The 72089-nt window shown below is 36.9% G+C and overlaps 1 protein-coding gene across 4 annotated transcripts; it reads right to left on the bottom strand.

Moving 5' to 3' along the window:
• Positions 1–19030: 19030 nt before the first annotated feature.
• Positions 19031–67704, bottom strand: TINAG (tubulointerstitial nephritis antigen). 4 transcript variants are annotated; one of them, XM_065730820.1, is made up of 12 exons: positions 67621–67704; positions 63652–64078; positions 59504–59567; positions 58429–58518; positions 56863–56977; positions 50348–50471; positions 48253–48403; positions 40229–40409; positions 39519–39564; positions 34734–34839; positions 21179–21224; positions 19031–20125 (listed from the first exon to the last, which is right to left on the bottom strand). In XM_065730820.1, the coding sequence occupies exons 2-12, from the start codon at positions 64019–64021 to the stop codon at positions 20015–20017; spliced, it is 1404 nt and encodes a 467-aa protein (XP_065586892.1). In that variant the 5' UTR covers positions 64022–64078; positions 67621–67704; the 3' UTR covers positions 19031–20014. The 4 variants fall into 4 exon arrangements, with proteins under 4 accessions (XP_065586892.1, XP_065586890.1, XP_065586894.1 ...); XM_065730818.1 differs by lacking the exon at positions 67621–67704 and having other exon boundaries at positions 63652–64101; XM_065730822.1 differs by lacking the exons at positions 19031–20125; positions 21179–21224; positions 67621–67704 and having other exon boundaries at positions 34753–34839; positions 39514–39564; positions 63652–64101.
• Between the last annotated feature and the right edge of the window lie 4385 nt (positions 67705–72089).

The following is a 72089-nucleotide window of genomic DNA, read 5'->3' as shown; positions in this document are numbered from 1 at the left end:
GGCACTTAATAAGAACCATAAAAGTGTCCTAAACATAGAAAAAAAACACCTAAACACCAAAAAGAGAAGAAGACAAGAATACTCACTGATGAAACACTGTCTCCATTAGAATATTTTTATCAACTTTATTTGCCAGCAATGAGCTTGATACAGTTCAATCCAAGTAAAATAATAAGAATAATGAAAAAATGGGATAACATGAATAATTTTACTTCTACCATTCTAGTTCTGGTCTGAGAGTGCATGAGGTGGAAAAAGGGAGCTCTATCTTTGATATCTATCCCAGACCTTAAACTCCTTCTATGATGCCTTCCCAAAAATTATTTTCATCTTTTTCTTTTTATCAGAGGAGCAGTCTCACATTAATTCAGCACCTGAATTGGACAGATAGTTGCTACCAGCAAGATAATTATACATGACTATTATAAAAGATGTCTCATCTGATATTATTTTACACTTCCAGAATACTCTGGAATGAAAATAGCTTTATCAGTTACAATTTCATGTGCCAACTCATGTTTCCTTTCAACAACTTATTTTAAGAAGCAGTGTATGAACTGATTTCTGGTACTCTGAAAGAGACACATTTCATTCAGATTTCAATTTCTTGGCGTAAATGGTTCGCCCATTCCTTATCAATCTCAATCACGTAAGCTTTTCAATAGTTACTTTGATTTCATAAATTCAGGTCAGATCAGTGTACTTATTCCCTTAACAAATTCTCCTATGTCATCCATGAATACTCTAAGCAGAATTGTCCAATCCTTAAATGAAATTATATAACCCCAAGTCTGTAATGAAGTACAATAACACTTGTCATTCATTTACAATATATGCAAGAATATTTCCCGTGAAAATACTTCAAGCAGAAGTACCTAAAGATTGTATTTAAATGAGCTGTTTTCTCATCTGTTCTTCTGATTTAGCTCCTTATATGCATTTTCTTTTTTAAACAGCCAAGTGGCAGTTGTTGGATGCTTTGATTAATTAATCTGTCTTCAGTTTAGGTGTTCTCTGTTACTTGATAAGGTGCTTCCAAGGGTAAAAATAGTGGGACCAGAGGCTTGAATTGTCAGATATGCACCTATTAAGTTCTGTTCTACCTTTCCTCACTTGCCCCCACTTTATATTTTTTATAAAATTACTCAATGATCATCAATTTGATTTATCAGTGTCACTAAGGAAAAAGACCTTTCAATTTTAGGGATCTTGATTTTTTTGATGTGATGAAGAACTTTTGAAATTGTACGTGCAAATTCCTCTGAACACTTCCTAGAGTCAATTTTATCAAAAATGAAAAGAGAATAATGGTTTTACTTAGAACTACAACCTAAATTTCAATATGGATAAATAATCTAGTGCAACCATTATGTTTTTTGTTATAATGAGTGTTAGAAATTTTATGAAAAGCTCTTAAAACATCAGATGTGATGGCAAATGTTGGAGAGAGGTGTAAAAAGAGATACAAAAACAATTACTACAGTATAGATTGGGTATAACTCTTTTTTTAAAGTGATTTATCGTATCAGTTCACATTTGCAAGGTTAATTTCATGTGGATAAGATTCTAAAGTTACTCTGAGAATAAAGTCTTCAGATGAGTCACAATCATTCTTTTCAGTCACCTCCTGGCTTATAGATCACTGTACAACTAAAACTCAACACTCTGAACTTGAATCAGTTGAAATAAATGAAAGTTGAATTAATTATGTAATAAACTTGCTATTACAGATTCAGTGATCTCCAAGATTTGGTCTTTAGATGATCTCTTGTTCCTTGTTATATGGCAGGAACAAACAGTACAGAATCAAGTTTGGACAAACATCTCAGTTGCTAATCGCAAGTAAAGCAAAGACAAAGTCATCATCTTTTATTCCTCTGAGAGACTGAAATAAATCCAGAAAGCACAGAAAGAGAAAATTATGTGTGAGTTGTTATTCAGTAGCTGAGGTCACTGACTAGGGTGACTGACACATTACTGTGTGGCCTCAGCAATCCTCTCTGAATTAGGATGCTTGGAAAATGATGTTATTTCAGGTTGTTAAACAGTGCAAAAGTTTTTTTCCTAATCATTGTTTTTGTTTTGTTTTGTTTTTCCCCAGGATGCTCTGGCTTTTAACAGCATGAATTAATTATTAATACTGATCTGGAGATCAGTAATATTGTAGCAGAACATTCTTTAAAGAAAAAGATATAAATTAATGTGCCATTAAAAACTGGAAGATGTAAACACAGTTATGAAGAAAAAGATATAACTTACCAATATATAATTTGTAAAACTATGAAAGTCTGGTTTGTAACTCAGTTGATTTCCTATGGGAAAAATGTGTAGATGTGCAGAAGAATCAATAATATGGAAAGGAAAATATCATTGGCTTTCAGATAAAATCAATCCATTAAAAATTTCAGAAGTTACAGATATTTAAACCAGGGCAATAGTACAGATATCTAGTACTTAGCAAATTAATAAGGACATTCTGGATATTGTCTGTATAGAACAACTACTACTGAGCTTGACTTGCAGACAGAAAATGGATCAGAGAAATCTCTTGCTACAGTGAGGACGGGAGGCTGAGATCTTGTACTTTTTGCAGCTTTTATCTTCTTGTGCTTTCATAGGATCATAGGATAATTCATGTTGGAAGGGTCCTCAGGTCATCTGTATCATCTCCCAGTCCCGTCCCATTCTTTCAAGCTTTTAATTAAATTTTTTTCCTTGCCTCCAGCAGATTCATTATTTTCTTTTCTTTTTTCCTTTTTTCTTTTTCTTTTTCCTTCTTTTTTTCTTTTTTTGCCTTTATCTCATTTTTTCTTTTTTTCTTCTTTCTTTTTCCTTTTCTTTCCTCTTTCTTTTTTATCTTTCTTTATTCACCTTTTTTTACATTTTTTAATTTTTCTGGTTTTTGTTTGTTTGTTTGTTTGTTTATTTTTAGGGGGGGGGAGTGGTTGTTTTTCTTGTTTGTTTGCTTTTTGTTTTTCCCTTTTTCTTTAAGGTCTTATACTATACAAGGACTCTCAACTATTTCCAAAGAGCAGAAGGTTCTTCAGAGGTAAGAAAGCCTATATGAAACAGCACTTTAGGCAAAAGCCTCTGGAACCCCCAGCATGACCCAGCCCGGAGAAACCCCATAGTTTTAGATATATTTAGGGTACAGAGTACAGTTTCTGCCCATGTTTGGAAACCTAAGTTTACTCAGTGTTGTACTCTTTCACCTATTGCTGGTGCAGACAATGCACACACTAAATAAAGTGTCATTTCCTTATTAGTATTAATTTTCTGTAAAATCTGTGAAATCTTTGCTGAATGCTGTTAACTGTGTTCTTTGAGATAAGCTAGCAAACAACATCAGCTTAAAAGAATTAGTTATAATTATTCTCACTTCCCTGGATTTCAGAAATGGATGAATACAGCTAGGTATTTTACTAAGCTCATCTGTTTTTGTTTTTCATCTTCTTTTATTGATGGTGGACATTTAAAATGATTATTTCCTACTATACACAACCATGTTCTCATTTTGTAATTCAAGCCCAATTTTACTCAACAGGTAACACTGACTCTCAGCCATACATTCATAGATGTGAAGATTTATTGCAGTGTTCCTGAAGTAACTATTAATGAGACAAAATCATTTATTTAATTGTCTTTTTCTTTAGAGTTACAACTCTCAGTTTCTCCAGATAACTATTATAAAAGCCTCACTCATGCAAAGTATGATTCATCTTTGTGATTTTTCATCACCTAATATATCTGTATTCCATCTTTAATTCGTCAGATTTATAAGACCAGACATTGGAATCCTGACCTGATTGAACTTGGTGGGAGTTTTGACATTGTCTCCAATAGGACTGGTATTTCACCTGAATTCTTTGTAGCCTTGGAATAAAAGAGCCTTTTATTTCATTTTATTTTTCAGTGGCTAGGGGCTGGAGAATACAGAGACATGGGGTTCACATTTTCTTTTAGATAAATCCCTTTCATTTGTGAGACACATCCATCAGTAGGATAAGAGTAGATATCTAGGTGAAGTAGTCTGAATTTGCCAGACTGGGAGTATGTAGGATGAAATCTGCATAAGCATTTATTTTGTCAGTGCTTCTAAAGACCTAAACTTAGGACACCACATCAATATGTTTGCTTTGCCAGTTATAAAAATAAATTAGTTACAAAGTCAGTGTTATTCTGGTCTCCAGGTTGATCAAAGCTGTAGATGAATAAGAAGTGAAACAAAATAATCCAGAAATGTTATTATTATTATTACTTTATGTTTTAGAAAGGAATGAACATTTACAGATACTAAAAAAAAAATTAACTACATGCAAGACCAAAAATTTCTTCACAATATTTTATTCCATTGGGCCCTAAACCATCCAGGCAGCCCTGAAAAGTCAAGGGGGTTGCTTCTCCTTGCTCAGACTTGGTGCCCATCAAGACTCTCTGTTCTGCCTTCAAGAGGAAAGATCAAACATTGAAAACAGCCCTCTTCAAGCTTTCTGCAAGCACATCAAAATATGTTTCTGTTTTACAGAATACATGTTATACATACAGGATTTTCATTTTCTTTTGAAGGTCATGCAACAAACAGCTGATATCATCCACATTTATATACTCATCAGCTTTTAACAATGGGCTGTCAGATAATGAATCCTTTTATGTTGTCAGGAACTGTTCAGATCCCCATATGAAGATAGAAAATCAAGCAGTTACTTTTCTTTGCATTATAACCTCTCAAATTTCTTAGATAGCAAAATACCATTAAGGATGAAATAAAAGTAGGAAACTGTTTATTAGAAAGGTCTGTTAGGGTTCTTTTTTGGACGACTAGAACTTCAACCTGATTGCCAACTTCTCTGAACAATTTATAAGTGTTCACTTCCTAATTAAAAAAAAAAAAAAAGATTTTTCTTTATTCTTTTTCATTACTCTTTTCATATTCTAAACTGGGACATGTGCTCTCTATTCTGAGAATGGGCACCCCAAGGCAGAAGGTGGCTGGAATGAAAAAAGGACAACCAAGAGCCAAAAAGGAATAATGTAGTTTTAAATAAGTCTAATATAAAGAATGCTTTCCTGCATTCAAGTTTGAAATGCTCATGCTAAAATAAGCCTCTCATGCATACAACCTTTCTTAAACATTATTAATAATAATGTTTAAAGAGAGGGACCAACTGTAACTGTTATTTAGACTGTATATACTTACAACTTATAAAAGATACAATAAATTCATGATTTTGTACACACTAAAAAGGAAACTAGCTATAGTTTCCCATCTCTTTTATTATTAAGCTTTAGCAGAAGAAGGATTCTCCTCTTGAAGCTATAAATGTCACCTTATATAAAATAGTGGAAATAAAAACTGTTTTTTGGGTCTACTTGCTTCTCACATGAATGTCCAAGTTGTTAGGACAGGAAATCATGCTTTCTCCTAAAGGAAGGCCAAGTTTAATGCATCTCAAATGCATGCAGTTCCAGTCCTATATATGTGTGTTGCGGGGGATGTGGTGGTAGCTCAGAAATTGGGGGCCATGGTAAGAGCCCCTTTTCTGCAGCTCTAGAGCAGGTTGAGGTACAGGATTCAGATACCTGGCCCTTGACTATTGTCAGCAAAGCTAACTACAAGCAACCAGAAACAGACCTCCAGGCAGCTGGTTAACCACAAGTCAAAATATCTATCTTATCTATGTGTTCAGTAGCAGCTGAAAAATTTACTATCAACTTTGGAGCCTGACTCCAAATTCAACTGAAATCTTCATTTGTCCTTTGTGCATGTTATTGCTTGTTCCCTTTATTCACCTCCATGATTTCTCAGAAAAAATCTTGCTGTGCATTTTCAGAAGACATAGTGCTAGTCAGAGCTTGTAACCACTGTAAGGGCTTGTGTCAAAGCCCTGCAATTAGGTGAAGGTCTTTTTATTGATTTCAGTAGAACAAATTCAATTGCTTATTCTTCAGTGATTCTTCATAAAAGTTCAACCTTTTCCCCTAATGATTTCCCAATTAACATTACTTGTAAAATAGAGATGCTACCTTTAGGGCATGTAAAAAAGCAATGCTTTTCCTCCACCTGCAACACTTGAATAAATTCAGTATGAATATGTGTCCCTCCTCATTAAACTCAGGATTCACACACAAATACTTTGTACCACCTCACTTTCAGCTACCTTATACTCCAGGACTGAAAGCATGCTGGATTTTTATAGGACAGCGTTGTGCATGCTTTAATCTTCTTCTTGTGGTCTGTGGATGAAGAGGGATAGCTTCTAGCACTGGGTAGCTTATGGCAAGCCCCAGGAGCTACGGAGCACTGCATCCTGTTCTCAGGCTGTAGTCAGATACTTCTGCTGGTCCTGTCCTGGAAAGCTTTCTAACAAAAGTAGGTATGAGAGGGAGAACGAAGAAATGATCTCTGATTCTTTCCCTGGAATATATTTCATATTAGCAAATGTGGATAAACAAGAAATACTAATAACCATGGGAGTTTTAACTGTGTGCAAGGCTCACCCTTACCTTCCAGTAGCTCTGTCCACTAAATATCTGATTCATATTCCTTGCTTGATTTTCTTTTAAGTCCTAAGTATGCTCTTGAGTTGGGATCATAGAGATCTAAGCCATGCTAAGTAACAAAATATCTATCTGAGAAGCTCAAAATGGTAGTTTCTTTGACCCATATCCCAGTGGTGTTAATAGCTATTCAGAAACCTCTGTAATAAGTGGCTGCAGTAATTTGTTCTTTTTGATGTATGCCTCCTAAGCATAGCCCTTATCTTTGACCTTGGCATCAATGAGAGCTCAACAGATCCCAGAGGCTTTTGTGCTCATGTTAACTTGTTTGAAATGATTGGTGTCATGACCTCTTTATTCCAATAATGAAGTGTATTTGCTGCATGCCATAATATCACTGAATATTTTACACTGTTATCAGTTATCCTCATCAGTTACTAGTTCTTGTTAATCCTACTGTACATCAGAACTGTTACTACACAAAAATTCTAACAAACGTGCTGTGTACGTTATGCTCACATTTTATAATAGGCAGTGAATAGACCACAGTTTCTGTTAAATGCTCAATGTTTTGTTCTCAAAAACATATTTTACTTACTTTAATGTGGTAATCTATGATGTTGCAACAAAGAAGCATTTATCAGCCCTCCAATATGAAATTTTACTTTTACTACTTAAAATTACAGAAAACTCCTAAAAGTATTTTCCATAAATTTAGAGACTAAGCCACTTCACAGAAAACACAATTAAAATAAATTGTATTTGTTTGCAGGTGTTCTCATTGGATGAGATTTAATATAAATCAGCTCCATAGGCTTGGTAAAGTCTGAAAACAAAACAGGGTAAGGGGATTCTCTGTAAAGAGGTGTTCTCTCTTACACCATGACCTTATAACAGAAAAGAAGGTAAGTTTTCTAGCTGATAGCCAATCACAGCTATCTCCTTCTATTATTAAATGTTTGTTCATTGTTTTCCAACATTTTAAAACGATGTATTTCCAGATAATAAATCTTATTTTGGGGAATTTTTATTATTTTCTTAATCAGTGTTTGTTCTTAAGAAATAATCAGGTCTGTGGATTTGAATATAAAGTTTCTGGAGGAAAAAAACATTTGTCCTCATACCAATCGGGTCTATACAGACTTTGAACAAAACCTGTTACAACATTACAGAATCACAGAATCACAGAATTGTAGGGGCTGGAAGGGACCTCTAGATATCATTTAGTCCAACTCCTTGCCAAAGCAGCTCCCTAGCCCAGGTTGCACAGGTAGGTGTCCAGGCGGGTCTTGAACGTCTCCAGAGAAGGAGACTCCACCACCTCTCTGTGCAGCTGTGCCACTGCTCCATCACTGCACTGTGAAGAAGTTCCCATGCACATTTGTGCAGAACGTCCTATGCATCAGTTTGCGGCAACTCAGATGGGCAACTTTAGATCCAGGATATTAAGATGGCACCTAAATAATATCGACTTCTTCAGTTCTGAATACCTTTCAAAGATCAGTTGTGAACATGGAGTTAGAAGGCAGTAATCTTAGTATCACAAAGCATTTCAATCCTAGGGCCAAAAACAAATAAATTAAAAAGAAATAAATATTAAAGCAAAAAAAAAATCCCAATAAACATACAAAAAATCTGCATATCACGTAGAAAATGCCAAAATGATACATGCAATAGTCAGCATGGCTTTGTAAGAAAGAAATAATGTTGAACCAATCTAATTTCCATCACATGACAGGCAACAAATCTGGTTGTTTGGTGAAACCATGTATCTTGAATTTAATAGGACTTCAGAGTGTAACAGGGCATTCATTTGATATCCTTTAGAAGTTGGCTTACGATTAACTCACCACAAAATGAACAGGTAATTGGAAAAACCAGTTTTCAAGAGGTTAAAATGTAAAGGAGAAATTAAATAGTATAGGAGGCTATTACTGGTTCCATAATCTTTAATAGCTTAACTGTGGACCTCAATAAACACTGTTCATCAAATATGCAAAAGTTACCAACTGGAGAGGTAAAGCTTACTGGAAGAGAAGGGTGAGAGTGAAACATTACCTTGACCAATGGGATGAAACATTACTTTGACCAATAAACTGTCAGAAAAACAAATAAAGAAGTGTGAATGACAGTCTCCTGTCTTCTTGTCCACAAGAGATAGACACAATCATATGCACAAATCAGTTAAAAAGCTAATCAACTGCAAGTAGTATGAATACAAAAACAATGTTTGTAATGGTTGTTTACAAACTGGTCTTAAGGAAGTCATGCCCTCAGTAGTAAATAAAAGCCCTTATACTGAAAGATAAACAATTGAATTCTTTGAATCACAGGAAATAAGCACTCCCAAAGTGTTCTACCCAGCACATGTCCCGAGGAGGACATCTGTTTCCAGTTGTGAATGTTATACTTCAGAAAGATTAGTCAGTTGAAATTATCAGAGATGCAGCAAGTTTGGTCTAGAAGGAAACATGAAGATGTGATTATCTAGTCAAGAGAAAAGAAAGCTATGGGAAAACTTGATGACAAGCTTAAACAGCTGGTGGTAAAATAATAATCTTTTTTATATTTAATCTAAACTAGTGAAGTAGTATTGTCTAGAATTGAAGCAGTGCAGGTTTATATCACAGCAGCTAGAAAGCCTTCTGATGGAAAAGACAGGTAAGTACCTGAGTAGAGTGTTTAGGGATATTGAAAAACATCTTCCTCTGCAGGTTTTGAGAACTGTCCAGAGATCCGTCAGGATTATTTAGATATGGCTTTAAACAGGGAAGGAAATATGAGACTTTCTGTGATTCTAAACAAAATCCTATTTAAAGAAAAGAGTGCACAGGATAATACCAATAAACAATATGGGATAACAAGTGCCATCTTGTTATCCAATATACTGTTTTCCAATATAGGAAATATTCATTGTTGACATTGCTTTTCCAGTAAGTACACTTTAGAAGTGTGCTATTTATAGTTTCATATACACAACACATCCCTGCACCTCCAGCACACATTCCCTGATGCTTGTTTAGTCTGACTCTTTAGCTGAGACCAGCTTGTGAATCTGAAAGCAATTGTACAGTGTAACCAAGGAATCAGACAACCAAAATGTTCTCAAAATGATTTTTACTGGAATTAAACATCCTTGAAGTCCAATGTAATGTTACTCTATTCCTGTCAGTCCAGTTTCAGTTCATTCCTATGCTAGGCTGAGGCCATCTGTGGTTCCCCAACTTTGACATCACATTTTGTTCTATTTACTTATTTACAGAAATTCCATGTAGGCTGGAAGGAACTTTTAAGTTCTGCTTGCCCAATGTATCAAAAAGAAGTATGATTTCTCAGCTGGAAACTGTGTGTTTCTTTGTCTTAATAGCATGCGGACAGTTACTGCTTTTTATTTTTTTCATTTTTATTCTTTTGTACCTCTAATGTATTTGTTCAAATGACAAGAAACAGAGCTTCATGCATTTTTTTAATTAAGAAGAACATTTTTGCATATTTGCTCAAAACCTTTAGACTGTTATTCGTTGACATAATTTGACCTCTGTTTCATTCTGAAAGAAATGGCATAATCCAAGCCAAGAAGTTTTCCCACTCACATTTTACTCAAAACAATGATGCAGCTTTAACACATACAAAAAGAAAACAGTGCTTAGCATGAATGCCTGTGTTTCTCTTAGCCACAGGAAATGCATAATGGAAGATCACTTAACTACCCCATATGCTGTTTTTTTAATGTTCTTAATGGACCTAGCAGATTGCCTAGTGCTGCCTCTTGCCTCTAGCAGGAATTAGAACAGGTGCTTTGGGAAGAAATGTAGGAAATATTGCACACAGAATTATCCTTCCCTAGTGTGCATTCTTCTGTTATTAATTTTATGAGTTATATTTAGAAAGACTTGTTTTGGAAATTAGCTGTCAAATATATCCCTTAAAAGGAAATAGTATAATTGCTTCTGTGTAGCAGGGGAAAAAAAATGTCCCCATGAAAACATTTATCTTTTACATTACTCATAACTGGAAAGGGGAGGATTATTATCTACCTCAAAACCATACTCATCAGTGTGAGAATATAGAAAGAGCAAAGGTTTTTCCTGGTTGTTCTTTAAGTCAAGCAGAGGTGGACAACCCCCAACCTTCTGCCAGAAGGATGAGCAAAACCCTGAGGATAGAAACACTTCCATGCCCTACTCCTGGAGCAGGGCAAAGAGCAGGCAGGGGAAGGTGATGAGTGCAGGAGAACTCAACCCACATGTGAGTTTTGGTGTAAAAGGAAGCTGAAACTCCTAAGTACATGGATAAGGCCTAGGGACTCTGAATCCCAAAGAGCAAGAGCTTGCGCTAATCAGAGTGGCCACCAGGGCAAGTAGCAGTTAAATATAAGAATGTTTGCCTTCCTGCTCAAACTATCTATGAACACTATAGTTGCTCGTATTTAATTTATGCAGCTATGTCCTCTAAGATGCACTTACCATAAACTGGCTTTCAGGCCACGGATTTTTAATTTTCTTAAAGTGGAAGAATTTTGCATTACACAGCAGCACTCTTCAGAGGAGCCAAGGATGCATAAGTTAACTTAGGATCACTTTACAACAAGATCCTGTGTGAGACAGATGAGGGGAGGGGAGGGGAGGGGAGGGGAGGGGAGGGGAGGGGAGGGAATTTAAACAGTTTATAATGAGCAGTATTTGCTGTTACTTAGACATTGCCACGAATGATTAATGATTCATAGAATCATAATATTGTTTAAGTTGGAAGGGTTGGAAGGGTCCCTTAAAATGTCACCTAGTTCAACTCCCCTGCAATGTACAGGTACATCTACAGCCAGATCAGGTTGCTCAGAGGCCTATATAACCTGATCTTCAATGTCTCCAGGGATAGTGTCCATCGCCTCTCTGGGCAACCTGCTCCAGTGCTTATGACTGAGACACTGATGACATTCATCTGGACTTCAGTAAGGCCTTTGACACACTCCCCCATAACATCCTTCACTGTAAATTGTAAAAATACAGATTTGATGGGTGAACTGTTCAATGGATGAAGAACTACTTGTGAGATCATACCCAGAAAGCAGTACTTCAAGTAATACTACTGAAGTGTAGTCAACATGACATTTCTGAGACCATTTGGCAGCTACATGCCAAATTATGAATGATTGAAAGGTTTTAAAACAAAAAGTACCAAAACAACAACAAATGCACAGTGAATGGAGATGTATGGAAATGGTTTGGCATGTTTCTAAAGGAACACTGCAAATGAAACTGCAAGTGGTTTAAAAGAAAAGTTAAGAAAAGTCTACTGAGCATAATCTGACCTAGGTTACTGAAATGACCCAGCATATATCTGGCTGGTGGAATGAGAAGTGGTTGAAATGACATAATGAGTCAGAACAAGGCAGCTGATTGGGCTTAACGCAGCAACGGGGTTCTGCAGGGCGATTTAGCATTTAAATGCAGATGCTGGCATGCAGGTAGCTCCAGGGTTAGTTGTGTCTCAACCACTCAGGCTTCCTTTAGAAACTCACAGAACTATTTGAGCAGGTGGACTGGGTATGAACAATATAATTAAGAATATTTTATTTTTTTATTTTTATTATTATTTTTTTTTCTCGAGGGGGGGATAGGGATTTCTCGTTCTTTAGGAATGCATGAGGAAGGAAAAATCTTGAGTCACTTTCAATAGTTTAGGCTCATCGTGGCTTAACCACTGTGCAGTAAGGGACACTTCGGCCCTGTCAGGGAGACAAATAAAGTCTGTCTGTACTTGCATCTCTCTGCATTAAGTTCCTACATATTTCATGATATTTCAAATGTCTTTGAGTCTTCCCACAGAGAAGAAGAGGAATCTGAACATTCACGTGACAGCTCATGCAACTTCACTTTTTTAGGAAGCCATTATATAAATCAACAACAGGATAATAACATTTTGTTGAAATAGAAGTACTTAAGAAAACAAAGTATTAATAACAATAAAGCCCTAAGATTGATGATGAGGCAAAAACATTTCTCTCCTAATAGCTAGGTCATTTCTGTCAGTTTTCTACTGAGAGTATGCTCTCCTTTATCAAAGCAACAGAATAATATATTTTGTACTGAAATTATGTGTGATGGTCATCAGTTACTGTGCTTCACATTTTCCTCAATTTTTAAAATAATTGATGCTTTCATAACTCATGAAGATTAACCCATTAAGAATTCTGAATAACTTCAAGATATTCTGAACATTAAATAATTTACATTTGATTATTTACTATAATTTATTAGTCAGAAAGAGGAAATTCACTAGAGATTATTGAATACTTAGTCTACACTACATTCAAAACACTAGTCAAGAAATTCTCAGAATAAATTTTCAGAATTATATTCTCTTGAATATAATTACTGCAACATCTTCCTCCCAGACACATAACACTGCTGTTATCAGAGACAAAATCCAAGTGACATTTAGTCTGACCCAGTCCAGCTGTCCTTTTGTTCTCATGTTTCAAGATTTTCAGTTTATGTTCCTAATCAAACATTTTGAATGTTGAAGGACAGACATCTCAATGAATCATTTGGTAGCTTTTGGCAAAACCTTATTACATTAATTATGTTGAATATTTCAAAAGTATGAAAAGTATAAAAATCAAGCTTCAAATGTCTAATATTAAAATACATATTAAAAGAGTGCTTCTCTTTAGTAGATATCAGAGTTTCTGGCCTCTTACAGGCTACCATATTTTTTCTACTTAATCCGAAGAAGAAATAATGAGAAAAAATATGTTAAACTGGTTGGCAGCAGAATAATTCAGACTTATGTTACAATCATAAGATAAACCAAAAGTGCCACTGTAAAAGCAAAGATTAAAACCTGAGAGATACTTTGGTACTATGAGGTACAAAAATGAATATTTTCATCTATGCATGGGAAACCAAAGCACAGAAAAATGCAGAAACTTCCTCTGACATGTATGCCACAGACAGAGAGCAACTCACAGTTTTTGCAGGTTGAGAACCAGATTATGTATTTAGCTTCTAAGTTGAAATCTAATCCTTGCCTTCTAAATCCAGCTGTCGTGGAATAATTTTATTGCAATGAGAATGAAATTCCTAACTGGGATTGTTATATTTTTACAGGAAAATATGAATTAGATAAGATTGTGGTGATTTAAAAATATCTTTTCTATTCCAGAAAGAGAGCCTTCACTAAGTGATTACAAGGTCTCTTAATAGGCATGCATCACCACAAATTGTTCCTGGGGAAAGAGTGAAGTGACACTACTCAAAACAAGGATGTACATTAAAAAAAAAAAAGACATTTTTCTTCAATCTTATAATGGTAGAACAAGAGGAAAGCCAGTAACTGTTGACAGCAGCCAGCTCCAAATTGACAAAACACTACAATATTTACTAATAAATATGCCAAATTCTCTAACATTCAGAAACTTTAATGAGTAAGAAATACATACTTATATTAAAAATGCATCCATCATTATTAGACAGTTTCACAACCTGGAAACTAACCAAGCATTTTGTACTCCTGAACTCCAGTAATGGGAGATTTTCAGAATAACATTACCATTTTAAAAACAGATTGCAAAGATCATATAACTATAGAAGATGCAATCACTTATTTTACTTTGAAACACAGCATTGATTATTATCTTCATTAAAACTAGATTGAGTGCAACTACAGTCAAGATAAATAAAAACCAGTAGAACAGTGCCATTACAAATGTTGCACATCTAAAGAGACTAATGAATGAGATGTGTTCATTCTTTCAACTCCATTCAGCTCAGAGAAAATTAAAGTTAGAATGGAGAAATTGTTAATGAAACTTACTGCTCTTCTAAAAACAGAAATTGAGCTTGAAAATGAGCCTGTGCCTCTCTTGAGTATAAAGAGAATTAAAATGTAGCTATAAATAATATTTGGAACATTAAAGTGTTTACTGATATTCTGTAAGCCTATTTTATCCTTTTTAAAGAACTTTCTATACCTTTCTACCATAAGGAGCTGAACTTTTTGGGAATGAGAAAGGGAGAACGGGAGTCAGGGAAAGTGTTCCTACTTGAGGAGAGGTTGGGCCAGATGGACTCACAGGTCTCTTCCAGCACCATCATTCTGTGACATGAGTACAAGACACACTTGCCATTTTCTGCAATGACTCTTAATTGATAGACCAACTGGAAATCAGATATCAGTTTGTTCACATCATAATACAAAACAGTGTAAAGTGAGGGAGTATGGATCACATGGAACTGCTGGTATATGAAGGATTACATGGCCTTATCAGACAGAATCTCTTATATCTTTATTCCAGGCACTATATTTTGTGCATTTTAGAAAGCAAAGACTCTCTTTAAGATAAATGAAATATTGATTTTAGGTTCTAGTTAGACTCCATTAAGATACTCTTTTAAAGTTACATTGTGTCTGCAAAGAGTGATGTTTTATAATCATAAATCAGTTTTCTAATACACTTAAGTGGGCTTTTCATAAGCAGACAAAATAGTTCACCCAACTTCCCTGTGCATCAATAGAGGTTGACTGGCTGCATTCCTAACCACTTTCAGAAGACCTTCCCTTCATGTCTACTATTGAATATATCACTGATAAATACGTTATACTAGATACAGACAGTTTCTTTCTGAATAGAAGAGCAGCAGAAATAACTTTATGAAAAAAGCAGACAATCAATAACTTACAGAGGCCTTTTGTGTGTGTTGAAAGCTGATGGTTTAAAAGCTTATTTGAATAAAGTACTTCTGGCCAATGTGCCACATGGTTTGGAATACCTCTGGATCTACTAGCTCTATATACACTGATAGATGCACCTTTAAGCTCCAAAAGGTCTTTAAACAGAACAGACCTGTTCTGGTGCTAGAACCATGAAAGAGAAGGCAGCACTACTTACATCTCAAAGGGGCACTCCAGCCAGAGCTGCATCATCCTTCATCCTGTTCTTTTTGGCTGTGAATCAGATCTGGAAACCAGTGCAATAGAATGAAAAGGTTGATTGCTTGTTTATCTTACTCTTCAAATAGTCCAAAGTTTTCCTGCATCTCTGGTATTTCTCTCCGATAGCCGAGAGAGAGGTGGAGTGGATTACAGGTAGGCAGGTGTTGTGTTTTAAACTGGCAGGAAGCTAGGCACTACACAATCATTTTCTTACTACCTGTCCCAGGTGAAACTAAGGCAGCTGGTCAGACCAAGGGAAGCATAATGATACACAAAGCCTGGCAACTTGTACTGTATGTGTATTTGACAGCTATTTTGTTATTAAAAAGAAAGAAAGAAAAAAAAAGGAGGCAAATATTGAAGTCAAATCTCCTTAATTAATATAAAAACACACATGGGCTACAGTGTGAATAAAAATTACTAGGGGTGGAAGGATTTGTTGCAAAGTAATTCCACAGCCAACACCTTGTGGTTTTCAGGTTGTTTTTTTTTTCAAAGGGCAGAGGAAGTCTTTTCAATATTTTTTACTGCTACAGAGAAACAGATTTGAATAATAGCATCATGCAAAGATTATATGAATGAAAAAAGATTAGGAAAGATTATAGGAATGAAAACATAGCTCTCTTCTCTGAGATTTATTCAGTACTGAACATCCTGGCCACCTGAATGACCTGTCTCTTGCATTTGGCTCTTCTTTAGCCCTGTGACAACTGTAGCCCCATGACAGTGCTTTTGACAAAATGGTCTCTCTGTATTTACCCAGACACAGATCCATGTACACACAGTTGCACACAGCTACATCTTGTTGATTACCCATCCCTGGAGACTTTCAAGGAGAGGCTGGATCAGGCTCTGAGCAGCCTGATGTAGCTGTGGATGTCCCTGTTCATTGCAGGGGAGTTGAACAAGATGGCCTTTAAAGGTCCCTTCCAACTCTAAGGATTCTATGATTCTATGATTCTACTATAGCCCTTGTTGTGCCATTAAGTGGGATACCTGTTTTTCTCACACATTGCTTTGCCTAACATTTTTACCGAAGTGCACCCATTTCTCAGGATTCTGTCTTCTTATGACTAATCATTAACCTCTCCCTTGTGGTGAGTCCCTGCTGTTGGAATTATATGGAGTCAGCAGAGTCCCAGTCAGGAGTGAGCAGAGTAGACCACTATGTATAGAGGGGAAGCTGGCAGAGACACAGACTGAAAGAATAGTGCAACAGAATCTGAAAAGGTAGATGGTATCAAAGCTGTTGTTATGCCCTTTTAAATTCTCCTGCTCCCTGCAATTGTCACTTGTGAGATCTGTCCATTGACAAAATTTGTTTCCCAGAAATTAGGTTGTTTTTTTTCGTTCCTCTGCTCTGCTGGAATAAATTCTAACAGCCTCCCTGAAACTGCATGGAAACTTATGGGAATTATAAGCATACACAGATGGCTTACCTTCATCTATACTTCAATATCAAATTTGCTGTCAAAAACATGAGCATGTTAGTTATAACAAGGGTAATACACAAATGAAAACACATTGAGAGGCAACACCACAAGAGGAGGCAGAGAAGCGCCAGAACAGTGAATGAAAAATCCACATTAAAAATTGCTAATTATTGAAATGCCACCTGTTCCTCCAAACTCAAAAGCAGAAAGTTTTCCATTGTGATAGAATAGTTAATTCTTCAGAGTTCAGACAAATGAGTGATTCATTATAATTTTTCTCCTTCTATCTGGGATTTTTTCCTGGGTGAATCATCATGCAATTATTTACCTTGAGAATGCCACAAGGGCAGCCTCTCCCATGGTGCTGAAGTATTTATGTGTGTAGCACTGTTGTTTGCATGTTGGCATGGTCCACTCACTGGATGTCAAACATTTTTAAAAATTCTGCTGCTCTGCTCCATTTTAACTACATTTATCTCCAGTCAGAGCACGTTTTGATTTTGGACTACAACCAACAAGTAAATAAAAGGGAAATTGGAGTGATTTCCACAATGGCTGGAGTAAAACCATCAGGTTCTAATAGAAACATACTCTTGCTTTCAGCTTTCTCAAATCTTGGCCCAGACTTGCTGAAAAATGTGGAAACATATCCTGAATATTTGTTTCAGAGTGAGCTGAAACACAAGAAATGTTCTGATTCTAAGGCAAAATATGCCAATTTTTTTTTCCCATCCTGGCTGAAAACAGAAAGAGAAGTTAAAAACTTCTACTTCCTTTCATCCTTTCTTCATTTCTCTTAATTTCAAGTCTTTCAGAAACCTCAGCAAATTTTCTTCTCTTGAGGTCAGGTACTTTTTATTCAGTTTTCCATAGGCTGTGTATGATGTCAGCCAGGACTACGAAGATGTTTTTAGAAATTGCTACTGCATATATATTTTTTTTAGAAAAATACATATGCAGGTTGTAAAACCTTGTTTGCCCAGATTCTCTGCTTGCACGTTTCTTGATGGACAGAATCCTTATTCCATGATGGCAAGAAGAGTGGTACCATTGATTCAGTAATATTGCCAGTGAATTTGGACCATTAGCCATGTCCTTCACACTATAACAACACATGAGCACTAAATATTTTGTAAGTTACACCTAACTTCTATATAATTTTTATTTGATAATACATATTGAGCTGTATACTGTGATTTGGTAAATGCAGTGTACAGAATTAGTACTATTGCACTTCTTATACTGTGGAGAAAACAATTAAACAAAATGAGAGTAGCAGCAGACAGTGTAAGATATAGAACAGCACAAACCAATTTGGAATTGAATTCAACCCAACACACAATGCATAGATTTTTTCAAGACTGTTCAATGCAGAGCTAAGTCCTACTCTTTTCAAACCTTGAATTTTACAGAATCAATATGCATCAAGCACTTGAGAAGTTGCAGTGTAAGTAGCTCAGTGTCTTTTCCTTGAAAGTACTGGAATATCTCACCAAACCTAGAAAGGTTATTTCTCTCACAGATCTTAGCTCTTCTAAAAATTCTTGCATTATAATCTGCTATAGATTTCAAGCGATTAAAGCTTTTGTGTCTAAATTCAGTTTATCATATGACACTAGGGGCCACAGAAGAGATTGTTCTGCAAGCAATATGGCACAACAGTTTTATAATAGCTCTTTCAGTAGTGAACCACTATAAGTCAAGACCCTAGTTTAGTTCAAGAAACATTAATTTAGTGGCAAGGACATTTGTTGTACATTAACAATATTAAATCCTCTTGAAGGAAAAGCTATTATGCTCCTATTCTGATGGTAACAGAAGTCTAGTTCTTCACTTTCTAGAAATGAAAGAATGAGAAATAGTCCGTTAAAGCTGTTGAAAATCCCACTGAAAATTCTTTTACTGTAATTTAATGGCAGTATTTTCTCCCCATATATTTAACTTGCCACAACTGTTTCTTTTGAAGGCAATTTTATGACTGATGATTATGGTTGGCAAGTGCCCATTGGAATAATTGAAAAGAGACAGAGTAGTTTATTTCTTCCTATGCCAATAGCAGCAATATCTATATTTTTAAAAATATATAGGCCAATTAGTTCTCAAGCCTATCAAGGTCTGTAGCAATCCAGATGAGAGGGATGTGTGGCAGTAGGCAGTTTCAATAGACAGAAGTAGCTAAGTGAGTGTTGGGACTGGAAGGGCTTCTGAGTGTCTGCACTAATTACCTGCTGGTACACGTCCTGCTGGCCAGCACCAGGAACCATGTCTGGGCTACAGAAATGGCAGTGGGAACAAACACCAGAATGTCTTTTCTGACTTTCCTGTTGGGCAGAAGAAATAGCCTTTGGGAATGATGAGAGAACAGGCACTTGTTTGCTCCTGGGTAAAGAAGGCAAGCAGCATGGTAATTAAACTTGTCAAGATATTAGGGAAAAATTATCCTTTTTTTTTTTCTGTCTCTCATTCAATTAAACTATTTAGGTTGCACATTTTTAATTGTGGTTGTGGGGGCGGGAATATGTTGTTTCATTAGAAGCAATTTTTATAATTACTTTAAATATATAAACTTGATGAAACCTACTAGTAAAAAATTACTTTCACGGAAGAGAGAATGATACACAGATACAATTTATGTAAGCTAGAATTGGAAACAGTTCTGCAAAAGGATTAGAATTCTAGTTACATTAATTTGCACTTTTTTAATCTACTACGACCATGAGCAGCTCTTTGTGTAGAGCACATTTCTAAAGGGATCTGTGACCACAGTATGCATCATAAAGAGATTAACACTACCAATATAACTCCATTTTTTTCAGGCACTGCTGAATCAGCCATCATTAATGTAACAAAACAGTGATGAGATGTAAATAACAGGAGACAGAACTTCCCGCTCTGTGAGACACCAAGGTTATCAGTAGTCTTGGAGACAATTTGCTATTTGTATAGAGCAGTGTTTGTACTGGGTGAGACTGTAACACTATTGTGATAACTGCAGTGTGTTCATGTCAGGAAGGCCTAACAAACCATAGTAGAAAGAAAGATAACATACAGAGAAGACTTTATTTCTCTAGAAAGATTCGATGTACAGCAGTGGAAGAATAGATACACAAAGCACCATACAGTATAATACTTCAGTTACAAGGCAGTGGCTATCCCAAAGTGGTTAAAATTAGCTTCTCAATATCACATTCATTTTGTCCACGTAGAATCCTAAAATAGCCATTTTCTCCCCAGTATTTTCCCCATGAATTTGCAGCAATCTAAAGAAAAACAAATACAAATAAAACATTTTTCAATGGTATTTTAAAATTCAAGGTGTGAAATATAAAGGTAAACTGTTGTGATAGTTTTCTCTGAAGAAAGTTTCTCAGATTCAGTGAGAATCAAAATGCATCTGTTCCTTATATCTACTTATTTATTCCTTTTTATTTTGATCAAAATTTTGGTTCCAGAGCCAGAGTTAATATCAATGGACTACTATTGCTATTAGTATTTGGCATATTAGTATAAGCTCTCTGATTTATTGAAGAGAAAATCATTATCAAAATCAAATATCACCTGGAGGAAGTGGTAATTTAAACAATAGTGGTCAACATTCAAATTAATGTTAATATGTTAACATATGTTTAATAGACCTGAGATATGAAAAAAAAGCTTTTAATAAATCAGGTTTCATTCAGGCTACTATTGACATTCTGGGAAATTGTTTCTAATGAAGTCAGAAGGGTTTTTGCCTTAGATGTCAGTAGAACCAGCAGCCATAAGCCTTGCCATCAGCTATAGGAACTACAAATACCTTCTACTGAGAACTGGAATAATGGTATGAGCTTTAAATCTCAACCAAAATGATATGATCTGCCTGACTCTGAATTACAAAAAGGCTATGTTTAATTTTTTGCTGACAGATGGAAGGTGTTTTGCAATCCTGTTAAAATAAATACCCCGTCTTTTCAGAATGTTTTCTCAAATAATATTGACTAGTTTGTTGAGTTTCATTTTCAGCATCAAAAAGAAGAAAGTTTTTATGGGAAATTTGAATAAGATTTGAAGGAGAAAATAGATATAGGAGATCAAATGAAGCAGGCTTTGAAATTGAGGAAGATCGTGCTGTATAGTTCAAGGGTCAACAGGATAAAACTTTGACAGAAAGGGTATAGAATTGTGCAAGACTTAAAGGTGAATGGAAAACAACAGCAACAACAAAAAAGCAGATATTAAAAAAGGGAATGAAAGAAAAGAATGTTTTTTTTTTTAATCTGTACTGTAGAAATACTGTCTCCTCCTTCAAAACAGAGTACTAAGTATTCGCTTACCCAGAACTTTTGTTTTTGTCCATTTTTTCCAGGTAATGATCCCCACCTGTTACAAGAGATGGTACAAGTGAGGCCTCTAATGCATTTGATCACATTTTGTGACTTTAAACAAGCAACCAGAAGAGAAAAGATAGTTAGTTGTCCTAGTACGAAAGATAAAACAGCATGACTAATAGATGCCTCCACTGATGAAAATAAACATATTTGTCCTCCTAGCCACAAGTCAAATTGCCAGCACAGACTAGAAAAACTACCAAGCACTAGCGTGCCTTTATTTTCTCATTGCAGTGATCAAATGTTTTCATTGACAGAATCCCTCCTCCATAGAACTTGCCAGCTGAACTAACTGAACTGTGCAGGAGTACTTAAATTAATGTGAACACATTTCAGTTCAGTTTAAGATCCACAGAAACTTTTTCGTTAAAGACCTCAGCCAACACCTTTACAATTTTAACTGGTAAACTGGAACTAAAAGTGTTCCCTGCTGCTCTCAGCTCAAACTGAATTGCTGACAACCTAATTTGGTTTGCTGTGCAGTGAGGGAAATTACCTGTAAACTTGATATTTCTCTGACATCTTTCAGGACATGCTAAATGTTGTGGCAATATCCATGAAGCTGCACAAAGCCTGTCCCCTCCTCTGAGTGACAGATGTTTTGTAACTGTAGCTGAATTGCTCAGTGCTCTGAGATGATGATCCTCACTTTGCATACATATATATGGTAGCAGAAGGTCCAAGGCCATCGTCTGGGTGTAGATGGATTAGCAAATGCTACATTACAGGCCTTAGGTGGATGCATGTTTGCACACCTAGCGACTGCTTAACGAACTCTGTATTTATACAGTGAATACTTGTCTAGTTACTGTCTGTGGGCCATGATGCTGGGAGCCTGATAAAGGGGACAGATAAAAAAAACAAAGATGTGAACATTTGTTAGTTTTTTCACAGTAAAAATTAATCATAAAATGTACAAAATTACCTCACCAGTATCTCAAAAATGTAAAATAATTTGTCTGTATTTATGGTGCTCCAATCACTTTGAAGCACAGTTAGCAAAAGTAAAACAAGAAATCCCATGATGTGGATGGGGAAATTTGGAGATTTATGTCATCTTTGTGAAAAAACAGCCACAGTAGCATCAGTTCTCCTTGGTTTGCAGTAGTGATCTGTATGGAATAGCTATACTTCTTGCCAAAGGGGAAAACAAAAAAGCAAAAAAGACAAATTTAAAACACCAGGTTCCAAATCTTTCAGAGTAACAGTTGATATGAAGGGACACTGAGCAAGATAAGGTCACAGCTTTTTGCTGTAGAATCACAGCTGTGTCATAACTGAGAAACTAGGGATTTTTCCAGCTTCTTTTGAGCCCAAGACCTCAGTGTCCATCTCCTTGACAAAGATTTTGCAGGAAAGATATCCTGCGGCATGTAACTGTCTCCTCAACTAGCCACATGATCTGCCAGTTGATGTTTGCTATTTCAGTTTCCTTCAAACTCCATTGGATAGCATGACTGCTGTTTAGAGGTAAAATCCTACTGTGGCAAGTCATACTGCTGTTTATTTTCCAGACACTGTCAATCATAGGCAATACTATCAGAAAAGAGGTACAGGACAATTAGATCAAAATGCTCACTTTGGAAGTAAAAACTTTGTGACTAGCATAGATTTGAAGTCTGGATTATAGCTGTGAGCCTAGCTGTAGCTACTACTCACTCAATGCAAGAAGTCATAAAAACAAAATTTGTGATAATGACCACTTAGGGTAATTGTTGTGCTTAAAAATAGGTTTTATGATGTTCTTTGCACTACCATGTGAAAGTTCAGGGACTGTTAATAATTTTTGCTGTATCTTTGCCAAACATATTTCAGGTACGATTAGTCACGATCATATATTTAAATATATATATAGTTTTATTCATTTATTCTTATCATATTGAGATTTACTGGTAGCCATTTAACTAAAAAACTACATTGGATGCAGTATGAAAGTCCAATACTTACATCAGTCTTAGAGATAGATGAAAATTTCACTTATTTATATGTGTATTTATATTCTTGTATTCCTACATTCAGCACTGTGCATTATCACTCTTATTTATCAGAGTGGTATGATAACCAGTTCTTGTGGTCTCACATCTTACATTTCTTCCACTATGCTCCTGCTTTCTAACATGTTATTTTCTAAAACATCTCAAATTTAATTTTTATGTGTTTATAGAAATTTATTGATTCTCAGAAAAATTTCTAAATAGAAGCAAACTTAGACAATAAAATAGAAAATGATCCTTTCTTTAATCTTAGACAATAATGTAGCAACAAGTTCCATTTCCTGGATTTTATTCTATCTAATTGTGTACAAACAGAAATACTTCATATATGCTTCTTATCTTACAGTTTAGAAAGAAGAGCTGCTTATTCAGTAATCCATTCTCATGTTGATTCATTTAAATACTCTAAATAAAAATACCTTAAGGTATACAATAGTGCCCCCAGTAGGTCAAGAGAAGGGACTACTCTCCCTTATAGCAGTCAGTTCGGATTTGGACTCCCTCAAATAGGAAATTCAGGACCAGACTGGAGCAAAAACAGCAGTATCCCCCTGAGATGTTTGGATCTTGTGTGCAGGATGTACAAGGAGAGGCTGAGGGAGCTAGCTCAGGAGAGATTGCTTGGAGGAGATCTTTTTGTTTCCTTCTGTTTTATAAAAAGGCAGCACAGAGAAGACAGATCCTCCCAAGGTGTCCAGAGCCAATAGACAGAAGTTAACTGTCATGGTTTTCAGCAAGAGAAGTTGCAATTGGACATAAAGAAGAAAGTATTTTACTATTTTACAGCATGAGTGACTGGTAGCGTCAGAGGTTGTGGAATATCTATCCTCAGGTAAACTCAAAATTTTTGTGACTTAGAAGCCCCAGGAAACTGAATTAAGTCTGAAGTTGGTTCTTTGAGCTGGGGCATTGAGCTGAATGACCTTCAGACATCCTCTGTAGCCTAAACTGCTTAAGAATCTCAGTGATTGGACCTTTGTTGGCCCTGCCAATTTGCCATTCCATTAAATTATTTTGTATTCGGTATATAGATCTTGTGTAACAGCTGTATAGCACAGTAGGCTAATAGACTATGATTAGGCAAGTGATTTTGCCAGTTTTTTAACACCTGCAGTTAAAGAACAGATAATAATGTTGGTTTATTGTTTACTGATCAAAACCAGTCTTGAGCTTAGTGTGCAAATCAGGAGCCGGACTTAGCAGGAAAGGTGGAACAGACTGCCAAGTCCACAGATGCTGATCTTCAGTGGCAGCAAATATGGTATGGAGTCCCAGGCCCTTTTGAAGAAGCCTTTCCTAAATCTTGGCATGGTTGGTTCAGGCTCACTCTATAGGCTGGCTGAGATTCACCAGTTCTCATTTCTCCCAGGCTAATGTGCTTCTCTACATCTGAAAATCACTCAGCTGTAATGCCAACAGCAGTTGCTTTGTGAAATACACTAGATATATACTGTTTAGTGTTACAGCATTTTGGGCCCCATATCAGTTTGATTTGACATCTTGTCTCTAGGAATGCATGTCAGCTCTAGCTAAGAGCATTTCTGGAGATTTTTTGGATCATTCATACTTGTATAGATTTTAAGAGAGGAAGAATTATTTCAAAAAACACCTAAATGAGAACTATTTCTGCAGTCGTGCCTTTAGAAAAGGAGGAATTATTTTCTAAAATAGATTTCTCAACTTTCTAAATGAGTCTTCTCAGAAGATGTATTTCATTTGATCTTCAAAATTTCTCTTTTTCTGTTTTTCTGCCTATAAATACACACTTCAGTAGTTTTTATAATTTCAGTCTTACTAATGAAATAAATTTACATACTGTATACCTTGATTGTACCTATCACACCTTATGGCAATAAAGCACATTTTCCACTTTAAGCTTAATTTAAGTTTAGCTTCCTCAGAGAAAGAAAAAAATCCCCAAGTATCCTTTCTGCTGCAAAGTCAAGTATCTGAGGGTGAATTTCCTGAGTCATAAAGATTCATGATATAAATGAATAATAATTTCAGCTTAATTTTAGCTGCTCTTTTACTCTCTGCTGTCAGTACTGCTGCTTGAAGTATGAACAAAAGCTAACAGACAAATTTTTTAAAAAGGAACATAAAATATTCAGTAATCTGAAAAAAAAAAGTCAGAGGAAACATGAAACTTGTAAAACTCATATCAATCCACTGGGATGAATAGAAATTGGATGGTATGTTATTTCAAAAATTCAGAAATCAATCATGTTTCAATAGAGTTTGTATTCTATGTATTTTCATTATTAGACTGAAGTCTGTGTTTTTTTACTGCATCTGGGTCAACTCGAAGATGTTACTTTTTTATTTCTTCTATATTTTAAAACATACTATTTGCAAAGATTTGTCTGCTAACAAACAAAAATGAAGCCCTGATGGAACATGCACCAGGAGTGAAAAACAACCTGCTGTGTTATTGATAGTAGTAGTGAAAAATGATAGCATTCCCAATCATTTTCCCTGGAGAGAACCAGCTCAGAAGTCATGTCAGGTGATTCTGCAAATTATTCAAAATCAAAATTTTAAAAATTGAGTAACTGGAAGTGTTATGCTGAAATAGATAATCCATCATGTCATAAAAGTGAAATCATCACTTTTTTTTTTCACTCATTTCTGTCCCAAAGAAGTGAAATGTCTGTAAAGCTCAGAAAAGACACTAGTAGTTTAAGTTATTATTCTTAATGTAAGTGTTAATGTATGTGTTGGAACTGGAATTTTTCCTGGCAGTGATATTGTAAGATTTAATTGCAGATTAAGATATGTAAATCCAAGAGTCCCACAGTAGGAAGCAGAATATATTGAGATCCATTTGTTTGCTTAAATGCAGGTGTCTTCCACATGGCAGACATGACATAAGAGCTACAAGAAATTAATCTTCTTTTGGAAATGTAACCAGGCAGCAACTTCTTTCCACTTCTTCAAGCACCAAATACCCCTGAGGGTACTAACATATCCACAAGCAGAAGGAGCTGAGTTCCCCTCCAGGCTCCACTGACTATATCACAATCTCTAAGATGAAAATTTGTAAATCTACCACATCATATCTACCATCAAAAACATATCTTTAGGCATTCAAATCTCAGTCTGAATCTTGACATATGCGCTTAGTAAAGTGTAAGTAAAGCTAAGGAAAAGGTTGGAAATTATTAAGAAATACATGGTGAATAAAGTGTTGAATGGCTATCAACAATCTAGTAATGTACTGTCATAATATAAATACAAGTTACAACAATTTTATGTCCTTGTATGTCTTAAATATATTTTAAAAGAATAAATGAAAAAAAAACCACTCAAAAAGCAAAACATCAGTTGAGAGAAAAAAATGTTACCTATGGAAGACTTTTGGGGTCTAGGTGTAGTGTTTAAATATGAAACTTTAAAGAATTATAAATCATGTATGTGTAAGTATTAACAATTAACATCCTTCTCAGTCCTGTGAAAAATTAGCTTTTAAACTCTACAATCAGATTTTACCCTGGAATTCTCCAAATCATCAAAACTGATTTATTTTTTAACTGAAGTTATCCATTCACTGTTTGGAGAAGTTGACTATCTACCACAGTGATAGTACAAATAGTACTATCGGGGAGGGGAGGGGAGGGGAGGGGAGGGGAGGGGAGGGGAGGGGAGGGGAGGGGAGGGGAGGGGAGGGAAGGGAAGGGAAGGGAAGGGAAGGGAAGGGAAGGGAAGGGAAGGGAAGGGAAGGGAAGGGAAGGGAAGGGAAGGGAAGGGAAGGGAAGGGAAGGGAAGGGAAGGGAAGGGAAGGGAAGGGAAGGGAAGGGAAGGGAAGGGAAGGGAAGGGAAGGGAAGGGAAGGGAAGGGAAGGGAAGGGAAGGGAAGGGAAGGGAAGGGAAGGGAAGGGAAGGGAAGGGAAGGGAAGGGAAGGGAAGGGAAGGGAAGGGAAGGGAAGGGAAGGGAAGGGAAGGGAAGGGAAGGGAAGGGAAGGGAAGAGAAGAGAAGAGAAGAGAAGAGAAGAGAAGAGAAGAGAAGAGAAGAGAAGAGAAGAGAAGAGAAGAGAAGAGAAGAGAAGAGAAGAGAAGAGAAGAGAAGAGAAGAGAAGAGAAGAGAAGAGAAGAGAAGAGAAGAGAAGAGAAGAGAAGAGAAGAGAAGAGGATTTACTCTAAATTAACAACATTTTAAATGTAATCAGATGTTGGACCTCCTTACCCATGGAGACAAGGAATCCATTAGGCTTACATTTAAGCAAGTTTTAGACCACTAATGTCCTCCAGTATTTTTTGGAAAAGCCCTCTCCAAAATTTCCATTTTTATTAAGAACAAGAAGAAATTTTTAAGAAGTCATAAAGGAGAAGGTTTGAATGTTACACAAAATTACACAATAATGCAATCTTTGTGATTAGAAAACTATTCTGTAAGAAATATGCTATTTAGTTTTTCCAAACAAAACCTTCATGATCAGTAAAATATAACCTTAATGAACAGTAACCTTGAACAGAAACCTTGAAAAAGTAATAATTTCACCAAATTGCATTCTGTCATCTTCAAGGGAAAAAATACTTCAGATTACTAGGGGAAACCAATTCCAACTTGTCCTACAAACAGAATATATCCATACTTTTTAAACAGAAGGATGAGCATGTCTGAAAAGAAGTAAGGCCTTAAGAGTAAAGGAAAATGAGACACCAATGGCATAACAACGAGATCATGTACACCCTCAGCAAGTTTGCAGATGACACCAAGCTGTGTGGTGCTGACAACACAACTGAGGGACAGTATGGTATTCAGAGAGATGTAGACAGGCTCGAGGAATTGGCCCAGGAGAATCTCATGAGATTTAATAAATCCAAGTACAAGGTCTTGCACCTGGGTCATGGCAACCCTGCTGCTGGTACTAACTGGGGGATGTAAGGATGGAACACAGAAAAGAACTGGAGGTAAGCTGGACATGAGCCAGCAGTGTCCCCTCACATCCCATAAAGCCAATTATATCCTGGGCTACATCCAAAGAATCATGGCCAAAAGGGTGAGGGAGGTGATCTTTCCCCTCATGAGGCCTCGCCTGGAGTACTGCATCCAGATGTGGAGTCCTCAGTATAGCAGAGCTGTGGACCTGTTGGAGCACATCCAGAGGATGGGCATAAAAATGGTCCAAAGGATGGAACTCTTCACCTATGAGGCTGGGGCTGTTTAGCCTGGAGAAGGCTCTGGGGAGAACTGAGAGTGGACTTTAAATATCTAAAGAGGAGCTACTGGAAGGAAGGTGGCAGACACATTAGAAGGGTCTGTGGTGGTAGGACAAGAGGAAATGTTTTCAAATTCAAAGAGGGTAGATTTTAGCTGGACATAAGGAATAAATATTTTAAATAAAGGTGATAAGGCCCTGGAACACATTGCCCAGAGAGGTCAAGGAAGCCCTGTCCCAGGAGATATTCAAGGTCAGGCTGGATGGGGCTTTTAGCAACCTGATATAGCTGTAGTGCTCCTGGTCATTGCAGGGGAGTTGGACCAGATGACCTTTAAGGTCCCTTCTAGCTCAAACAATTCTACAATTCTATGAAATGTTGCACATACTCTGTTTGTAATGTTTAGACTTGACTCATATTTTTAGTTACTTTTCCCTTATTTTCTTCTTCTTTTTTTTTCCTCTGAATATTATTATTTCAAATAGTTTCGGCATTCATAAAGATCTTCAGGTCACATGGGGCAATTATAAAGCCTTTTAAAACCTCCAGTGCAGTATAAATCACATAATTTCTGAAGTTAAATAAGTAATGAAATATTTCTGGTCCTTTCTATCCTTGAAAAAATTATCTGTGATCAAACATGACTTCATATATTCTAAATTCATCACATCCAATTTATGGGAAATTAGATAGTTAGATTAGGAAAAAAGATACTCTGTAATCAAGAAAGAGAGGTACCTTTTGAAAATATATCCTACCCAAATGCTGAACACAGCCAATGCTAATGAAATAGAATAATTTCTCTCCCAAATACTGTTTTGTATCTGGGCATTGCTACTATAGAGCCATTATTTTGATCAAAAATTAACCTATGAAATTTCTTGGACTAAAAGACTGTCTTCTCATAGACTAGACCTACAGGGCAAAAGGACAAAAAAAATTACTCAGTCTCTTTGATCTTAACCTCTAATCTACTTAAATACAAAAGTATTTCTTTTGTAAGAGTTGCGCTGTACCTCTTTCTACATATAAAAAGACAGTGGGCCACAAACACATGCAGTCTGAAACTTTTCATCTACCTCTCCTCCCTGGACTTGGTCATATAACTGCCATTATACCAACAGACCAAAAAAAAAGTCAAACCTTTATCAAGATACATTTATTTGTACTTTCTTATGTATTATGATTTTCATCTATGTAATTAGAGAGAATCTTGGTTCTCAATCTTTTGTTTTTAAGAAGGTCAGACTCACTGACTAGTATTCTCTGTCAGAAAAAGATTTTCAGAAAAGGATTACTGGAACTCAAAACTATGGTTTTACATGGACATTTTAAAACAAAATATGAGTGAAATTATCAGTGCGTCAGTAGCTAAATTATTCTCATAAAACTACCTTAACAAATTATATGGGAGACAATCTCATAGATTTAACTGTATGAATTGCCAAACACAGTTTATCTTTTCCTGATGATATTGTAATGTATTATTTTTTGCTGTAAAATATTTTGAGGTGTTGTTTATTTTTAAAACTATAATAACTGATGTTGGTTGTCTGGAATGAAAAGAAAGAAATGAAAGAAAATGAACTTATTTCCTATGAAATTAAAATAGAATTCATCTCAAGGTTTCTCTAGCCAAGAAGAAAATGTGGCTGTTGATAGCATAAAAGGGTGCTTCTTTGTTTTTATTGATGATCTGAGACAGAGTGAGGACAAGTGACAAGGAAAATTGAAAGAAAATATGTATCCGCAAGGTCAAAAACTGAAGTGTCACAAACAGTAGTCACTGGCATCTTTTTTAAGCCTCTGGACTTTGCACAAGTGAGTCATCTAAATGTTTATTAAAGTGTTGTTGCACTGCCTGAACTTCTACTCATCACTAAAACACAAACTTTTGCCTCACGTGTCAATTTTATCTCCATTAGAGGGACTCTCAGTGTTAAGAAGCAATGAATTCAACTCATGCTTTTTCAGGGCATAGATGTTTCAATTCCATTTATTCTCCTGCCCTATTGAATTTAAAGCTTCCATTGGATAAAAATAGAAGGGACACCTCTCAGGGTCCTCTTATTAAATTTCTTTGCCATTCTGAGTGAGCATCTTCTAAATATGTGAAAATCTATCTTGGTCATGAATCAGTATCTTAGGCTTTTAATAAAACTAAACTTGTTCCATCCAAGCCTTAAGGTGACAGTCAATGTATCTGATTGTAGGCAAGGACTTGTGCTTTTTGAGGCCCATCCAAATTTTTCAGTGTCAGGGGAGAAGTAGATACAGTTATTTGAATGGAAATACACATCAGATATTGTAGCCTATCACAAATCTTGAACTGATAAAGATTAATAAGTCTGAGAAAGAGTCTGCCTGAACAGGTTGCAAACATTACCGATGGATTTTTACTTGGCTATTCCTGACTTTGAAGAAAGATATATTTGACAGAGGCAGAGCTCCTTAAGCCAATATTCTTCCTCCAAATTTAATAAATTTTGCCTTTCTTACACCATATTCAAATCTGCTTCACTGTTTTTGTCTCTATAAACGCTCCACTTCTTATCCTCAGGCGGATTAAGAAAGACAGAGGTGTAGAACAAAAAAAAAAGAATTGAGCACCAATTTTAGAAAGAATCTGCTATACAATGGACTTGAAATGTTTGTCTTGAAATTATTATCTTACCACAAACATAACACATTATTGGTCAATTAGTATGTTACACAAGCTGACCTTACTTATGATGTGTTTTAAGTAGGATTTATCTAGTCTAACTCAGGCATTTTAATGTTAGCTCTGCAAGTCTGACATTATCCCGAGGGGCTCCTTTACAGTCAAGATAAAACTATAGATAGAACTAAATAAAAGTAATTCAATCCACTTAAGGACAGATAGAAAAGAGCAGATCAGCAGACATGGATAATAAAGGAAACCATGACTGCCTAGCAGAGACATGGCGTCTAAATTTAAACACCAAAACTTAAATATTATGAATTCCAGTCTCCATTACTCATTTTCTCTACCTCTCAGACTCTGCAGTCAAGACACAGAAACTATTTGAGACACGATACTCTCTCTAAAAGTCAGTTTGTCAGTCCTGCCTTCAGACCACTGAAATTCTATTTCACTGTCCACAGAGACCATGTTTACATTCAAGCCATCTGCAACCTGCAACACCTTCTGCCTGGCTGCTCCATATTTTTGTCTCTTGTTTCCATACAGTTCTTTTCCCATTCTCTCCTTGAGCCTGAGGTCACACAGTACATCACTGGAGACAGATTTTTTTTAGATTTAGAGCTGGATTTATGAGGTAGAAACCTCAATGTGGTAGAAAATAGCTATCAATTTCTACTTGCATAAAATTCAGTTAGACGTTTTCACGAAAACTTATATATAATTTATAACACTGTTATGTTATACACAGTTGCATGCGTGAGCAGCTTATGGCACTTTCAAAACTGTTTTTGTCTTTTACAAATATTATTAACTCCTTTTTAGGAAAGGAGTTATAAATAAAACAATCAGATTACAATAGATATCAGTCTGCACAAAACTGCATTTTTTTACCCTATCTCATTGTGCCTCTGCCCCTTTTTCTCTCTCCAGAAAAAAAAGAAGTAAAATGAAAACATTCATCACTATTTTTATTTCAAGTTCAACATTCATGAGATTCTCTTTAGCTTTTTCTTAGGTAAGAGTTTGTGTTATCCTTTGCTCAAAACCAAAAACAAGAACATATGCACACACACACACACAAAAACAGAAACAACAACAAAAAAACCCCACAATAATCTATGTAGATGGAAGAGAGCTTATATCTGGGCTATTCTCTTTACATTCAAATTAGTTTTAAGTAATGAATGATCTGAAAAAAGGTGACAGCTTCATCCTGAAGGCATTTGAATCTTTACAAATCAGTGTTCTAGACTTCACAGTGCTGAGTCACATTTAATCACTGGATTCATCACTGCTAGTAAAATGGTGCCCAGAGACGTGGTGGAATTCCCATCCCTCCAGACAAGGCCCCTCAAGGCCTGCCTAGATGGGGCTCTGGGTGATCTGATCAAGCTGTAGGCGTCCCTGTTTATTGCAGGTGAGTTAGAATCATAGAATCACTAAGGTTGGAAAAGATCTACAAGATCATCCAGTCCATCCATCTACCTACCACAAATATTTCATGCTAAACCGTTTTCCACAACACTGTATTTAAACATTCCTTGAACACCACCAGGGTCAGTGACTCCACCAGCTCCCTGGCTGGCCCATTCCAGCACCTTACCACTCTCTCAGAGAATAAGTATTTCCTAACATCCAATCTGAATCTCCCCTGGCTCAACTTGACGTAATGCCAACTACTCCTATCATGAGAAAAGGCTCATGCTCACCTCATCACAACCTCCCTTAATGCATTTCTAGAGAGTGATAAGGTCTTTCCTGAGCCTCCTCTTCTCCAGACTAAATAATCCCATCTCCCCCAGCTGCTCCTCATAAGGCTTGTGCTCCAGACCCCTACTCAATTGGACCAGATGACCTTCAAATGTCCTTTCCAACTCAAACAATTCTGTGATAAGTTTAAGCACACCAGGTCTTGGGCTCAAACAACTTTCAGTTTGTCAAAACTGGGTCTAATTTTAGAGTTAAACACCTCGTGTCATATTTCATGTGGCATAGTCCCAACAGTCAGAACACTTATACATTAGATGGTGGAAAGATGGGTAATGTTGGATCCATTAGATAGTTCAGCAATCAACAAAAGTTAAGTAAATATATTTCCCATATATTAAACTGCTAATCAGTCTGAGGTTTCTTTGTCTTCTGTTTTCTTCTTTTTCATTCACTTTTTTTTGTTCATGTCCTTTGGCATATTAATACACTTTCTTCCTACTCAGTGTTTTGCACAGACTGGTCCATATAATACTCAGATTACTGCAGGTCTAAGTCAAGGTTTCCTGTTTTTTTGCTTGTAAATGGCTCCTTGCCTACATGCTATTTTTTTCTGTGAACATCCTATTGGTTACCATTTAAACCAGCAGGTACTTCAGCACATTAATAGTCCTCGTCCCTTGCTCCTCAGTTATCAGATTATTCCCCTGTGCAATTCTGGTCTAATGACTCTCTTTTGTGAAGAGATTCACTAGATTAGACAACATATTTTTCTTTGAGGGAATAGTTATTACCACCCTACACTTGCACCAAGAATAGGAATCTCAACCTCTGCTCTTGTAGCCTCAGAGACCAATTTTACTGTTTAATTTTACTAATTTCTCTTTCAAATATACCTTAAAGACAATACATACACCAAAGATACAGGCTTTACTTCATAATTCCTAAAATAGTCTGTTTTCCAAAGTCCCTGCCAGTTTCTCTTTCATAGTTTCTCATCACTACCTTCAGGAGCTTTTCCTTAATCAGTCTCTGAGTCAGGACTTTTTGCAACTATATAGACTCAAGGCTGATCCTGCTTAAGGCTGCTTCTCCCTGCTGCTGTGCCACTAGCAGACACACTCTTGTAATTCCTAATCAACAGTTTCCCCAGCTGAAAGCATTTCCATGCCCTTTGCAAGGATATCTATATCACAGATACAACAGGCAATTTATTTCAGAACACTTTTCTCTTGAAGCATCATGTTTGAGATATTCTTTCTTGCACAGGACTCAATCGTTATTTATTTGATATTCCACATTATTTAGAAAATATTTGAGACTTATCTTCAGCCATTTGTCTGTGTAACTATTCCTTCAGTGATTTATTAAGTACAAACTTGCATATTCCCTCCATGTCAGAGAAAAAAGCCCTCTGATGTGTTCTATAACTCAAGTGGATGCATTGTTAGATACTTGTCATTTGTTGGCATTGTTCTGCATTTGAGGGGAAATCAACTGATGTTTTATTCATATTCTTCCACAAGAGTTTCAGATCTGTGTGTGTATTTCTTGTGCATCCCCAATAAAACCAGCAGCACCCTAGCAGCATTTGATTTCTGTACAGGGTGTGGAGAGCCCAGATTGCTCTGTAAGTGCAGCTGTTCTGCTTAGTTAGGAGGCCACCAGCAACGTTTATGTCTCAGCTTGAGTCCTGCTTGGTGGCATGTTCATTTCACTTCTGTTTATAATTTCTATATTTGAAGTGTCAGAGCAATGTCAGGGTGGATTAAAAGGCCACAGGACTGCAGGACTGCAGCTCATTCCAATGACATCTAAAATTCTCAAATATGAAAAAAAAAATAGAACAAATGGAATTTTACATTGGGAGGCAACAGTGCTACACCTCTGCAACAAAGCCATTAGGTTCCAAACTGAGCAGTAGTATTTCCTTGTGCTCATGACAAGAAGGGTGAAAAAGGCAAAAGAATACTCACCCAAGGAGTTTCACTGAGTGAGTTTTCCATTTGGATCCTGCTTTGTATGAGTATCTGTAGATTCCTTCTTTGTAAAGGAAAAAATCTTCATACACTTTCATGATAGCTAAAAAAAAAAAAAAGAAAATACTAAGTAAAAGTCAGCACAGTCAGCAAATATTGCTTGTACTCTAGTTTGCTCCTTGAATTTTAGCAGCGAGATTTTGTATCATACTGCATGAGTGTACTTTGTAATTACAATAAATCCATTAATTACTCAGAGAAGTTCCCTCCTGTGAGTAAACCAAGGGAAATACTCCAACACATCTCTCAAATGTCTCTTGTCAAATTAGTTGTGTTTCCCTGTCCTTGAAACTCCCTAAAACAGATCTATTTCACTAAAGTATGAAGATATATCTCCTCCTCTGTGCTTATGCAAGTTTTCTCAGATCTGTGCACATCCAGTCCAATAAGACAAAACTCCTCAAGGTTCATGCAATAAAATCCTCAGTTCTGACAAACGTCTACATAATCAAGAGAAGCATTTAACAGCCAGTGCATATCCCTGAGTATAGCACCCTATGAAATATGACAGAGTAATAAACAACTGCTAATTTACTTTTTTTTATTATTAATTTTAACTCACATTGTTCATTAGGTAGACTGGAATCACCTTGTGTAAAAATAGATTTTCTATGTCTGTTCATCTTGACTTTCAGATGAAAGTACTGTAAAATTGTGATACTGCGTGTCAATAGCAGCGTAAGGCCAACAAGCTGAAGAATTGTAATTTAGTGCAAGAGAATGAATATTACTATCTGCTCTTTACACTTAGGAATATTACTTGATTCAATTTTAAGGAAAATATTTTCTTTTCCATTTTGTTCTGTTCATTTAGTACCATTTGTTTTTTTTCTTGCTGAGCTACTCTCATCCAGAGAAAATATTTTCCAGCTTACAGTACCTAAATAGAAGTATAAACACAAGATTAATTTCAGTCTACGTTTAGCTTATGATTTTAGTACACTTAAATTGCCACACTACCTGGAACATGAGAATTAATGAAACCCAGTTTCTTAAAGTCTTGTGCCCTAGGAACCTAATAAGGTGCAAGTTTCAATGACAGTTTTTATGTGGTTGGAGCATGGTAATATGCATGCCTTATATAGATCTGCAGTATCCAGTAAGGCAAGCTCATGATGCAGTTTTTATTTGTCTGGCATGTTTTCAAATTACTTCCCTAACTCCAAGGAAATTAATTCTCTTTATGACCTCTTGACCTCTATCAAATTGGCTGAAAAAAGAAAACATTTGCAAATTTTAGCAGACAGAAAGATGGGAGGAAAAAGAACAGCTCAAAACATGGTCATTTATATAGGTTTCATTTGCCCAGGAAACCTGGCTGAAAATATTCACTGTAAATAAGGTCTCTCATATCCAAAATTTATGCAGATAGCAACACACAGAGAATAAGTAAACATGGTGATAAGTGGCAAGAACTGGGAAGAGCTTTATCAGTTAAATAAGAAAAATAAATTTAATGAATAATGCCACATCTTCTGCCTGAGCTGTCTGCAGGATGAGAGCTCACAGCTATTGATAGCAACAAACCAAGTGGAAAATAGCACAGACTTTATTCTTGCTTCTAGCTGCAAGGTCACGACTCAGCAACAGTTCCCTGCAAAGGTTTACTCCTTCCTCTCCCAGGCGCTCCACTGTATAGCTCAAGGAACTCCTGTGGACCTCTTTGTACCAGTATATTAAGGTCCATTTATTCAGTTTCAGCAAACAATTTATTCTGTATCAGCAGCTCTAAATTGTAAGTATATTCTCAGCTCTTTGAAGAACTATCACACCAATCATACTGAAATGAAATACAACATTTTAAATGTATTTGCAAAATAACTTCAATCTACATGAGAAAATTTCAGCTGCTTGTGTATTATATGTACATATGTAGAATATGTATACATTCTGTGTACGTATATCCATATATAATTGTTTGCATGTGTATATATTTATGTGTATCTATTTAAAAAGCCTGCATATTAATCAGAAGCTGTGCACCTGTAGAGTAGAGAGAAAGACGATAATTCAAAATCAAGTACTGAGATATTTTTATTTTTTCAGGGACCTTGTCCTGAAATGGACTGTGACTTGGAAAGGATCACACTTTTCCAGCCAGCTGTGTGCCATCCCATATCAGTGCAACCATGCATTTTCCAAAATGGGGGTACTGGTATTGGTTGATGCTCAGCTGAACATGAGCTAGCAGTGTGCCCAGGTGGCTAAAAAGACAACTGGCATCAAAGTCCTGGAGCATGTCCAGAGAAGGGCAACAAAGCTGTGAGGGGTCTGGAGCACAGGCCCTATGACAAACAGCTGAGGGAGCTGGGATTGTTCAGTCAGGAGAAGAAGAGGCTGAGGGGAGATCTTACTGCTCTCTATAACTACCTGAAGGGAGGTTGTAGTGAGCTGGGGATCAGCCTTTTCACTCTTATAATTAGTAATATGACTAGAAGGAATGGCTTTGAGTTGAGCCAGAAGAAATTCAGACTGGATGCTAAGAAATACTTCTCCTCCAGAAGAGTGGTCAGACACAGGAACGGGATGCCCAGGGAGGTGGTGGTGCCACCAAACCTGGAGGTATTTTAAAGAATGTTTAGATATTGTCTTGAGGGATGTGGTTTAGAGAGAACTATTGGTGATAGGTGGACGGTTGGAATGGATGCAGGTCTTTTCCAACCTTGGTGATTCTATGATTCTAATTAATTGGAAGAGGCAATAATTTCATGTCTTACTGTAGCATATGCATTAATTACCATGCTGAGCTGTCTGATTCTTGCATAAACACAGTGGATTATAAGATTTGTTCTATTATGGATTCTTCTGAACACAATTCTTAAATTAGAATCCACATATCTTAGATATATGAAGATTAAATACATACATACATATACATATACATATATATATATATATATATATATATGGTTCCTACCAAAGAAAAATTGTAGTACTATACATTTATACAGCTTAGCACTGTCTCGAGATTTTTCCTTTATTTCCAAGGTCATGATAAGTGAAATTACAAACTTTAAAAACCTGTTAGTGTGGAATATTTCATGTATTGCCAAAAATGTGGTTTTAGCTTTTCTTTTGCCTGAGACTGGCTAACATTATAGAAGAGGATCGTAGACTATGTCAGCACTGTAACTATAGGAACATATCATAAACTCCATTACATGAAAATTGTGGCCAGTATTTGATTGTCTATTTGAATTTTTTCAAAGCATTAGCAAAACTACACTATGTTTATTTCAAAATTAATTTTACAAGCAGCTAGTGTTACATCATTTGCACCTGAAACTGCTAATTGCTCCATTCTGTACCACATAAAAAATGATGTTTGCTAGAAAGAAACTGTAATTCAAACAAAAAGCTGTATAGGAGAACATTTTTAATTAAAAGAAAATTAAAGAATTAAACTAATTAAATAAAATTAAAGAATTATTAAAAATATATGCATCCTTCATAATGTGGAACGTGCACAAAAAAAAAGCAACAAAATCATTCATCATTAAACAAGATGATTTTAATCATCTTGAAAGGTTCTTGTGTGTTATCCAGTATTAAATACTACTTATTACATTAGATAAGATTGGTCATAAGTACTTTGTAAGATCTTGAGGAATGACAAGTGAAGAAAAATGGAAAATCATTTTCAGTAGCTGAAGATCACTTTCAGGATGTTCTGAAAAAAAAATGCACGATATTGTTTTAAAGTTAGAATCATGTCCTGATTGCATTTGTATTATGGGAAGATAGAATAAGAACAGTGACAAACTATTAGATCATAACAGTGACTCGTTTAAGGATCTCATTATAACAAAAAGAAAGGATGGAAAGTAATCACACTCAGTTGTAGACTCTCTCAGATACATGCTCTTCCTGAGAGCTAGATTTTTCACATATAACATTACCTTAATATGACACAGACACTTTTGCTGGAAACTCATTGACATTCGAAAAACTATGTGATCCATTGCATGATTAAAACTTAACAAACATCTGAATCTATATTATTATGTGTGGAACATTTAGTACAGATAGATTAAAATAGCAAACTATGCGTACATTCTTGGGGAAGTCAATATTAGTGTGGTCTGAAATTCTATGTTCAGGATTCAAACTGTTCCCTTTTCTCAAAGTAAGTGCAAACACTGTGTTCACTTCTAGACAAAATTCAGTGTGGGAAAGAATGTTTCCCTTGAACAAAATTGGGCAGAAGACTAATAGTACTGATCTCGTAAAAGTTGAGCTTCAAATTGCAGTTGCTCACATAAAGATCTTCAAGAAGGAATTTCAACACCATGATGCACTGAAATGAATCATATCTAATCATATATTTTTCAGTAATGACTTGGAGGCCATGATAATTCACTGTATAACTCAACTCAGAAATACATAAGCCCCTGGGTTTGCATTGGTCTTCCATCTAGAACAGATGAACATCCAGCACAATGCCCTTTCCCCATCCCCATATGCTGTCTGCACCATCTGTAGCTGCAACCAGTCAGGCTAAACAACTTTTTTCCATTCCCTCACATCCTGTTGAAGTATCTTTATTTTCCTAGGAGACCTAAGCCCTTGCACACCAAAAGTTACATCAATGCTGGAGTCCATGGGTGAACCACTGTGCATATGTCTGTTTTATTCAATTTATGATTTCTAGTATTTAGCTACAAGGTCGTTGTACATTAATTACTTCAATGAAAATATTAACATATTTCAAACTTACCATACCTTGCACAGGTCCTTTGGCCATGATTTCTTCCATTATATCAGTTTCCTGAGACAAAGGAAGAACAGCAGCAGAAGGGAAGAAAATACATTCTTTTAAATAGCATAAACCACATAACAATTTATCACCACATGCATGCATCATATGTATATATATGTGTGTGTGTGTATATATATAACAGCTTATATATAACATATATACCAGCTTGCCCAGTGAAGTTGTGAATGCCTCCTCCCTGGAAGCAGTCAAGGCCAGGCTGAGTGGGGCTCTGAGCAACCCTCCACACCTATAGCAAGGGGGTTGAAACTAGATGATCTTAAAGGTCCCTTCCAACCCAACCCATTCTATGATTCAATGAATCTATGCTATATATGTATATGGTATAAAATATACCATTTTACATGTGTTTCTGCTAAAGCATTTTTGTTTTTCCAAATGAGAAAAACTTTCAAGAATATGTTTAAGAAATGATGTACATTTATGACTGCATAGTTTCTTTTCTATCTTTAATTTCTTAAGAACCATAGCAGCATCTATTTGAAGAGAAACTGAGAAACTACAAACAAAAACAAAAAAAATACCAACATAATCTCTTCTGACAAATGTAGTAAAAAGAAAAACTCTTCTTATAAGTGCTCAAGTACAGTGCAAATATTTCCATATATCAAATTATTTTCAAGTCCCATAGGATGTGTGCACAGCATGAACTTACTTTTGAGGAGACCCTGTAATGAGAGCCACAGCGATATAACCGATTGGAATCTTCTAAAGCATTGGGACAAGGCCCTTTTGTATGGTTCTTTCCATATTCACTGGACACATAACAGTGATTTTCACTTGGAGAATCCACGTGATGCTTCCAAAATGAGGGGTAGCAAGCATAGGATACAACCCTGTACAGTTAAAAATAGACATAATGAGATTTTTTAACTTTTATTCCAAGTTCATAATTATTTTACCACTGTAAGTTTACAGACATTCATTCTTCAAACATATGAATGCCTGATAAACCACAAAAATACTACAATTATTGAAAATGGCTTGTGAAATGTGCACATTGGCAGCAAAAAACTTTTAAGTGAAATTAATCATTTCCTAGCTTTATCTACATTTTCTAAAGGAATGCTGCTGTAAAGCTACTGTTCTTTCTATATCATTCAGCTAAAATGTCTCTGACCTCATATTCTTCCCACATATAAAGTGAAAATTTGTTCACTTTTCTTTGTGAACTTCCATTGACAGAAAAATCTTGTTTTTTTTTAAGGTTTGGGTAATAATAATTGGTTGCTGACAAATTAAGGAATTTAATGGTTCTTCCAAAGAGAGGCAAAATGCTTAGTAATTAATGCTAATAGCTTAATTCAGACTAATAAAAAACTTCTGGAAGGAATTCACCTCCTTAAAAGAGAAATAAATAGGAGTTAAGTGCAAGTGAGAACACAGAACAGAGATTTTGGTAAGTTAATGAGCACTCCATCTGTAGTGAAGTACTAGGAAAAGCATTTAGATATGGTCTGGTGACTGGGCTGATTATCATATTCACGGGAAAAATAAAATTCTCTGTAGTGATGCTGGCAGGAGGGACTTGGCCTATAACAAAATGCATAACAGAGAAAGGGTAAAACTCAATAGGCTTCAGAGTGGTGGAATTACAATTTTACACTTTTGCAGTTTTGCAACAACTTTCAGATATACATGCTTACAAAGAAGATCAGAATATAGTTAAGGAATTGCTTAATCTGTAGGATTTATTTTCCCATCATGTGAAAAAAATCAAGCTAAACTCAGAAAGTATACATTAATATAGAGAACGTTAGGAAGCAGAGAAGGACAGGGTAATGCCTGGAAGAGAATGTGAACCAAAAGAATAAACAGAGATAGACTTAAAGGCTTGTGAATATGTGGCACCTAGTATTCAGAAAAGGTTGTTGACCATCCTGGGGTGCTTAAGCTCAGGGCTTCTTCTGTAAGACCCTGGTTATTGATAATGAGATCCTCTCAAAGACGCTAAAGTGACAGACAATGCCATAATAGTGCTATGTGTCTGGTCTCCGCAGATCCTGAAGACCATCCTAGCTATTTCTTAGAAAAGTATCTCAAAACCTTCTCCAAATGCAGAGAATTTGCTCTCTTTACTCACACAGTTAGTAAACTGTTCACACTTCTCATTATAAAGCTGCATCAACGCTTTTGATTTCAAGGTTTTAGAGTTTATTTAAAGAATATAAGACTCATTTTTAACAATTTTAAATGAAATTACATATTCTACAAAGATTGTATTTTGAAAATACTAAGTCCAGTCATCACTGGCAGCTTTTATTAGAATGAAGATTTCAAAATAATTAAAATTAATGCATTGCAATGTTCTTGGAGGAAATATTCAATAGAAAATACATGAAAATAATTAATTTTTCTGAAGTAATCAAAGACAAATCTTTGAATGGCAAAGAGAACATACAGATGATTCTTCTCTAGCCTCAGGCTTCATAGACTCAAAAGCATTTGGCACTGATTCTGTCAGAAGAGTGATTATGGAGGAGCTGCAGTAAATCACCTGAGATTTAAACTCATGCTAATTTTGGATGTGAAAATCTCCAGAGTGCTAAATCAAAGTAGCTTTGAAGAACATGTTAAGATCCATCCTTACATCCAAGTATAGAAAGAAATAGTGAAAATAAGTAGTTTCAAGAAATGGGAAGGTTTTAATTCTTTACCTTGGCAGTACATCAAAACATTAATTGTAATGAACTTCTTCATACAAACAACTATGACAACTATGACATGTAATGCAGCACATCTGACATTCTCCTGATATGTTCAGGGATTGTTTACTTGTTTATTTCTTTTAAATTTCTTATTCTGAATTGTTAAAACATTTTGTCTATTTGGCTAACTGAGCATCCTTTTTTCTTCTATAAATGGAAGCAAAGTAAATGCTTAAAATACACTTGCTAACAATTTGAAATATTCAACTAAAGGCACACTGAATCTTCCTCTAATTATTTTATAATTTTCATATTTTAGGTCTTTCTAGTTTTTTACGTGTTTATAAAACAATATACACATTTCTATGATGATGCTGTGAAAATGTATCAAAAGGGATCTTCTAAAGGCTGGATACAAAGAGCACAATGACACTATCTGACAGAGCAAATTCTCATCCACAAAAGACTATTTTTACAACAGTTATCACTACTTGTAAAGATCTGCATCAGTGGAGGTGACACACTGTCATTGCCACTACTGCTGAAATGCACCATCCACCTTCTCTCTGCACTACATCCACTGTTTGGTCTCCATGAACATTCAGCAAACGTCAATGAACATCAATGGGTGCAATTTTTTTCTGCATGGAGGAATTCAGTGACACATTGTTCCTTCATCTGCACTTGCATGTCAGATACCATCATGTCAGACTACTCCTTTGGTGCCATCTGTTGCTCAGCAACAAAATGGAGCAGAATACTGGTGGAAACCTTTACTGCCCTACTACCAGCATCGTGGACAACAAAATGGGAGGCATTACCTTCAGAGCAGCCCTTGTATTTTAGTAGTTCACCAGCTGAACTGAACTTGCTGAATCTGAAGAACAAACTCTATATTCACGCAGATTGAAGGATAATCAGATTTGCTTGTGTTTACTTATCCGACAGGATTTTTGTGAGATTAGCACAGTGTGCTTCAGCTACTCTTGGTATTTTCCCATTTGATGGTACAGCAATTGAGTCTGAGGAAAAAGTCTTTTCTCTTGCAAATTTCTTCCTCCCAAAGTAGACCAACATGCCCAAGAACTGCAAGAAGCAGTAACTACCTCCATGCGAAGTAACTGTCCATCTAAGAGTAATTTGGCTGATATTTAGATCTTCAGTCCACTCACTGACAAAACCGATCAACCCCTTCCAAAATATCTGAAGACAGTCTATACTCCCAATTTCAACTCAGGAATAATAAGTACGTAGGCCACAAGTACATGGGTTGTTACTGCTTATTACAAAATTGATTACGCTTTATTTCAATGGCTGTGTAGAAATAACAGTTTGTTTTGTGTGCACACGTATATATATAATGTATCTATATATCTATATACACATTGTTTTTACATACTGAAGAATCAGCACAGCAGTAATCCCAAAACACTTAAGAATAAGCAAGAGAGAAGGCCTTGCCTTATGACTCATAGAAGAAAAACTAAAAAAAAGTGGCAATGTGTTTAGGTGCACATTTATGTCAGCATATATGTAAATAAGCAGCACAAACCTGTTTTGAGACATTCTTGGTAAATTCATCTGAAGTCATACTTGTTCAACTTTATCAGTGCCTTTCTTTTCTTTGTATTTATGTGTCTGACTGAGAAATTAGAGTGCCACTTAGAATATTAGATTATGTTACCAATAAATTGGCCAAACCTATAATAATCATATCCTTATCATACCCTGCTAAGAGCCCAAGATATGAAACAGATCAGGTTCTGATTATAAGCAGTATTTGCATTCAAGTGTATAATCTTCTATTTCCTGAAAATAAAATACTTCTTTCTCATTCATTAAGATTGTAAGTTGTAATTTCCAGCACCAGATTTAAAAAAACTGTTTTCAAGCCAAATTAATTCCTCACAAATTGTTACTTGTAATTGAGATGTTTAAAATTAAGAGTAATTAGAAATAAATAAATGTACATTCTTTAATTAATGGAGAAAGACAGAGAGAAAAGGAATAAGACAGCAGATGAGCTACTCGTACTGCAGTTTTCACTGTTAACTGCGTGCTCAGTTTTTATGAAAGTTCTCCTAATCAAGCTCTATGGAAATCTTCCATTGACTTCACTGAGATAGTTTAGACCATCACTCTGTTTTCCCGAAAATATATCAAAAACTGGAGATAAGCACACTTCAGAAATCAGAAAATGAGGAATTCTAAGATAGCATTGAACATCTGCTGTGAAAATTTACAGCCCCACATAGAAAATCAATGTGCTTTCTACCTATTGCAGGCTATGGAGATTATGAGAAAAAGAAAATTGATTGTGATATACAGGCTCACAAAATAAGTTACCTGTAAGTGTGAGGAAGCAAGCACTATTTCTCAGGACTCATTCAAAAGAATTTCAGACTTTTATACCCTGCATTTCCAATTTTTCATAGTGAAAATAAAGGACTGTAGGCTTTAGAAAGAAAAATGATTTAGTGATCCACATTAGTGACCCAAAATGATTATTTTTGTTTGGGTTTTTAGATAAATGTGATATCATTTGTCCTTGAGGCTAGAAGGACCCTTGCTCAGACATGTATAGCCATCCTTGAGTTCCTTCAGTATCTGTCCGCACTCTTTGGACTTTTCCTTATGGTGGTATCCTGAAGGACCTTTTCTTTTATTTGTGTCTAGAACTGCTGGAGGAGGACTTGAAATATTCTTTGGACTTGAGGAACACAAATGAGGATATAGAAATGTTGTTTATAAAAATGGGTACATAGATATATTTTCAAGTTTGGTACTTTGATGGTGAATCAATAATTGAGGATAAATACAGGTGGTGGGCAAACATCCATAAGAGTGCAGTGATGTGTTGAAGCAGGCTCCAGAGCAACAAGAAAGATGTGTGATGGACTGAGAAGATGGCTGCAGACTGTAGAGATTTCTCAGGTATATAGAGAACTTTCAAATGTTTGCTCTGCAAATGGGTTACTCAGGCAGCTGGTTGAAAAAACTCTGGTGAATACCTTGTGGTGTCAGGCAAATGAGCAACAAAGAACACTCTTTGAAATCTGAAGTATAGATACAACTGGGTAAATAAAGTGTTTCATACATACAGCATACCTTCTTTTCTTTATTGAAGGAAACTAACTGTTGTATACCTAAAGTGCCTCTGGAGAACATTTTGTGTCACTAACCACACTGCTTTAGGTTAAAAAAAAAAAGTCAGCTTCCTGGAATAAGAGGAAATTTATTATTACAGGGTCATGGTGGATATATCCATACTGAGCAAAAAGACAAGGAGAACAGAAACCCAGGAAACTACCCTATTTCTGCATTCTTCAGGCCATTCCTTTTAAAAAACAGCTATCTCCAACCGCTGTGGAGATAATACTGATTGAAATTAATCTTTTACCTTATTTAGACTGCTAAATCCCACACTCCTATCCTTAACACTCTTATCCTTATGAGGTGCTAAAGGACTTAATTTAGTAGTTGGGTAGAGATAGTGATAGGAGGATGGTTGGACTAGATGATCTTATAGGTCCTTTCCAACCTTATGAACTTATGAACTTATGAACTTATGAACCTTGTAGACAAACATCTCTATCTAGAGTTATATTTACTCTGTAAAGAGTATGAGCTACAGATTAGAAGGACCCTGTTCAGTTGCTTAAAATGTAAAGTCATAACTAATTTATTAATTAATGAAACCCTTGTCTTTACCTAAGTGAGGCGCTGAGGCCTTTACCAAGGTGAAGTCCTTTATTTTCCACTGTAATCACTTGCCTAGAGGGTCTTCCACTCAAAAAATGTCAAAACCAGTTCAGTGTTCAAGCCCTGGAATCCTCATCAGTTCAAAAATAGTTCACTGTTCTGGTACACTTGAGGACAAGCAGAATGATTGCTTTATACACTCAGTATCTGTGTGAATGACATTGCTTTGGTCTTCACCTGGATCCTCTGGCTACCATGACAACTATGACGTGTGATGCAGCACATCTGACATTCTCCTGATATGTTCAGGGATTGTTTGCTTGTTTATAAACTAAAATTAAAAGTTGACAGACAGCAGACCTGAGATCTCTCTGCCTACAGATATGAGGAACATGAAAGAAAGATTAAGAGATGAGAGTACATGAAAGCGAGGGGAAGTAGATTATTGTATGGATCAGGAAGCACAAAAATATGTTTTCCTATGTGAGAAACAGATGAGTTATAGAATGTAAGAAACATCTGAACAGTTATAGAGTATATAAAATCCAGTTATTGCAAATGCTCCTAGAAGCCATTTCCGGGTACATTAAGGTCAAGGACTTGATTGGGAACAGACAGCATGAATTCACCAGGGCAAATCACGAGTCTCCATGATGAGGTGGCTGGATGAAGTAATCTGGCTACAATAACATGACTAGCTCCACCAAGAATAAGAAAAACATAGTGTGTAATTTACCTTGACTTTGGCAACACTTCCAGCAACTTCTAGCTCAACTTGTGAGAGAGTGAGGCCGGGTGAGTTGGTTCCAAAGCCAAAAACTGTCTGAATTGGACTGTCCTGATACAGGTTCTACAGATAAAGTAACTAGTGGCTCTTTACTAGTGACATTCCCTACCTTAATACTGTGTCATTCCTTAAAAGCCTTGACAGTGGGACATAAAGCATGCTTAGCAAATCTACGGAGGATGGCAGACTGTTGGTGAGTGGTCAGTATGGGGGAGGGCAGAGCTGTCGTTCATAGGGACACTAAGAAGATGGAGAAAGGAGCTGACAGAAATTTCATGAAGTTTCATGATAAAATTTCATGTACAGTGGGCCCTCTCAACAAAAGTAGACACACAGTTCTGGTTTGTGTTAGCAAAAGGATTGCCAAGGCATTGTGAAAAGGGGTTATTCCCATCAAATTGTCACTTGTAGGCTTACATCTAGAATGTTGTGTTCAGTTATGGAATCCACAATAATGACAATGACAGGCTGGGCAAGTAAAGGGCCACGAAGATGCTTAAGACACTGAAGCATGTGATATACAAGGAGAAGCTGAGGAAGATTGATTTTTTCAGCCTGGAGAAGGCTAAACACTGTTCTAACTACTGTCTTCAACTATGTAATAAGAAATCACAGAGGAACAAGAGTCTTTGTGACGTACAGCTGAAAGGTACCAGTGACAAGTTTTGCCAAGGAAGATACTAATTAGATAAAATGAATGTAAGTAAGTTCTTTGCTATAAGAATGATTGAACAGAGGGACATTGTGAGAAAGGCTATGGAAACCTCATCCTTGGAGATTCTCAAAACATGACAGGGGACATGACCATGAGAAATCTTATCTAACTTCTAAATTATTCATACTTGGAGCAAGTGACCTCCAAACTGAAAAACAAAACAAAACAAAACAAAAGAAACTACCAACCTTTATTCCAAACTAAGCAATTTCTGTGATTCTATAGAATATTACTTGTCATTTCAACAAGCTTCTAAATATTCATGTAGGGCTTGTGGATTGTTAACATGATTACAGCTTGTTTCATTTGAAGACAATGTTTGAAAATTTCGAATGTTTACAATATTGTTTCATGTAACTGGTTGCTTTCTCAAGGTTGTTTAACATAATGAGCATTTATCCCAAACACAATACAAGTTTTGAGTGCATTTATGATATTTTCCTAGAAACAAACAAACAAAAGACTTTTCTTGTGTTTCTTGCAGTTAGAGTGGTTACCATAATGAAAAATTGAGATATAATGAGGCTTGGAGAAAGGGAGCCAGAAAGCTGAATGGTTTTCACAGCAAGAGCCCCTGTATGTCTCGTTCAAAAGAGGCTTCACCTACTTCTTTGGGAAAGCTTCCCAGTTCCTGGACGTCACTAAGGTGTTTTAGAAAAGGTGTGCATTAAAGTGTGATTGTCCTCATGAGGTGAATACAGGTAATCTGATCTAAGACAGAGTTAAATCATTCCATCACAAAAGATCAGAAATTACCATTATAACACATGTACCTTCATTGACTGGTTCAAGTTAAGATAAAATGAATGTATAAATAAAATATTTACCCATGTGTTTTCAAGTATCTCCAAGCACCATCGATATTGCCACCATTACACCCATGTTGATTCCTGGTATCACAAGAGATCAAGTTCTGAACAGAAAGGTTGTCTGTGATTTGACCATCAGAATGAATTGTTATTCTATCTGCTGCAACACCTGTTTTGAAAGAAATCGTGTTATCAAAACCAAATAATTACTCAGAGCTTCTAGGTGGTTGTTGTGAAAGAGTGACTGAAATATATCAGTACTTTCGGTCTGGGTAGATATTTTTACAAAAGAATTGGGATATTATATGTTAGAATTTTAAGAATTGTAAAAATGTGAAGCACCTTAGCGGTAATATTATAAATTAATTGATATACCAGTATATATCTAAATATAAAATGAGATCTTTACATAATTTCATATAATAATATTTGTATTTTTACTTGCATATTAATCACTAGTTAACTTCAGCTGAAGATATGAAGGCTGCTCTGAAAGTAATGCCTCCCATTTTATTATATCGATCCACAAAATTAGAGGCAGATATTGGTGACATGGCAGGAGAGGCTGAACCTTCCCACCAGTATTCAATTACATTTTGTTGCTGTGTTCCAGATGGCAGCAGAGGGGCACAATGTCATCAGACAATGGAAGTGTGTATGAAGCAATGGCGTGGCATTTAATTCCTCCGTGTGGAAAGAATTGCACCCACAGATGTTCAGTGACTTTTGCTGAATGTTTATGGAGACAAAACATTGGAAGTGAGCACAGTGAGATGGTGGGTGGTACATTTCAGCAGTGGCAACAGCAATATGAAAGGTAAGCCACGTTCTGGATGGCCACGCACAACAGTCACACCACAGAATGAAATGTCTTGATCAGGTCATCTGCACAAATTGGCGACTGGTGGTGACAATATTGAAATTGGATTTTGTACCTGAGGATTTGCTCTAGCTAGTTGTGTTACTGTGCTCTTTATGTGTTGTAGTTTCCAATGAGAATAAGTAGCAGACATTACTTTTGGAGCAAACTACAGAGAAATGCTCCCCGGCACTCTGCAGCTGAATTTCTGAAAACCTTTTCTTTCTTTTCTACATCTTTTCATTTATATGAGGATAAAAGAAAAATAAAATAGAAAGAAAATATAGATTGGAAGTACATAGTTATCTGAATGGAAAAATATTTGGAATTATTCATATTAAGGTGTAGTGTGGGATCCACATAAAATTCTCTTTCTGAGATAGTCTGAACATGATCAGATAGTCCTGATTCAAAATACTTAAATGTTTATTCATGGGTTAAAAACAGACAGATTAACTCAATTGTAAGTGAAAATAAGATACTTCTTCCTTATGTGGTGATTTAAAGTAGAAGCCTGCATCTATAAGGACCTGGTGTTCAGATCAGGTTGTAAAGTTTGACTGCAAATTTTTTGTCCCTATCTCTAGATATCTTAATATATAGTGAGATTTCTTTCTTTAGAAGACAAATGAACCAAACTGAACACTATAATTTCTTCAAAAAAGTGACACAAACACTCATGTCCCCTTTTCATAAAACAAGAGATTTTATCACGACGTTGAATTTCACTACTGATATTGATTTATTTACAGAATTGGAAAACAGTTTTCTTCCACAAACGCCTGAGAAAATTCAGGGTTTTCTTCTCACAAAATCATTGAAAAGTTTACGCTTGATTATCTGAATAGCAAGGGTTAGACAATGGGAAATGCACAGACATATAAGTGTATATATCCACATAATGTAATGTACTTGTTTTAAACATTCAAGTCAAGCATGCTTGCTGTGCAAGCAAACAATGCAGATTAATAAGAGTCACTTCACTTTTAATGATAAACTGCACTAGTCAATTCATTCCTATGTCCTGTCACAAAAGAAGTCTCCACATGATACAAAAACTTATGAAAAGCAAAGGAAAATCTCTACAGCTTAAATTGGGACATCTTAGAAAGAAAACTGTAGCAATTTAATTATTTTGCTAACAAAAACTGAGCAGAAAGTTGAAATTACTTCATTACTAATCATTACAGATTTTCATTACACATGTAATATACATAATATTTTTGAAAGGAGAAAAAAAAAAAAGAATATTACTTGCAGTTGAAAATGCCCAGGATGCTCCACAGTTTCGTTGGTCCAAAGGATCATGAATCCAATCAGGCCATGCATAGGTGGCTGCAAAAAACTCAGGAAATTTTTCTTCTGGAAGTGAACTTCCCTAAAAAGAAATGCAGAAGATGTGTGTCTGCTTCATTTCCTAACTTTGTCTTCAAAATCACCCTGCTTTTGTTCTAAACGTTCATAATATTTGAATTGAGGAAGCCTCAAATATTGGCAGCTGTGACTTACCAAGCATTCATGTGGTGGTTGCCTGCGTGCTGTGGTTGCCATGATAACTGGAGTCTTTCTGGCATTCCACCAGCTGTGCTGGAAAGCTGAGCTCCAAAGCTGCCAGCCTGAGTAACCTGTCCAGTTTTTATCTGATTTTTATCTCAAGCAACATTTCCCTATGAAACATGTCAGCTACGACCCAGCTGACATTTTTGGAAGGAAAAACATTCTGCTGCAAACCATAATGAAGTTAGGAACCTGTTACTTTATTCATCTTGACATGCTTTCCACTTGGTTGGAAATATGAAATTCTAGTTACCAGTGGGGAATCAGCAGAGGGTAAATTCATTGAATCACCTTTTTATAGAGAGATTTGCAATTTCCAGCACTTATTCTCATTCCAGAATGAAAAACACTGATTTTCTTTCTGCTTTGCAATATGGTGTTGAGTTGATATGAATTCATGGCCTGTTCAGTAAAACCGTATGAACGGTCATTTTTTGCATATTTATCCTTCTGTCTTAATTTATGCCCTTTAAGCATTGCACAAATACCCACATATGCAGGAGCCATCTGGTACAACTGCTAAAGATCTGCCCTATGTTTGACATGAAGAAACCACTAAACAATTAAAAACAATGGGATAACACAGGGTGCTTATGCTGCACAGGGGCCATACAATGACCTTGGCCATCCAGTCTAGAAATCTGTCTCAAACAATTGATCACAGCAGCTATTCCAGAGGAAAACACAATATACAAAATATGAGATCCTGCTCCCCCAAAAAACACTCCCTGATATTTCTTTGTTACTAGCAAACTCACAAATGGAAACAAAGACTTCTATCCTGTTAAAAATCCTTTATTTTATTTTGGTTTACTTATCCTTAGTCTTATGATTCTGAATGTCCTTGCTGTACTACTATTCTAAATTGCCTGTGTGGCTTACAAGATCAAGTACCTATCCCTTAGACAATTTTAATATCTGAGTCCAGTTCTTTCAGGCTTTTTTAGGACTACTTGGGAAATTGAACTTCACAACTTTGGCTGTGTCCAGATCATTTTCTGTCGTGCACTGGGAAACAGCAACATTTTCATTCAGCTTGTATATCACGATTTTCTTCCCACAGAAATTCAACAGTCGAGAAATGAGTGAGAGAAAAATAAGGTTGTGACTCATTTATCTGCTATGAAACTGGACTCAGCCCCAGAACATGGATTGATACAGTCTCTGCTTGCCCCAGACCCAGTAACTGAAGCATTTGAGATTCATAAGTTTATGTACAGCCTGTGAGTCCTAAATACCATTACTCACTTTTAAAGTATACTGCAAGAGCTTAAGTCACTTATCTTCTTCTGAATGTTACACCTTCACATATAACAAACCAGTAATATTAATCTTGCTAAGATATTAATCTTAATACTTTCATTAATTGCTATCAAAAGTCTGTTTTCTTCAAAATCTTGTTAGAAATATGGGACATATAGCCACAAATAATACGCATGAAAAGACTGTGAAGTTAAATATCTTGCTAAATCGTCACTATATTGCCCTTTTCATGTAGACATCAAAGTGAACAAAATCACAACTCTAAAGCTTCTAGTAACAGAAAACTGCAGTTCCAACCCCTCCAGAAGTGTCTGGTGATTTAAATGATGTGGATGGACAAAACTGTAACCCTTGAATCACTGCACTCTCTATTGCAAGATGGCTTCCTGAAGTCACAGGGAATTGTATTGACTTGAGGCAATGGCATGGAGCTTTATCAGAGGAAGTTGGGTTGGGCATCAGTAAAACGCCCTTCACTGAAGGGGAGACAGGCTCCCCTGGGCAGTAGGCATGGCCTCAAGCTGCTGGAGTTCAATGACTGTTTGACAACACACACAGACGAAGGGTTTGAATTCTGAGTGTTCCTGTATGGAGCTGGGATCTGGACTCAGTGACCTCTGTGGTAACTCAGGTTATTCTGTGACTCTACGATTAATGAGCAAACACAAGCACAAGGTTTATTTTGAAGATCTGGCAAAATCCCAGATGGATAATATTTCTTTTACTATCAAGAAGTAAATAAGCCAAATTTGGCAACTTTTGTTCAGCACACTTCCTTGAGCAACGACTATTTATGCTCTGAATGAGGTAAGTGAGAAAAAGAAAATTCTAAATAGATCTTTGTTTGGAGCCAATATGTTAATTTATATATCTCTTAAGCTATTGCCAATGTATTTAATAGCCTCAAATTGCAAATCCTAGAACAAATCCCTCATTAGCCTTCAGCCCTATCATTTAGGAATGAAGGACTGACCTGTAGCCAGAAACATTAGCTTTTTGTTCAAGTAACTGCTACCCTAATATTGAGAAGCGCTGTTGTTCCCTGACAAATGGTGAGCCCAGACAATTGTTTTTCAATGTATGCTCCACAGTCCACCATTACACAGCACAATGGATTCAGGAAAATGACTAGCAAACTCTTTTAAACTTTCACAGCTATTCTATACAGTGAATATGTGTGAAGGTTTAAAAGAGTCCGCCAGTCTGGCCAAAAGGGGAAGGTAGCGGGTTATAAAATACTCAGACTTCAGCTACAACTTCAGAAGAATTAGATGGCCCTGCAGAGAAAAGAAAGGTGGAGGTAACTGAATTTGCAAATTTGGGAATAGGGAAATAGTTCTGTGGCTTTTTTTTTCTTTTTTTTTTTTTTTGAGAGAGAGAGAGAGAGAAAGCAATCATTTTCCTTTATATATTTTTTTAAAATGGCAATATTCTTTTTAGAGTTGAAAAAAAAAAGAGGAGTTTCTAGGACATCATGAGTCTTTGTAAAGGCAATAACAGTGATTTTAAAAGCCCTGTAAGCAATTGCAAAAAGTTTGTGTTTTTCCTAAGATGAAATGTACCTCTATTACTCAGTAATATTATAAAAGCAGATTTCCAGTTGGGTACGTCAGTCAATGAAACAACAGAAAAACCTGTACTCCACAAACAAATACTGCTAAGAACTAAAAGTTTGCTCTGGATATGAAGTGTTTAACACAGAAGTCCTTTATAATCTAGAATATTTTTTTCTCCCCACACAATTGAGTGAAGAGTCTCTTCTATACAAAAGCCTGTTTCTCTCAAGCATCCTGAAGACACAGTGAAAAACAGCAACCCCTTGGTTACCAGGTACTGTCATTTATTTCCGAGACAGTAGACCAGTAGCACACTGAAGAAATTGATTTTATTTCAAATCAGAAAGTGCGGCATTTAATGAATGGATAACTACAGCTTTCCACTGGCAAATCGAGCAGCTTTTAATCAGATCAGTACTAACTAGAGCCAAAAACTCTCAAACACTAATTGTGACATTTTTATCAGCAAAGTATGTGGCTTTGAGCAAATGACTCTCAGTTTTCTCACCTGCAAAATGGGAAAGACAGTAATAATCCCAGAGAACACAAAAACAATTAATTAGCCCTATATTATGTACAGTAAGTAAGCAGTTCCTCAGCCTGCAGGTAAATTAGTACTCAACAAGGTCATTTGAAGGCCAAACCATTACGGTTTGAAGAGTCTCGTAAAAAAATGTTTTTAAAAAATCTTCACCTCTGAATTTCTCATCATTTATATCTTTTTACTCTCTTCTGAGCAGACACCTGGATACAAAAGCTTAATAGAAGCACTTTAATAAAACTTACTTGGTTTTTACTTCAGTCTTTTTAAAAAATGTATTAGTATACTTCACAAAATGCCAGTTTCAGAAAATTTTTCATGGAAGGGGAAGCAGAAGTAAGTTGAAAATCTATTAAGATTCTATTATATGAATCTTAAAAAGTGCCTTGGAGTTGATCCTATGACTGCTGTTGGTCTGACAACTGAAAGAATTTGTTTCTACCCCTGGTGAGCCTGATCCATGCTATGAACTTGCTAGATCATGCAGTAGCAGCAGATGTAGGGACAGCTATGGAGAGATGCTTTACTACATCTTCACTCAGTGAATGCTTAGATCCTGATAATTGTTGTTTCACATGGAATTATCTACTAATTAAATGAATAGAAGTATGTTTTATAGGTTCATAGGTACATTAGGTTGGAAAGGACCTACAAGATCATCTAGTCCAACCATCCTCCTATCACCATCCCTACCCATTGAACTACTAAATCAAATCCCTTAGCACCTCATCTAAACGCTTCTTGAACAGCGCTAGGGATGGTGCCTCAACCACCTCCCTAGGCAGGCCATTCCAGTGCCTGACCACTCTTTCAGAGAAAAAATGTTTCCTCAGGTCTAATCTAAATCTTCCCCGGCGCAACTTGTGGCCATTCCCTCTCGTCCTGTCGTTATTTATCAGGGAGAAGAGGCCCACCCCCTCCTCACCACAACCCCCCTTCAGGAAGTGGTAGAGTGCAATAAGGTCTCCTCTGAGCCTCCTCGTTTTAAAATGTGTCAGACATAAATTTTCCCAAGACAGAACAAGGACACTAAAGAGGTGATATTCCTCTAGGAAACTAAAGAATGGAGCATGATTAGGGAGACTTGAAGCTTCACAGAAAATTTTGGAGCAAAACATCAAAACAATACAAGACAGAGACCCTAGGGATAAATAAGGAAGTTTTGATGCTTCTGCAGAGAAATCATAGGTTGGAGATGGGCTTCTGTACAATTCAGACTGATTTTCTGTAAGTCCAGAGCTCTGCAGAAGTTGGAAAAGTCATACAGAGATTATTACTTTGTACTTTTAGTAGATAGATTTCTTAGACTCCTGTGCAAAGCATGTGCTTCCAGCAACTTCCAGGACTTCCTGAGGGTTAAATGGATAAATACATGGAGTTGGATTTCTGGAGAATACATTCGAGCTCCTGGAACTTTCTGAAAGGGCCAAACATAGTTGAGTGATGGCTCACAGATTTTATAAAAAGATAGCAGTTAGAGAACATGTGCCTGAGAAATGTGGCAGTGGAAAAAAGGCCTTAAGTAACGCATTGGTCAAAGAAGCTACAGAAAGCTTAATAACAAAGAATCAATGGACTGGATATAATGAAAGACTACTGAGTGACCAACTAATTCAAACTGAATAGAAGAGAGAAATTATGGTAAAAATTTTATTTTACCCTTCCCTTTCTTGTTTCCCTAGATGTTATTTGTCTAACGTGGGAAGAGGTAGAAGTCAGAGTAAATGTCAGTCTCTGAGCTGGTGCAATATACCTACTTTTTGTTCCTGCCTTATCATCCTTACACTGTATTTCTCAAGAATAAAAGTGAATAACAGTAAAAACACAAATTATCTTGAATCTCAATGTTGCACAACAGTAATTTGCACCAATTCTCCCACAGTAAATATTGCACTAAAATCTGTTATGTTATTTTCTCTCTTTTTTTTTTTTTTTTTTTGACTGAACATTTTCAAATGACATCAATCCTTCTCTGGCTGAGAAGAGTAGTCTAGCAGAGCACATGAGGCATATTGCGAAGCCCAATTTCTGTTGGATTCTGGCTCTGGCAATACTATTTGGTATGATTTTGAGCATGCTTGTCTTTTGCTTCAAGCAAAAAGTGTTAGGATCATCAAAATTATTGCAGAAGCACATGATCCTTCCCATCTCTCCCATATTCCTTGTCAACTATCAGCTAAGTACTGCTTTCCCTGCAACACCTCCCATGTGGAAACCATGCTACTTTATATATACAAAGCAATCATGAACAGTTGACTTCAAAAAGATATTCCAATGTCATCAATTGCCCAATCTATGTGAAAACCAAAAGCCAAAATGTGTTACAGTTACTGCATTTTGCAAATCTATCTTACTCCTGCAAGGAGTTACAGCTTCAAACTAAAAGAAGGGAAATTTAGATTCATTATTAGGAGGAAATTATTTTCACAGATTGTGGTGAGGCACTGGGATAGGTTGTCCAGAGAAGCTGTGGACTCCCCAACCCTAGAGGTGTTCAAGGCCAGGTTAGATGTGGTTTTGAACAATTTAGTGGTCTAGTGAAAAGTCTCCCTGCACATGGCAGGTGGGGGTTGGAACTAGATGATCTTTAAGGTACATTCTAACCCAAACTATTCTAACACTGGGAAGTGAATATTGGTGCAAAACCCCATGGATGTTTTTACACCTCCTCGTTTGGTATCAATGGATGTGGTCACACTTTCTTTGGACAGGAAAACTATTCTAGGAGTTCCACATGCAACATGAAGGCACTTAGTGCTTGATACCTGAATCACAACTTTATAATTGTCCACGTTTTTTTCCACAAAATTAATTCATTAACAAGAAATAAATCAATTGCACACAATACTTACTGGAATTGCTTTAATGTTCAGCAAGAAATGAGATGGAGGTAACGTGCCCAAGCGCTTTTTGAAACCTTCTTCCAGTGTCATGCCCCAGAACTGAGTATAGTTGTCAGCTTTCCATCTTCCTCACAGACAGAAAACAAGCAAACAAAGCAAGGTTAGAAATACTGCCCATAATATCTTGCTCCTTCTCTGAGAATGCCACTAAAAATAACATCTAGAAATAAATGTTTTGAATTACGTTTCAAGACGCTCTATTAGGTATGAATGAGGCTATTCCTATGTGGGTAAATGTAGCCTGGAAAACACGATATGAAAACTGGTGATTTGAGGTCAGGATTGTATCAGCCTTCAGCATATGAGAGTGCAATGCTTCAGAGAAATACTAAAAAATAAGGTGCTCGATCAAAGCAATTAAAGTTGTCTAGAAGTTGTGCTCACATACTTCCAAGTGGCAACAGCTTACATAGTGGTTTACATTGCCTTCAAACACTGAAGCACCAGCAGTAGTTGTGAGACACCACTGAAGCAACAGAAAGCCCAGCTGTTCCATCTGTTTTGCAACAAATATTCAGAGAAAGATCTGTCTTTAATTGCTCCCTTCCTGCTCTACCTGAGGAAGGTAGGCTAAACTCAGAACCTAGCATTAACCCCCCCAAAACATATACACAACAGAAAAGAATTTATACACATTTGGAGCAAACTAGAATTATATTACTGGTGAAAGCCTGAGTCAGAGGAGAGAGTGCTCTCTTTACTCATTTATTTCTTGCTTGCTTGTGTATGTGGAAGACAGAGGTAGGATTCACACTGTCTAAAAGAAAAGCCTCAGTACTCGGCCTGCTTGTAGTCAGTGGAGAATGTAAACACCTGCATAAGCTGTGTCTCCCAGGTGGTCTTAACTACCCTGTGGCGGCTGCTGTCTGTCCTAACTCCTTAATTTGAAGCACTCCAATGAAATACAACATGTTTCAGCATAGAGTCACAGTTTGAAACCTGAGTACGTCCATAGACTTCAGTGGTGAATTTACCACCTCAGCTGCTAGGCAAGCAATTCCCAAGGCATTGCTCTGCAGTGCAGGGAGTAAGAACTAGTAGCAAGAAAACCATTGAGACTCACAAAGTTCTGATATCTTGATTCCTTTGGCCCATTCTCCCTTCTTCCAATACTACCTAAAGTTCTGGTATGTAGAATGAGCATCCTGAAAGTGGGTAAGAAATTATATATATATATATATATATATATTGCTCCTAACTGATTTGGAGAATATTTTAGATAGGTATTTCCAATATTGACTCTTACCAGGACCTTTCAGTATCTTTTTACTCAGTATCTTTCTTTTTTAAAACCTATAATTTGCTAGAGTTTTAGAAGTTTCAAAGATGTATATTTACTATCACATAGGCAGGGTGTAATTGGGGAAGGAAGGGGCAGAGAGAGCCACGTAGCTTGTAACTTGCATTTACATGCTATGAGCTTTTGAATGGATTACAATACTAGCATTTTTACTATTAAAAAGCTTTACCATTAGAATACTATAATACTTTTACTTAAAATAGAAGTATTCTCACCCATAATCTCCAGAATTGATGTGTTGAATCAAGTCTGGGCGAACAAGGCATACTTCATTTGAACACTTCCAGTTACTTTGGACGCATTTGCTGAAAGGGCAAGAATATAATTGAGCAGAAAATAAATCGTTCTTTTACAGCAGAATGAAGAATGGCGAAGGGGAAAAGCCTAAACTACAAATGTCACGGTAATTATGAAAACAAAATCATACATAATGCCACTTCACTACCTAATGAATCCTAATTGGGATGAGGTGGGAAGGTTACAGCTTGTGGAAAATCTCATCTTTGAAAAAATTTGCTTTGATTTCTATGAGGCCAAGCCAATTTCAAAAAATGATGTACTGAAAATCAGGTGTTTTGCAGAAGTTTCACTTTGGAGAACCAGAAAGGAGCTCCATGGCTGTAGATTCCTTTCTTCAAGTATCTTGAGACAAGTTCAGGGCAGATGGAGCACCAACCTCATTTGGATGCCACTGAAGCATATTGGGCTGCCCTGACTTCAGAGCTGTAGGGCCAACAGGGAAGTGACTCAGGCAACCAACTGCCAGGGATAGCAACAGAGCATCCCTACTGCTTCATGCCTGTGTCTCAGGACAGGGAATGGGTTGTTCAAACAGTTCATCTATTTTCTACGTTAAGTTAAATTAAGTTAAATTATCCCCTTATAAAATAGAGATCACCACTTTTGCCAAAGTAACAGAGGAAAATACTATAAAAATATTTCCCCAAATTTTAATGATATTGGTTTTCTCTGTATTCAGGTAAGTTTACAGACCAACAATGAAACCATTTCCACTCATAGCCAGTAGACTGACCAGGAACAGATGTTAGGCCAGTGAGGAGGAGACATTATTACTCACGTTTTGACATCTGGATTAGAAAGTCCATCCTCCCTCACCAATCTTTTATGCTGGCTGTAGAGTAATTCTAAAAATTCTTAACGATGTACTACTCTTCCAACCATTGTGATTTGATTACATTTAAATATGAATTTAGGGATGTTCACCAAATTAATTGCTGTTTCATGACATATGCTAAATTAATTTCAATTTTGTGTTCTCTGAAACATTACCAGGAATTGCAGTTGTCTTTAATTATTCTTCCTTCTCCATAATATCGGCCATCTTTATAACAACCTGGCAACATAACATATAGATGTGTGAAAAAAAAATTTTTCTTCAAGTCAGTTAAGTCAAAACTCTTGCTACTATTGAATTAACCAGCTGTATGCGATATGAATACATTACATAAGTGAAAGACAGTATCAACAATTTCCACTTTCTTCTGAGTAATGACAGTAGGTGCATGATTTTTTTTCCCCAGGTACATTATTCACAATAAATAAAATCAGCTAAAGGTTCAGAAGAAATGCTGAAAAATTATTCTATACATCTAATAAAACAATCCCTCAAATAAAATTCTTTTATAGCAATAAGTAAAAACAATACATTTCTAATAAATAACATCTTCTAATACATAATTAAATAGATTTCAGTCTTTCCAGTTACTGATTTTTTAAAAATACCTGTTTCAAAATTATTGTAATATGTTTTTCCTTTGACAGAGTTTAATTTGTCTCTGTGGAATAGAAAGTTATGTTTCAAGGCAACTGTTTCATCTGTTCTCCAAAATAAAGCATAATACCCCAACTGAGTGATGAATTTCTGAAACAAATGTATTACTTCTATTTCTTTCTTTCACTGAGAAAAGACATTGCATGTGTTAAAAGACCTTTCACCTAAATATATTATTCATTTCACCTCAGTGTGAAAATTAAATGAAAGATCCAGAATGCCTGTAGGATTGTACCTATGACAAATACAGTACAATTACAATCTGGGGCTCTCCTTTACAGCCTTTTTTTATGCTTCCTCCACAGATAGCAGTAAGCCTTCAGGTAAAAATGAAGGCACTTCCTCCACTGAAGGGATTACATACAACGAATTCCCAAGTTCTTCTTTCTCCTCCATTTTCATGTTTAGTCATATTTAATACAAATGAAGTACTAGCTGTACTTAATAAAAATAAAGTACTGGTTTGTACTAGTGTTGTATCATTTTCTTGACATGAGCGTGAGGAACACCATCTCCCATCTTGAAAGATGAACAAGAGCACGGATACACAAATTCACGCCTCAGTGACCTAGATCTCCTTCATTGGCAGGAGAGAAATATTCACTTCTAAGCCATAATTAATTTTAAACCAAAATGCAGAAGTGGACTAGAGCTGATGAATTAATTATAAATGCCTATTTTGCCCTGTTAGTCATGCAGCAGACTGTGTAATCTAGCACAGATGTAGGTGAGATATGTATCACCCAAGTTCTCTGAGGCCTGAAGTGTCTGCTCTAATTCAATTTCTGCTAGCAACAGAGACATTTCTCAGAGAATACCCAAGGCAAATTACTCAGGTGTCACAGTTTGTCATAGAGTGCCCCAATACCAGGATGAGACAGTTAATAGAAGGAAATATGAAGCAAGATATTTCATACAGAGCCAGGGGAAGTAAGTATTAAAGCATTGTCTCAGACACAGGAGGAAACCCCACTGGAGCTCTGCTGGCAGCCCTCACCACCCACATCCAAGAAAAAATGCTAACCTGAACAAGTACAAAAGAAGCTTCCTACTAATGTATGCTTAGGGAATTGAAGATTAAGAACATAGTTTCCTTAGTCTAGCAAAATCAGGACTTGAAAGGCCATGAGTACTTTCTGCCCGTAGATGTGTCTAAAGCATCAGTGTCAAAGAGTAGAGATATCAAAGCTGAAAGGCACCGCATAAGAAAAACTGCAGATTGTGTGGCCGTGAGGGTATTAGATTGGAATATTAATATATGGGGAGATATAGTTAGAAATTATTGGGAAATTAATTCATTTTAAGGTGCAGCCTGATGACTTGTGTGAAGATCGTGCTTGGAAAGAAGTGGACTTGATAAATCAGGACTTGCTTCTTGGTTCAGTCTTCAAATTCCTACAATTCTTACCTAATCTGCCCCAACAACAATGTAGTCTGTTTTGTAACTGAAATGTCTCCACATGTACACATGTAGGCCACAGTCTGACTGTGCAGTGTGAAATCACATACTACACGTGTGTCTCTTTTGTAACATCACGACTGTGAGATCTATTGTGTTGGCTCTAATAATTGTGTGCTGGCTTTTAGTACCAACAGAGTAAGTGAAACAGCAGGATCAAATAAATAGTAAGTTTATTCTGTAAACAAAACTCTAACAGTTCTCCCAATAACATCACCACATTCAAAACTTCTGCCCATTCTCCCATATGAAGCAGGAATGCATGCACAGCTTCTTCTGAAATGATACAGGAAGGCCATTGCAGCACACTAAATGCTGGGTTCATAAAGACCAAGTCAAAGCAGTTTCACACAGTTATATTTGGAGCAGCCCCCAGCCTGGTGCACACAGATGCATAGGGCACACACAATACCTTCCTGTGCTGTGTGCTGCAGCATAAATATAAATTGGGATACACAAATACAACACTGTGCCATTTTACCGATATTCCTTCTAACCCATGCAAAACACCTAAGTTTATTGGTTTGTTTAGAACAGCATGTGTCGGAAAGCACTGAGAGCAAAACAAGCAACAAGAAGATCAAAACCTTCCAGGTGTATGCAGGCTGGTTGTGCTTTAACAATTCTTAGCCAAAGGCAGCAGCACAGTCTCAGTTAGTGAAAGTTAGCCAATACACTTACAGTATTTCTAAAAGTGCTTCATTGTTTGTTTTATCTTCTGACATTCAGTCCTTTTTTCACCATTTTTTCTTTCTAATTTCATTCTCTGTTCCCTATTTCTTAGATATTTCTGTTCTAGAAAGTTCATTCTGAGTTATACTTTTTTCTGCTGTATTTTTCCTGCTTTGGTGCTCTCCTACTATCTTTTCAGTTGTTTGTATAGCAAGTATCCAATAAACAGATTTTAAAAAGCTGAAGTTTTTTCAGCAACAAAGAAACAAAGCAGGACTAGTAAAACAACAGCCTGTTTTGAGGCAAGATGTAAATTAAATGTAATAGCTCACCTATAGAACAAATGAAGGTGCTCAAATAGTTAAAATATCATTGTTATATATGGCAAGCATGTATAACCCAGGAGTTACATAGTAGTGAACAGAGAAACAAAAGTTGGATTGAAAAAGGTAGTAAAAATATTTCACCACACCAATTCCCTTATCTAAACTTCCTGTTACGTTTTAATCTTTCCACACCTGTCCACGGACCCACCTGGCAAACTACTGCAGCTTCTATAGTGTCTCCCTTCCATGAGTAGTCTGCAAAACTAGACCCTAAGGCTCTCAGCTCTGGAGCAGAAACAGTGCTCAGGGCTTAAGCAGAGCTCATGAGAGCAACCCCAGCCTGTTGGAAATTATACACAGTACTGCAGTCTAAATAAATTCAAAAGAAATATCTTTATTTACACAAATTGAACAATATTCTCTGAGAAGATTAGAAACACTTTGGAAAATCATGTTTATTTGCAGTCTTCAGTACTTTTGACGTTGTCACTTATCAGATATTGGCTGCATGTTTGGTTTAAGAGCACAGCCTCCCAAAGAGCCTATGGTCTAACTGCAGGACTGTGAACACCAGAGATGCCCCAAAGAAATAGTTTATTTTTAAATGTCATGGTGTTATCATTTCAATTTTATTCTGTTGAAAGTTTGGTACAATCTCTACATTTTCAGCCAGATTTATCCTAGTAAGTTGCACAGGCTTAAAATTCACAATTCTAAACATTTAGCACCAGTTAATTTCTAGAACCTTCTGCAGGAACCAAGTAAGGACCAGATGCTTGTGGATCCATTCTGCAATCTTTAGTTCCAAGACCAATAGTATGAGATTAGAATACCCCTGGGGGAACTTCCACTACAAGCTGAGTAATAAAAAACTAAAAAAGAATAATATGCTTGTCAGAAATCCTCAGTCTATTCACATCCCTTCATCTAGACCTGTGCTGAGCTGCCATAAGAGTAGAGGTTCTGTCCAACAGTTATGATCTATCCAACTCTAAAAATATATCCTAGACACAAAGAAATAACAGCGAACATAATTATTACTCCAATTCCATATTCATTGTGTTTGACCACTATATCTGTAGGCAAATTTTTAAGATGCATGCACTCTGAAGATTAATTGGCAGTTTTACTTTCAAGCATATTCTTTTCATGATGCACTAACGCCATCTGAGCGTTTCTCCATACCCACCTGATGCTGGAGGTGGCCAAGGCTCATCGGACCTGGTGGGCTCAATGACGTTTTCACAGGCATCCCAGTAGTCAGCACAACAGTCTATGGGGCCAGGGGGACCCGAGGCACAGAACTGGTCACAGTAACATATAGCTGCTCTGGAGGCAATATTAAAGCTGCAGTCATCATTCCTTCCTGTGCAGCAGCCTCGTATCCTGCAGAACTTGCCCTGATATAGACTCCTTTTCAGCCTGTTCCACTTGGCGGAACCACTGTCTTCAAGAGAATAAAGTTCCTTGGTCAAATTTCTTCTAGCGTCAAGCCTCTTTGCCATCCAAACTTCACTTGTAATGCAATATAAGAGCAAGATCTGACTTTTGAGCCACATTCTTCTGCCTCTATCCACCTTTTCAGGGCTCTCTGTGCTTCAGTAACAGTCCATTTACTGTAGATATAATACCTCCAGTTACTGATCAGAAACAAATCTGAACAGAAAGCTGCAGACTATAATTTTTTTTAAAAGGACTCCATATGCGTTAATCATTACTCAGACCTGTTATAAACAGCTTTGTTTGCCCAGGCTAAAAAAAAAAAAAATAGAGACTGGAAATAGAGCTATAGTCACATATCCATGATTATTAAATGTTGGATGTGTTCTTTTGCAAGTGAAAAGATTTCTGGTAAAAATTTATTATGCAGAATATGCATAGTCCAATGGTTTAGTTACATACTTTAAATATCTAAAATCAAATGAATGCAGGGAATGAACACATGGTATCAAAGGAAGGCTTTTTTCATTCTGGGTTCATTAACTTCCAAGTGACTGGAAACTAACAAACTTACATTGCATTTCACCTGCATTTTCGCATCTGATAAGCAGGGCTATAGATCATTGACTTTCACTGCAGTAAACATACTTTGCATGCCCTATTTCAATCTCATTTCCATTGATCTAGCATTCCTTTACAAGCTTAATTTTACAATGGTTAAATTTTAAAAGTCAGGTGATATTCAGTATGAACTATCATCCAAATCTATTCTTTTAATATTCACATTTATTGAGTCAAAATGAATGGGGTAATGTCAATAAACATAGTAATAAATACCTACTGATGAGTGCTCATTTTTATTTAAAGAGGAAATTGCTGGAATAATAAAACCACAAAGAAAAGCTGAGCAGATCTGAAAAGATGTGTAACAACCTCTACTACTGATCCATGAGCTCCAGGATTTTGGACCACAGACCTGAAGAAATCTGCATGGTAATATTGCCAGAACTTAAAATATTCAGGAAGAAGAAGAAAAAAAAAGTGCAGCAGAGTATTAGCAGAGTATTTTGAAGCTGCTAGTGGCAATAACATGTAAGACTAAATTGCAGAAAAATAACAGTTTGAAATATGAACAGCTACAAGACAATTTTAGTCTTCCAAGCTATAAAAGCAGAGGTAAAAAATAGTCATTCTTCTTTCTCTATTTGGTAGTAAATGAGAAGATCTTGAAGAAGTCAAAGGCAGAGAGTGAAGGAAATCTTTCCCTCTGTAATTTCAACAGGACCATTCGGTGTTGCAGAAGGTTACAGAATCTAAGGGCAGTGACTTTTGAGAGCACAGCTGGCAACACAGCTGTCCGAATGCTTTGCTGGGAATGGCAGAGACCTTCAGCAGGAGTATGAGTGTGTTTGTATGTATGGGCTTGTAATCCAAAACTCAGTTTTTTAGTACAATTTCTTGTTAGCACTGTTTTTATTGGGCTTATCTCTCACATTGTCACTGCCACAGATAAAGAACTGTAGTTGTGGGAAAATTACATCAGACCACCTGATTTTTATTTTGATTTTTGCAGGTAATTTTCTGTATGGAAGCTGATAGAAAAAGTGAGGCCAGCAGCATGCAGCAACTGTACATCACATGAATCGTAACCTTCAGAACTGTTGTGTGCTTTTTGATTTAGTTTTGCTTAGAAGGCAAAAATTAGGGCAATGTTAAGTCTGTTGCTGAGTGCAATAATGCATCACAAAGAAAAAGAATTCAACCAAACATGTTCAGGGAAGCTCAGATGAATCACTTACTAGAAATGATAAACCCTTTCCTTAAGTGTATGTTTATGTGTCTCCTTTCTTCTATACGGTTCTTTTGATTTGCTCTGCCACTAGCAAAATGAAAATCTTTGCTATTACAGATCTTTGGAAATAACTTTACAAATGTATGTCCATACTGGTTCAGGAGAGGAAAGAAAGAAAGCTACCATATGTCCATTCCTTGGAGTATCTTCAAACCTTTTGAAAAAAAAAATCTATTTTGCTGTGGTTCAGCAAGTGTTTCAGTTTCAATAGTTTCCTTTGTAAGCAAAAGTAGCTGTCTGAAAATAGTAGGAGATCACATGCTGACTTATCTGTAACTATTTAGGAACAGTTAAATATAATCCCTATTCTCTATTGAAGATTAACTTATTCCGAGCACACCAGCTCTGCCAAGCTTTTTAATTAGGGTCATAGCCATAAGTCTTGTCCTTACAGTTCAGTACAAAAATACCAGACTTGTATCTCTTTCAGCACTCCCTGCTGTCTAGCCTTGAGTTGAAAAAAATAACACCACATACTTGTCAGGAACCCAGAAGTTATTAATGTCACTGAACACTCGGCAAAGCACCAAAAGGAAAGGCAGTTTAAAACATCCGGGAATCTTTCCCACAGCTTTTCTTTTCAAATTTGCTCTATTCTGTTTGAATGAGCCCACTGCACACCCTAAAATCCCATTCCTAATTAGTCAGAGCAGTGGTGAAAGCACTGTCCATGCAGGCTCTGGGTACTGAGGGTCAATCCCAACACAGATCACTGAGCACACCCTATCAGAGAAATGTGCTGCTTTTCCTTTGCCTTACTCTCAGCCAGCTTAGGAAGAAACCAGGACACTAATCCTCAACTATTTCATTTGTCAGTAACACAACTCATTGTATCATAAAGACCATGTAATTGCTTATCATGAGTTTGAACTGTGGAGAGATATAGGCTGTTGCTTTCTTTGAACTCAGCGGAAACTTAGTTGGTGACTCCTTGCATGAAATACAGCATTGATTTATACCAGCTGCTATAGATTACGCTTACTACTTTTTAGCATTAATGGCAGCAATGAGGAAAAATTTTCTAAACCAATCCATGTCAACAAAGGTATTATTCCACAGTTTTCTCTCTCCCATGTGCAGATAGGATTCCAAACAGTGTGTGCCTACATATGTTAAAACAGAGAAAAGCTGCAGTAAAATGTTTTTCTCACTAAGCTGCCTATTTAGCAACTGCTTGGCACCTCACTGTTATGGGTTGTTATCTCAGTATCAAGTAGCATCACTTTTAATTAAAACCTTTCAGGGCTGACTATCTCAGTTCTCATAGTGATAATCCAGGTTACATACAACTCAAAATAGAGGTGACTGAGATGACAAATTGCATCAGTAGAGTCCTCCCACAGGGCACTTTGTGCAAGCTCTGGGATCAGTGTGTCCACTTTCTCTGATACTTAATTCAACAGGTTTAAGTTGAAGTCAGAGCTAGAGGAAGAGAAACTGACCCCCATTGCCTATGCCGAAGAAAACTGGTTCTTCACACACACACACACCAAGTGTTCAAACAGAGACAAGAGCCACAGGCAAAAGATTACTCTGGAGGTAATAAGTGGTTGCTACAGCCTGATAGCCTTGTCGCTCATCACACCTGTCATGTCCTGCCCATGAAGGGAGGGAGAGGTGACCGGATTCGCAAATCTCCCTGGTTAGATTAAGGTGAAAATATACTCAAGGTCTTAACAAAAGAGGAAAAAAGAACAGCTTTATAAGAGGTTTCTATAAAATATCTATATGCATCAGCCCCCCCACAGTTATATCTGCCTAAGCTGTGGAGTTCTGTAGGAAGTTCAAGTAAGACTTGCATTACTTAACAACTTTAAGAGAGGAGAGGGAAAAGAGAGAAGAGATAAAAAGGGGGATAGAGATTACCAGTCCCGGATCCAGTGCACCAAGCCTGCCAACAGGGAGCTCCATAAGTTGTAGAATGAAGACAGGAAGCAGCAGCTGTGAGAAGCTGGGGCAAGCAGCAGAGGAGAAAAAGAGCTGGGCTGGCCTCTCCTGTCCCCTATTTATAGTATCAAAGAAAAAAAGTGAACGGACGTTACCCTCTAGCTCCTATTTATAATTATTGGCTCCAGTTCCAAGATTTGTTGAAATACCAGACACAGGCCAAACCACAGGTGACACCAGGCCCCCTCCCATGACCTGGACATTTCTTGAGCATTGTTTTGGACTCTTAGGGCATTGTCCAGCCTTGTCCCTTACACCACCACAGCAATTCATTATGCATACTTCCCACCTCAGCTGCACCCAATGGGTCAACCTCCCAACAGCAGATTCTTATTGTTGACCATACTTCAGCACTGCCCTAACTCTGGATTCAGTCAAGTAAATACATGTGAAGAATGGAAAAACCTGTGCATGAACCAGGACAGCATGGAAACAGCCACATAACTATCAGTGCCTTCCTCAACAGTGCTTCATTAGGGTTTGGCAAGTATGGGAAAAGCAGTTATTCTGGCTCATGTTCGTACATGAACCTCTCAGAAGACATAGCTGAGGGCGGAAATCTTGGTCCCACCATGTGATGGGATACATGCCACATTGGTTATGCTGTTAGTGAGACTGTTGTAAGCAGATGAGAGTGTGCATGTAACTCAAAGAGATGATGCCCACAGTGAGCTTGCCAGTCCCAGTCTGAGTTCTCACCAGCTAGTTAAAGGTGATAGAGAAGGGGAAAGTAACATCTTTCACAGGGAGCATGGGTTCTCAGGGGGTGTTATGCTGCTGTTGCTTGGCGAATGCATACCTATTCATGTTCATATCAAATATGAGGACATTTCTGACCCTACTAGTGACTGCAGGTACCTTAAACCTAAATCTTCTGTGACTGTAAAATCATGGAATCATTAAGGTTGGAAAACACCTCCAAGATCATTTAGTCCAGCTGTCCATCTACCACCAATATTGCAAGCTAAACCATGTCCCCATGTCCCACATCTTCATATTTATGGAACACCTCCAGGGACAGAGACTCCACTAGTTCCCTGGGAAGTCTATTCCAGTGCATGACCACCCTTTCAGAAAAGCAGTTTAGACATACCAATGGTGGAGGTAGTTCTCCCAAACTGATGTCAGAAACCTGAACAGATCATCCACATACCTTACATCCAAGCAGGCTCAGGGGTGTTTGGGATACATGGGAGTATTAATCTGTGTATTACTGCAGTGTGAAAGCCACCAGTCCACTTCTAGAGGAGCCAGCCCACAGAAGTCTCTTTCCTTCCAGTGTAAAGTACTCTATGCCATTGCTTTGCAGTGAATTATTGCACTCTACCACTTCCTGAAGGGGGGTTGTGGTGAGGAGGGGGTGGGCCTCTTCTCCCTGATAAATAACGACAGGACGAGAGGGAATGGCCACAAGTTGCGCCGGGGAAGATTTAGATTAGACCTGAGGAAACATTTTTTCTCTGAAAGAGTGGTCAGGCACTGGAATGGCCTGCCTAGGGAGGTGGTTGAGGCACCATCCCTAGTGCTGTTCAAGAAGCGTTTAGACGAGGTGCTAAGGGATTTGATTTAGTAGTTGGGTAGGGATAGTGATAGAAGGATGGTTGAACTAGATGATCTTGTAGGTCCTTTCCAACCTTATGAACCTATGAACCTATGAACCTATGAATTACTGGAGCAGTAGAATCACAGAATCCTCAGAACTGGAAGGGACCATTAAAGATCATCTAGTCCAACTATCTTGCAATTAATGGAGACATCCACAGCTACATCAGGTTGCCCAGGGCCTGAACCAGCTTCATCTTGAAAGTCTCCAGGGACAAGGCATCTACCACGTCTCTGGACAACCTATTCCAGTTTTCCTAACCTCACTGTATAAGACTTTTTCCTTATATCTAACCTAAATCTACCCTCTTTAAGCTTGAAACCATTTCCCCTTGGTTCTGTCACCACAGATCCTGCTAAAGCGCCTGTCCCCTTCTTTCCTGTAGCTCCTCATTAGATACTGCAAGGCCGCTATCAGGTCACCTCACAGCCTTCTCTTCTCCAGACTGAACAGCCCCAGCTCTCTCAGCCTGTCATAGGAGAGGTGCTCCATCCTTTGGATCATTTTTGTGGCTCTCCGCTGGACATGCTCCTACAGGTCTATGTTTCTTTTGTACTGAGGACTCCACATCCCACACCAGGTGAGGCCTCACCAGTTCAGAGTAGAGGGGCAGGATCACTTCCCTCAAACTGCTGTCCACGATTCTTTTGATGCAGCTCAGGATACAATTGGCCTTCTGAGCTGCGAGGGCACATTTCTGGCTCACATCTAGCTTGCCATCCACCAGTACCCCCAGATCTTTTTCTGCAGGGCTGCATCCAATGCTTTTATCCCTCAGCTTGTATTGATAGTGGATGTTGCCTCGACACAGGTGCAAGAGCTTGCCCAGGAACACCCTGTGTATGGCTAGACGGCACTCCTTCAATCAGTGAGAGCAGTCCTGCAGAGTCACCAGATCATTTTTGATCAGACAACTTTTAAGGTGTACAAAGAGACTGTAAGAATGATGTAGAATGTTTCATATGGAGCATTTACACCTTGGCTGATGCACATAGTAGAGAGCTACAACTAATGAGCTACTATTAATATGCTCACCAGCCTTGGTAAGATGCCTGGTGAGCATACTGGGCAGGCAAGCATCAGTCAAGTGGTAATTGTGCATCCTGGTCCTTGGAACAGGCTAATCCACTGTGTTGCTGAGTTACCACTTTCTGATTCTTTGCTTTTAAGGGTTGTTTTTTTATCCCTCAAGGCATGGACTCTTTACTTCTGAATCCTTGAGCTGCTTCTATTACTCTTTCAACCATACTCCACTTTCTACAATTTTACATTTCTCATTTTGCATAGCTTCAGCTGGTGAACTTTCTGATCTTCAAGCATTTTTCTCATTAAAACTGAGTCAAGACCACAGAGGTGTGCCAGAACAAACCAGCCTTAGGATTCCAGACTGATGAAACCTGCAGCCAATGGCTGCCTTAAGTCTGATGCAGCAAATCATACTTTCTCACATAGTGAACTATGAACCTTCTATCCATAGCCTATATATATCACTGCCCAGATAAACACCTTGTGATTGCCAAATTTCACTTCTGACCATTTGGGCCAACCTTACTATTTTTTGTTTGTTTGTTTGTTTGCCAGCTTGGACTGTAGCACATGGCAACAGTAGAAATATCAGAAGCAAGCACAGGATGGGATGAATACTGTGTATATCAGTCTGTGAAAGAAGATAAGAGAAAGAAAAGGAAAATACAAGCTTTCACTAACATATGCAGTCACTGGTATACTGATGGGAATTTGTAGTTTACTAGGAAATGAATGAATAAAAGCAGAGTAGAGGCATCCAAAGTTGAGCTAAATATATTACACTACTGAAAAAGCAGCATGCATTAATTTTATAGCACTGCTGAAAAAGCAATCAATTCTTTCATGACAACTTTTGCTCTTTATAATCTCCCCTTCAAGGATTTTTCTCTGAATTCTTTTCCCATTAGTCTCTGAGGAACCGACACAGCTGTAATTGCTGACACATTCTCCGTTTTCATTCACAGGCAGAAGCTATTTAAACAGATAGGGATGTGTGTATAAAACATGTAAAGATGAAGAAACTCACCAAACCAGAGGGAAAGAAAGGGGTCCATCCTTTGCATTCCCTACAGCTGTGGTAGTTCTTTCTCTTTCTTCCATTCCTTCCACCCTGGGCTTTGATCTGTTACCTGGACTAATTTAAGGCTAAATTGTACCAAACTATTCTATGATTCAATGATTCTATTTTTCCATTTCCATTTACACAGTTCCACATTTAAGCAGCTTAAATGCAGGTCCAGTAGTACAAAAGGCTGTGTACTCTTAGGACTATTCAATTTAAACTGACTTTAATGTAAACATTTTAATTGATGATTTTATAAATTAGCTCATCATTTTAATTTTAATGGAAGCAGCAGAACACCTCCTTATGATTATTAATCATAACTTCAACATGTAGCACTGCGTGAGGAAGTGTGAGGAAGTGAAGTGCTGTGATGCATAAGCCCCTGGAGTGCATGTACCTGCAGGCTGATGTATAAGGATCAAAGGATCGAGGGATCAGGGAGAAGCCAGTGACTCACACAGGCATAGACAAATGGCATCCTTGGACTTTCACAATGCAGTCTGAAATAAAATTACTTAAGATTCAAGCTCAAACACACAGTCTGTGGAAACAACACAGAGTCAAAATGAGAGAACAGTGTAAGATGTAGAAGAAACTGGTGGCCTGTCAATGTTTGCTAGGAGAGAGCTAGTAGCCTTCACCTACTGGCACTTCCAGGCCAGTGGGGCTGTGAACATCTGATGGCAGGGAAGA

Source organism: Cyrtonyx montezumae, unplaced genomic scaffold (genome assembly GCF_038088225.1).
Source record: "Cyrtonyx montezumae isolate F1298 unplaced genomic scaffold, pur_monq_1.0 scaffold_13, whole genome shotgun sequence".
Taxonomy (NCBI): Eukaryota; Metazoa; Chordata; class Aves; order Galliformes; family Odontophoridae; genus Cyrtonyx; species Cyrtonyx montezumae.
Note: the sequence above shows the minus strand (reverse complement) of the source record. Positions and strands in the feature narration are given on the sequence as shown.

What these genes read in the sequence shown, in the direction of transcription:
- TINAG (XM_065730820.1), bottom strand. Translation starts at nt 64,021, where the DNA reads ATGTGGCTCAAAAGTCAGATCTTGCTCTTATATTGCATTACAAGTGAA. An exon ending in AAAGACAACTGCAATTCCTG is followed by an intron (nt 58,519 to 59,503) that starts GTAATGTTTCAG and finishes TTGCCCTTTCAG; the next exon opens with CAAATGCGTCCAAAGTAACT. An exon ending in TGAACATTAAAGCAATTCCA is followed by an intron (nt 50,472 to 56,862) that starts GTAAGTATTGTG and finishes ATTTCTTTTTAG; the next exon opens with GGAAGTTCACTTCCAGAAGA.